The 72,089-nt window shown below is 41.0% G+C and overlaps 2 protein-coding genes and 1 long non-coding RNA gene across 3 annotated transcripts in view; 1 reads left to right on the forward strand and 2 right to left on the reverse strand.

Moving 5' to 3' along the window:
- Positions 1-17,232: 17,232 nt before the first annotated feature.
- On the reverse strand, positions 17,233-20,828 carry LOC130097269 (extracellular calcium-sensing receptor). The gene is made up of 6 exons (XM_056264070.1): positions 20,602-20,828; positions 20,138-20,426; positions 19,085-19,900; positions 18,753-18,977; positions 18,301-18,424; positions 17,233-18,224 (listed from the first exon to the last, which is right to left on the reverse strand). The coding sequence occupies exons 1-6, from the start codon at positions 20,826-20,828 to the stop codon at positions 17,326-17,328; spliced, it is 2,580 nt and encodes an 859-aa protein (XP_056120045.1). The 3' UTR covers positions 17,233-17,325.
- Positions 20,829-21,283: 455 nt separating this feature from the next.
- Positions 21,284-24,568, reverse strand: LOC130097270 (extracellular calcium-sensing receptor-like). Its single transcript, XM_056264071.1, has 6 exons — positions 24,369-24,568; positions 23,925-24,213; positions 23,001-23,810; positions 22,638-22,862; positions 22,338-22,461; positions 21,284-22,185 (listed from the first exon to the last, which is right to left on the reverse strand). Exons 1-6 carry the CDS (start codon positions 24,566-24,568, stop codon positions 21,284-21,286), a joined length of 2,550 nt encoding a protein of 849 aa, XP_056120046.1.
- Positions 24,569-71,895: 47,327 nt separating this feature from the next.
- The window catches only part of LOC130097273 (uncharacterized), a 1,130-nt gene continuing 936 nt past the window's right edge, over positions 71,896-72,089 (forward strand). The window contains exon 1 of the long non-coding RNA XR_008808283.1: positions 71,896-72,001. This is a non-coding gene — a long non-coding RNA (uncharacterized LOC130097273). The remainder of the gene's footprint in view (positions 72,002-72,089) is intronic.

Here is a 72,089-nt window from a genome sequence, read left to right on the forward strand (position 1 = left end):
AGCCTATGCGACGTTTGATCGTTTTAGTCGAACCCCAGTCTTTGTGGTGGTCCGGCGGATCACAGGCGTTGGGAGGGTCAAGAATGCTGCCGAAAGTTAATTCCGCAGCTGCACACATGTTCGGCTTCTGAAGTGCCATCTTCAGCCATGGTTTATAAATGTTGCATAGAGGGTTTGGGTGCCTGAATTTATGGTCGTTGTAGTAAAGGGGGTGGAGACGCCGTTTTATAAACGACGCTTGGGAGGGTCGCCCCGTCGAGGTTTATGATGGCTGTAGCGAATGGTGGCGGACGGTAGACAGCCTATACCGCTGCGCACGCATCTCTCAGGGTGGAACAACTGTACTTTAATCTTGTTGTATCTGTCATGCATGTCGCACCATTTGAACATTTTGTTGATGATTGAAAAAACACCATTCAGCAGATTCAGATCACACCACTTGAACAAAAATTGCATTTCATACAGATCGTGATGATCCTTGGGCAGGACAGTTCCTGACCGGGTGTTGGTGAGCTTAGTCTTGTCTTTACATCTGAATATGTATACAGAATCATTCGGCTGCTTGTTAGTATGGTCGCCTACCACACGGTATTGGACATTCGGGGTCTCCCCAACCCACTCAGCCACATACAAAGGCTCTTCCCCAGCGTCATTCAGATCCTTCCAGACAAATTTGTAAAATAGACCCCAGTCTTTTTCAGGAAATGTCACACATGGGTCTTCCCCAGCCTGAAACTCGCCGACGCCGTCAGTGGTGTAGAGCATAACAACGCGTGTTGGTTTGTGAAATTTGTACCCGAATACACGATTACTACACATCATAAATTCACCTTCAGTCCATTCCGAAACTTCATGGAGAAAATTTGTCAAACGAACATGACCATAAGGTTTTCTCGGAGCCATAGTCAGACTTTCCATCATCCTGCTGGTCAGCCCCGTCTCGGGGGTTTGTGGGGTGGCTAAACCATCCATACTCATGTAGCTCATGTTTCTGTTGGTTGTAGAACACACTGACCCCATTTATATATAGGGGAGTTTGGAATGCCTGTGATACATGTTCTATAACAACCGCTTCAAACTTTCTGCCATAAAAACGCACAATGCTTATGTCAAAACACTTGATTGATCAGATAGCTCAACACCACAACCCTTATCAATACAGGCCAGATGGTCAAACTGTCAAAACATTTCATTGATCGGATAGGCGGGGTCAACTGCTCGACCCTTATCAATAGACGCCAGATGCACAACCTGTCAAAACACATAATCGATTGGATGGGTGGGGTCAATAGGTCAATCCTTATCTATAGATACCGGATGCACACCCGGAAAAGGCGGGACCGGAAAAGGTCAAAGGTCAAGGGCAACCGGAAGTCATCAATCATTTTGACACATGGTGTCCGGTAAGGACTACTGACGCTTAACACACAATCATATTCATTAAAAGTAAAGAAACGAAATGATCTTACCAGGGCTGTTGCCGCTCTCTCTTATCGCCGTCTTTGATTTTGAAATTAGCGGATGATCAATAAAATGCAGCTCATCTCTGTTGCTTTCGGTGACGTGCACTCCATTAAATCTACATATAGCGCGGGAATTGAAGATCAGATTTATATCCGTTTTGCAAAAACACATTTATGTGACCAGGTGTAAATGGAATCGTTTTGATAAATCAGATAGCTATCCGATCTGAGAAAACGCATGAAGTGGCCTGGTGTAAACAGCCCCTAAGTCAATAATGGTCGTTCTTTGTAGCCTATAGATGCAGTAAATGAACGATTTAGGACACGGTTTTTAAATTTCTCTCAAATGTTCATCTTAGCCAATACTATGTCTTATGTCAGTGTTTTCAATTGTAACTATATATGGATATACCAATAATGTATATCTAAACTACATTTTTATTTATTTTTAATATGAAATGAAGTAATCATATTGAATTCCAAACGGACCGAGAAGTCTTGAAATGCTTATAGACGGCGTGGAGCCAGATTCTGCGACTACTGCTGTAACAGCTGCAGATTTTACACAGGAATCAGTGTCGTTAAATATGAGATCTTGTCTGTTGGCAAGCTGAAAGGCTACTTTGATTGCCATTGGCACAGAAGCACAAGAGTCATATACCCTAAAGTCACGCCTGGTAAGAGATCAGAGCTGATGTTGATCTCATTGATGGCGAACTCAAAGGCACGAACAAAGCGCATCTCTCTGAAACCCACGCTGTTGAGATAAACACAATAAATAAATAAAAATATAATAGAAAAATAAATATACTTTTACATGAAAACAGTTACACATGTGATTTCTCATAACTTTATCACATGATTACAAACATTAGATAATATTTTTAAGAATATATGAACTAATAATTCTTAATTTATTCATAATTCATATACAATTATAATTTGAACTATTTCAATATCAACATGTTATATTTGGAGTGATACCCTACTATATATGCTAACCTCCCACTGCACTCTAGTGTTGGCCATCTAGTATAGAGGTGCTTCTCTGTCCTCAGATAGTCATGAATAGAGAAAACCCATCCAATAACAAAGTCTCCATCCTTTAAGAGGGCAGGTGGCTGAGGGTCACCTTGCAGGATGCAGATGCCTAAATTACCCCACACACAGCAGGACAAAGTCTGCCAATGCAAAGTACTGTAATAATTAATAAAACATTAATTTATCTTGTTTGGACAGTGAGCTCTCTAAATATCAGGTGAGCATTGCACCATGTTTAAATAGCCACGATTGTTCTTTGTGGGAATGAATTGGCAAGGGGAAATGTAAGAGGGTGTGGTTTATATATTTGAATGCTTAGTCATAATTAATGTCATTATGTGCTGTGGGTGTTCATAAAGTTTCTAAACTTCAAAAACAGGACCTACCTTCTTTAAAGTCCCCCCACCCCCTGTCAACCCCACGATGAATGTTTTACATTCAAAATTCATTGTTATATTTATTTCTCTCACCATCCTACTTATTTTTGACAAGTTTACAATGAGATCTGTCCTTAACTGCGGGAAGATTTGCGTTCTTTTTTATTTATCGCCTTTTTTCATATCACATTTTAGTAATCAGCATAAATTAGGAATCAGTCATTTGAAAGCTTACGAACTCAAAGTTCATCCTGTGAAAACTGTTTTGAAATTGGACGACGTTGTGTTACCATGGAAACGATACTCTAAATTCTTGGGTACCTCCCCATGGGCGACGTCAGGTTTCATGTTACAAAATTTATTTGAACTACTTTATAATCAAAACCTTTTCTAACCTTGACAAAACACGTTTTCAGTCTCAAGTTTCCATATTTTGTGATAGAGGTGATATTTGGACAGAAATGTACGGAAGCCCTGAACCGGAACGTAAAAAAAAAAGAAATCTGTAAAAAAAAAATAATAATCTACCATTTCGAGATTAAAGTCGAAACATTTCGAGATTAAAGTCGAAACATTTCGAGATTAAAGTCGAAACATTTCGAGATTAAAGTCGAAACATTTCGAGATTAAAGTCGAAACATTTCGATAATACAGTCTTCCATAGAAGTGTGTGAATTCATAACAGTGCGTGTCCACTGGCTCAGACTGTGTGTGTGTGTGTGCGTGTGTGTGTGTAAATAAATGCACTTGTGAAGTCGAACTGCCATGGATCAACACAAAATAGTAGCTTTTTACTTTTATCTGGGCTTTCAACAAAATTCTACACAGGTGCTAATCTACCAACAAGAATTACCATGGCGTTATAGACGAGTGTAACAAGTGCCCTCAACGTAGGTTGGAGCAATGGACCAGTTTCTAGGTTAGTAGAGAACAGAATAAATTCCTGGCAGTAAATAAATCACACCACAGGTAAGGAAGATTACTCAAGAAATATGTATTTTGATTGAACAGTCATGTAAACAACATGAATCAGATTTCAAAAATAAAACAATAAATTGTATACAAAAGAAATAATAATTCACAGTGTTGTCTTTGGTTTTCGTGTCTTATTCTCTTTAAGTTGTATTTCCCTTTTTCCTTTTACATTTTAATCTATATTATTTAGTTTATCTCTGTTCAGATATAGATTATAACACAATTCTTATTTGATTTCACCTTAATTTGGAAAGCTCTTAAGATTTACTAATCTTTAATTTAGAGTTTAGGGTTTCATTATATTTAGTTTTAGTTTTAAACCTCCTATACTGTTTTGACAACCCAAATAATTTCTCAAACAAAAGGTACAATATCATGTAACCACAATTCAATTTCAATTTAAACTTAGATCACATGAATTAATTAAAACAAACAAAAAGAAATCCAAAATTCACATCTGACTCACATTCAATAATATTCAATGAACAATACCCTTATTAGAACTCTTTGTATGAATTGTCTTCTGAATATCATCCAGAAAAGTCCTTTAATAAAGTCCAGTGGGTGAGTGAAATCAGTTCAATCCTACCAGTTCAAAATGGAAAAGAATGTCTTCCCACTTGAAAAAGGGTGATGTCTCTAGTGCAACGAAAAGGTCCTCGTATACAGCCAAAAGGTCTCTTCCCAGGCTCAGGTATCAGCATTCAACGGTATGGGTGGCTCGCCATCTCAAATCCATGAGAAAAGATTTCCAACTCAAACAATAAACCTGACCTGTTTTACCAAAACAGTGTCATTAACATTCAATACTATTTCTTAATAACTTTTTAATCTTTAAACATCTATCTCAACTTTTTTTTATGACAACATATGTTACCTTGACATTTTGAGAATGTGAAAATTAATATTCATCCATGCGTAAGCAGAATATATCACTTAACATTTCAAAATAAATCATATTAACATTCAGAAAATATGTAAACGATCTTTACAGCATACATAATATGCATAGTAACATAAAATACATCTTTCAAAGAAAAGAGAATACAATAAACTCACCAAATCCCGAGTTTCACAGTTTGTTAAATACTTCAGATTCCGAGAAGCTTCACAATCGTCTAACATCCGCGATTAACCTGTTAACCGTCACCAGTGCGTGGGCGCTCTGAAGCGTTTTTTTTTTAAATAGTTCAAAGTTACTATCATATTTAATGTGATTAACTTGACAAACTATACATCATTAAAACGATATAAGACTCAAGTTTCAGTATTTGACCACTATTGTATTCTGTGAAACTTATAGTGACAGTTATGTCTTAATTTGTGTCAGGAGTTATGAAATAAAAAAATGAGTCGTTACCTTTAATATGAATTATGAGCGTCAGCTGCTCTCATTCAGAAAAAAACTCCCGTGCGATCGTCATGACAGCGATTCACAAAACAACGTCCCTCAGGGCTTTTAGCTCAAACATGTGCAGATTTGGAGAAATATTGATAGATTCTCATAAGTTTACATCAGATTTCTATAGACAGGAATAATATTTATTGAATTTATACCCAAATGCGTCGATGTAATCATTTTGAGCGCTGTATACTCTGATGTACTTTGTTATCAATACTAACAGTCTGGGGCGCTGTTTGCACAGTAAAGTCCATATATGGATCACATGAAGAAGAGCCATAATCATGTGACATTCAGGAAGTCCTGACACATAAACAAAGCTATCCGAGATCGCTGTAAAGTGCAGATAAAGATGTTTTGAAGACAATAAACATGATTGCAATGATATTTGATTTACCTGTGTTCTTCGAGTCATGTCAGGTATTTTCATAATAATAGATTATATGTATAATGTAATGCTAATCGAGATAGACTTTCAAATTGTGCAGAATGCAATAAAATAATATATTTTCTATCTGATTTTTTTATCTGAAGCCAAATCAGATTACAGAAAGTTATTTAAAACACTCGACTTGCGCTATAAAGTAAGTTGGAGCACAAACATAGTTTTATTCTCATAAATTGTCGTGTATTGATGGTGTGCTAAGCTAACATGCTAGCTAGTACTGAGCACCTGCTACCTAACTTCGATGTAATTTTTATGATTTTTTTTCTAAATAAGAATGCTTACTGAAATGTTTCGTTTTTCAAAAAGGGCATTTGATACAGTTTCACTGTGAAGTGAGAACTTTTATAAAAGAAATGAGGGATTGAAACATTGTGAATTGCTAGTCGTTAGTGATTATAATGCAGACAAAAGAAAAGCATATTTAGAGCAATAACCAGGCTGGAGAGGTGTGAATATGTGCAGGGGAGCCTGAGACTGAATGGGACTCGTTTTTGCATCACAAAACAATAGAGGCAATAGACTGAATAGATGCTTATAAGATGACAATAAACACCAGTCTAATCAAAATAAAGTCATATGACATGATCTTGAAAAACATTGAACTAAATACAGAGTTTTAGACTTATCATCTTCAGATTTTAAATATAACATGGTTAGACATGTGGCTTTAGCTGCAGTGCATTTCTAGATTGCTACAATGCCAACTTCAATTTTATTTTCATTAAGATGTTTCATAAAAATAAATGTATAATAACTTTACAAAACTTTGAAGCTATTTATAACTATTTTTTTTCATTATGACAATAATTAATTCTACATTTACAATAAACTTCCAGGTGTCAGCTTTCAAATGAGATCTTACTTGTGCTTTTAGTACAAAGGGTTCATGAACTGTATCTGTTTCAGTTTGGGAATGCCATATCTGGGGATTTTTCAAAAATGGGCTTGAAGCTTAACAGGTTAAATCAGCAATCATCACTCTAAAACGATTTATCATCATTAACCATTAAGTATTATAAGGTTACTTATAATAAATTTAAATGATTTTCAACAATATAAACCTTTTTAATCCTGTCTGCATCAGTTTCATCTCGTGTTCAGCGCGTCTGTCACACTTCCGCAAATCATCAGCTTACGTCATACACAACGTGCGTACGTGTAATACGTCACATGTTCTGTGCTCAATTATCATACTTATTATTTTTATTTATGAATAGTTAATTCACAATGTTTATTAATAGATCGTTTCAACTTTTTAATGAAAACTATAATTATTAGAATATACAATTATATTATTTATTTATTTTGCACCACATTTAACATGGGTTACACCCTCCCCTCTTTAAATCCACGCAAGTCCCTTTGCGTTGTGATGATGCCTTCTAATCAGTGTTAAGGCCTATATCTTAGGGTGTTTAAACGATCTGGGTTGCTCTGCTAATGTTTCAATGAAAGCTGTGTTCAACCCTTGCAGAAGAGATTGAATAATAGATATCATGGGATTGCCCAACTCAGGGTAAGTCAATCTTTTGGATCTTTGTCTCACTCTTTTGGATTTCCTTAATCTACTTCCAGCTTCACATCCATCTGACTCTGTATCTTCCTCAGGTGTTTCAGATTCAACTGGGTCCACTCTGTCTTCTTCCACTGGAATATGAGGTATGGATTTTTGATTTTGTTCTGTGTTAGTGCTAGTTTCATTCTCCCTTCTGAAATTAGCAGGATCATTCAAACTTTGTTGCTCTGTTTCAGACAGACATATCCTCTCTTCCAACCTTTCCCTTTCAGGTATCACATCACTGTGCACGGAGGCTGGTCCAGAAGAAGACTGAGTTTCAGGTAAGTATGCTGGTTCAGGTAAGTATTCTTCATGTGTACCTTCCATGATGTTGGCACTGGCAAGGTTTGAATCAGGTTGCATCTGAGTAACAGGTTCAACATTTCTGAAAGGAATTTTTCTTGATGCTCTAACAACATCAAACTCCTTAACGAATCTCACTGGAGTGGGTTTGGAACAGGGCTCAATTTCTTGCACCAGATAATCATCGTCCTCTCTATCATAATCCAGACATTGCTCTGAACTCTCTGGTTCTTCCTCATTTACTTCTCTCGGAACTGTTCTCCCTCTTTGTGACTTAAGTACCATTTTTTCTTCCTCCACAGAGGGTGACAAGAAACCACAAGGCAATAATAAGTCCCTATGGAGTGTCCGCAAAGGTCCTTCCTTTCCTTCTGGTTTCACGGTGTAAACAGGAAGTTCACCAGCACGATTCACCACAATGTATACTTCAGAATCCCATTTATCAGCCAATTTGTGCTTCCCTCTGAGAAGCACATTTCTGACAAGAATTCGATCACCCACATCAAGTGAAGACTCTGTCACTCTTTTGTCGTACCGTGTCTTGTTCCTTGTTGCAACCTTTGCTGCATTCTTTCTGGCAAGCTCATAACTCTCCTGCAAATGAGTTTTCAAAGTTTTCACATACTGGGAATGGAACTCATTATGGCTGTTACTCACAGGTACTCTAAAAGCGAGATCTATTGGCAATCTAGGATGCCGGCCAAACATCAACTCATATGGGGTGAACCCTGTAGTTTCATGTTTAGTGCAATTATATGCATGCACGACAGGCTTCACAAAGTCTCTCCAATGGGTTTTGTCTTTGTTTCTCAGAGTACCCAGCATACTCAACAGCGTTCGGTTGAACCGTTCAACCGGGTTTCCCCTGGGATGATACGGTGTGGTTCGGACTTTCCGAATACCAGCAATCTCACACAACTCTTTAATGGTCTTGCTCTCAAAATCAGGCCCTTGATCACTATGAAGCCTTTCAGGTACACCATAGTGCACAATGAAGTTTTCCCAAAGGCTTTTTGCGACTGTCTTGGCCTTCTGATTTGGTGTGGGGATCGCTACAGCGTACTTCGTGAAATAATCAGTTATCACCAAGATGTCCTTTGTATTGCTACGATCTGGTTCCAAAGACAGGAAATCCATACATATCAACTCAAGTGGCCTAGATACTTGAATATTCACTAATGGCGCTGCTCTCTCAGGTGGAGTCTTTCTGCACACACACCGGTTGCATGTCTTGATCTTCACCTCCACATCTGTAGCCATCCTTGGCCAATAAAAACGGGCTCGAGCAAGATCAAGGGTTCTTTCCATACCCATATGGCCCATATTGTCATGCAGTTGCTCCATGACAATAGGCCTCAGATTCTTTGGGAGAACAAGCTGGTAAGTTGTATGTTCGCCAACCACTCTTTTCCTATAAAGAATACCATCCTTCAGCTCTAACTTTTTCCATTCTCTCAGAAAAAATGGGAGTTCTGGTAATTCTTTCCTCAGTACAGGCAAGAACGGTTTCCCTGATTCCAGTTGTAAGACGACTTCCTGTATTGCTGGATCAGCTCTTTGTTTATCTTTCAGCTCTTGCTCTGTCATTTGAGGAACCACTGGAAATCCTTCAAAGCATTCATAAGTCTCAGGAATCGCCTCTGAACTCACAGAAAGGGACTCAGAGGAATGTAATCACCGTCCTCAGCTGTGCGTACCAGATGTTTATCGCTGATAGCTTGGACTACATCAGTGGGGACCAAGACTGAATTCCCCTCCTCAGGTAAGTGGTGCAAAGTGAACTGACGTATGCGCTCCTGCTCTTTCTGTGATATCTCGTCGTTGGTAAGCATTCCATGAGGGCGTCTTGACAGCCCATCTGCATCTAGGTTACTCTTTCCCGGACGATATTGAAGAGTGAAAGAGAATGTGGACAAGGCAGAAAGTCATCTGTAACTTGTCGCGTCCAGTTTTGCAGATGTCAACACATAAGTCAACGGATTACTATCTGTGACCACTTTGAAATTGCTTCCATACAGGTAATCGGAAAACTTCTCAGTGACTCCCCATTTCAGGGCCAAGAACTCGAGCTTATGAGCAGGGTAACGAGCCTCACTCCTTGAAAGCCCACGGCTGGCGAAAGCAATTGCTCGCAGTTCTCCCCCTTGCTGCTGGTAAAGTGCAGCACCTAGCCCGGTGGTGCTAGCATCGGTGTGCAACTCGTACGGCAGTGTGGGATCAGCAAATCCCAAAATGGGTGCTGTGGTGAGTTTCTCTATGAGCGTGTCAAAAGCCTGTTGACAACTTTCTGTCCATCTTCCTCCAAAAGGCACTTTAGGACTCAGGTAGGACGTACTCTTGCTCTTGCCTTTACAGTTCTTGCGGAGAGGTGGATATCCGACGGTCAAGTCATTTAGTGGCTTCGCAATCTTGGAGTAGTCTTGGATGAAACGGCGATAATAGCCAGAAAACCCCAAGAAGGAACGTAATTCTTTGAGGGTTTTAGGACTTGGCCAGGTTTTAATAGTCTCTATTTTTTGAGGATCGGTTTCCACGCCATTCCGTGATACAATATGTCCTAAATACCTAACAGATGTCTGGAGAAATTTACACTTCTCTACTGAAAGCTTCAATCCATACTCTTCCAAGCGATTTAGGACATGCATAAGGCGGATTTCATGTTCTTCTAGTGTCTCAGAAAATATAATCAAATCGTCCAAGAATACCAGAACTTCAGTGAGGTTAATATCGCCCATACACTTCTCCATAAGGCGTTGAAATGTACTGGGAGCATTCGTTATCCCCTGAGGCATTCGATTGAACTCCCAGAACCCAAGGGGACAAACAAAAGCGGTTTTGGGCTTATCCTTTTCCTCAACTTCAATCTGGTAATAGCCAGACTTAAGATCAAGCACTGAAAACCACTTAGATCCACGGAGTGCCAAAAAGGCTTCTTCAAGATTCGGCAGTGCATAAGCATCCTTTATGGTCTGTGTGTTCAATTTACGGTAGTCGATACACAGCCTCACATCGCCGTTCTTCTTTTTGACGACCACAATGGGTGACGAAAAGGATGATTCCGATTCCCGGATGATTCCAGCCTCAAGCAACTCTTCCAGATGTCGACGAACTGCTTCGAAGTCATCAGGATGTATAGGTCGGGCCCTGTGCTTGAAAGGAGTATTGTCATGTAGCTTGATGCTGTGCTTTACCTTGTCAGTTCGTCCAACATCGAAATCATGCATAGCAAAGACTTCTGACTTGTCCCTTAACTTCTGGGAAATCCTCTCCTTCCATTCTTTGGTTAGTGGAGAGTCACCAAAATCAAAACAGAGTTCCTTTGTAAATTTCTCTTCCCCATTGGAGGACATGCCTCCCTTCTGAGTGCTCTTGTTTGAGATTACTCTCTGTATGGCATGAACTTCCGCAATTACACTCTTTCCAGGAATGGTAATATCATGCTCAGTCTCATTTTTAAGCACTACAGAGACTTTACGAGATGGATGTTTAGGTAAGTCAAGAAGACAGCTTGCAACTAAAAGTCCTCCAGGAACAGAAGAATGAGAGGGGGGTTCCATCACTACCCACCTATCCGTCACTTGTCCTTTTACACTCACAACTCCCTCCATGACAAGATTCTGCCCTGCGGGTACGATAGCAGCATCAGCGGTGGGGAGTCTGACAACTCCTACATTACTGTTTACTCTCTGATTCTGTCGATATTCAATCGTTCTCACTACTGCCTTATAACCAAATGGAATGAATTTGCAGACAGTGTTATTGGCTTCAAGATGCTTCCCATATGCCAAGTCTAAAGTGTTGGTACCTATGAGCACTTTTGGCTGAGCAGTACCACTTGTATCTGGAATAACCAGCGCAAGCGTTGACACTTCTACAGTACTCCCAAGAAAATCCTCAGGGAACTTGACCCTCATTTCTACATACCCCAAATAGGGTACTACCTGTCCATTCGCAGCCTCCACTTCCAGCAGATTATCCAAAGGGATTATACTTAGCTCAGGCAGAGTTTGCTCATGATAGGATTTTGAGATTGTTGTCACTTGCGACCCTGTGTCCAGGAGGCAGGAACATAGTTTCCCTTCTATGTACACTTGAGCAGTACACTTGGCCCCTATCAGCCCCTTTGGGAGGCTAGCCAACGGACCTCTGCTGTCGGAAAACTCTGAACCACCCCTTCTTCCTGTGGATCCTTTGAGACTAGTTTTGCATATGGTAGCCCTTGTACGTCTCGCTACAGGGGCTGATTCCAGTTTAAAGACTCTGAGACCTCTTGGCACTGTTGGCGGTCCCACAGACTCTGCCGTTCCCTCAGCTGCTTCCGTTTCTCATTCACTAAAGATGGGTTTGGATCGTTCTCGCAACCAGACACAATATGTCCATCTTCGCCACAGCGGAAACAATAACCTGGCTTAGGTCTATCTAGGGACTTTGGGACAACAGCTGAAACAGTGGGCTTAAAGTAAGCCTGTTTGGTCTCACGGTCTTTTTGCTTTTGAGGCTTTTGGGATCCAAGCTTTGTGAACTGACTCTGAAGTTCTGCAATCTGTTTCTTCAAGTGGAGCACATCATCACTCTCCGTCTGTTTGGCTTTCTGCTTACTGAGCTGATTTTGAAGTTTTGTAACTTGCCGTCTTAGTTCTGCAATCTCTCTCCCCTCTGATGCCGCACCATTATCCAAGTCAAAAGAGCTTGTGGATACAACATTTGAGCTGACTTTATGTCGATGCACATTCAGATGCTGACGCATACGGCTCTCTTTGGCAGAATGTCGATTTTCTTCACTGCGCAACTGCAGAAGCAGTTCAGAAAATGAAGGTGGACTCTCTCGTCTAGCCTCGAGCTGTAGGTTTGTTATCAACGCGTCGTTCCAACAGCCTCGACAGAACTGTTTCAAGAGCTGTTTATCAGCCTCAGCATTGGAAACGGCACCTCTTTTTATTGCTTTTAAGAGAGCTGCTTGTAAGCGCTGTAGATACAAGGAAGGCTTTTCGCCTGTATTTTGCAATGTGTTCAAGAATCTAGCAAAAAGATCGTCTCCGTCCTCAACTGCATCAAAAGCGGAATCCAGAATGTCGAGGTATGCATTAGGTAGAGCTGTGGCACCAAGATGCCTCACAATTTCCGATGCTGGAGGTAACAAACTGTCTAATATTTTCCTGGATCGGTGCAAATCAGAAAGAGAAGGATCTTGGAGAATCAGTTCAACACTCCCTCTCCAGGCATCATAATCGACTTCAGTGGTTGGACGTGGAATTTTCCCAGAGAACACTCTAAGTCTGAAAGGTGCATGCATGTGGGAAATTCCCTCATTCTTTATTAGATGTTCGACTACCACACGCTGGATCTCTGGTGGATTTACATCAGCCACATCGAAAGCTGACATTTTCTTTTCAAAGACCACTGAACGTACGGTCTCAGGGCTTTGACACCCCTCTGCACTTTTCCCTTCCTTGAATGAGGTAAGAGGATCATGCGTGAGAGTGCCAGTCCCAAAGGAAAGCTTTGGTTCGTTCTCATCTGTTGCAATTTCAGCACATGATGTAGTGGCTTGAGATAACTGTTCTTGCAGAAGTTCCTCAAAAGTCTTCCCACTAATCGTAGCTAATTTCTGCAGCTCAGCAAAGTAACAGGCGGTAGCTTGCTTGGTTGCTGCTGGCAAGTAGGCACTTGACAAGAGTGATATGACATAAGAGACGTTATGAGAGCTTCTGAAAGTGTAAGGTAACACTGGCTCAAGGGTTACAAGGGCAGAACAGCTTTCATATTCTACAATAACGTCTCTGTGATAAGGCGACTTTGGGTCATCTACTCTCAGATGTCTACTAACATGTCCGTGCTTGTTTAGAAATTCAACCAAGTCTTCGTCACACTCTGTGTCAGTCAACCCACGAACTATCACGGAGTTCGCAACTTTAACATTCTCAGATTCAACGATATCCATGTTTCTAAGGACTAACGTGACCTCAAATTTGTATAATCTGTTTTTTTTTTTTCAGGAACCCGTTCAGGATATATTTACTACCACTGTTCTCCTGGCTGGCTCGCCAAGATTTATGTAACAAGTGCCCTCAACGTAGGTTGGAGCAATGGACCAGTTTCTAGGTTAGTAGAGAACAGAATAAATTCCTGGCAGTAAATAAATCACACCACAGGTAAGGAAGATTACTCAAGAAATATGTATTTTGATTGAACAGTCATGTAAACAACATGAATCAGATTTCAAAAATAAAACAATAAATTGTATACAAAAGAAATAATAATTCACAGTGTTGTCTTTGGTTTTCGTGTCTTATTCTCTTTAAGTTGTATTTCCCTTTTTCCTTTTACATTTTAATCTATATTATTTAGTTTATCTCTGTTCAGATATAGATTATAACACAATTCTTATTTGATTTCACCTTAATTTGGAAAGCTCTTAAGATTTACTAATCTTTAATTTAGAGTTTAGGGTTTCATTATATTTAGTTTTAGTTTTAAACCTCCTATACTGTTTTGACAACCCAAATAATTTCTCAAACAAAAGGTACAATATCATGTAACCACAATTCAATTTCAATTTAAACTTAGATCACATGAATTAATTAAAACAAACAAAAAGAAATCCAAAATTCACATCTGACTCACATTCAATAATATTCAATGAACAATACCCTTATTAGAACTCTTTGTATGAATTGTCTTCTGAATATCATGCAGAAAAGTCCTTTAATAAAGTCCAGTGGGTGAGTGAAATCAGTTCAATCCTACCAGTTCAAAATGGAAAAGAATGTCTTCCCACTTGAAAAAGGGTGATGTCTCTAGTGCAACGAAAAGGTCCTCGTATACAGCCAAAAGGTCTCTTCCCAGGCTCAGGTATCAGCATTCAATGGTATGGGTGGCTCGCCATCTCAAATCCATGAGAAAAGATTTCCAACTCAAACAATAAACCTGACCTGTTTTACCAAAACAGTGTCATTAACATTCAATACTATTTCTTAATAACTTTTTAATCTTTAAACATCTATCTCAACTTTTTTTTATGACAACATATGTTACCTTGACATTTTGAGAATGTGAAAATTAATATTCATCCATGCGTAAGCAGAATATATCACTTAACATTTCAAAATAAATCATATTAACATTCAGAAAATATGTAAACGATCTTTACAGCATACATAATATGCATAGTAACATAAAATACATCTTTCAAAGAAAAGAGAATACAATAAACTCACCAAATCCCGAGTTTCACAGTTTGTTAAATACTTCAGATTCCGAGAAGCTTCACAATCGTCTAACATCCGCGATTAAATCAGCAATCATCACTCTAAAACGATTTATCATCATTAACCATTAAGTATTATAAGGTTACTTATAATAAATTTAAATGATTTTCAACAATATAAACCTTTTTAATCCTGTCTGCATCAGTTTCATCTCGTGTTCAGCGCATCTGTCACACTTCCGCAAATCATCAGCTTACGTCATACACAACGTGCGTACGTGTAATACGTCACATGTTCTGTGCTCAATTATCATACTTATTATTTTTATTTATGAATAGTTAATTCACAATGTTTATTAATAGATCGTTTCAACTTTTTAATGAAAACTATAATTATTAGAATATACAATTATATTATTTATTTATTTTGCACCACATTTAACATGGGTTACACGAGCGCACAGACTCCGCCGGAGTAGGTATCACAATCTGGTCCAAACTTTATGTGGCAGTGTTTTTGAGGTGTTTTCTTGCTCGTCTAGGCAACACTATCTGGGTCGAGAACACAACGGTAACCGTTCTGTCTCCCTCTTCACTGTAAATACGTTCTGGATACATTTTAAGTGCATCATTCTGTATCCAATCATTTGGCCGGATCCCGTGATTTCCTCAGATTTAATAACCACTAATGGTGGTTGAGGAGAGATTCTCTGATATGATTGTAAAGCGCTTTGAGTGTAGGCCTAGTATACATATGAAAGCGCTATATAAATGCCTCATTCATTCATTCATTCATTCATAAAGCTGGATATCTCCATCCAGTCTGAAAAGTGTTTTCCGGGTTGGTTTTCCTATAGGCTAAAGTCTATTCCGGCGCAGTATATTTTATAACGTCCTATAATGGTAGCCTAATGCTGGTAGATTGGCACCTGTTGAATTTCCTTTTGTTGAAACAAAACACACACACTAACACACACAAACACACACACACACACAGTGTGAAACACTCGCTATGCACCATTATGAATGCCTGTGTTTGCGGCAATGTGAAACAATGGCAAGCACTCACGCAACTTCTACGGAAGACATTGTCGTACTCTCGAAATGTTTCGACTTTAATCTCGAAATGCTAGATTTTTTTTTTTTTTACGTTGCGGTTCAGGGCTTCCGTAGCCTGGGAAAACCCAGACAACTTCCGGTAAATTTAGATTTGCTCTGAAAGTTAGTCTGGCAAAGAGCTCATTCAAGCCCATTTCCAATCCGTCGAAATCGAAGCACCAATCAGAAACGTTGGGGCGGGCTTTACACGATGACGACAGCGCTGGGATTTTGAAGCAGATTTTGTAGCCTACATTACAAAGATGGATGCCGCCGTCGAACATCACTCGTTCGAATCAGCTATCGCGTCTGTTTTAAGTGATTTGAACGTTTCCTTTTTGTTAAAAACCGAGCAAAGAACAACACTCTGAGATGTTTCTCCGCCGCTCTGCATACGTCATCTCCTTCATCACTCTGATTGGTTTTAGGTCTATCCACGACGTCCGTTGGTGACGCCCCTCTGGAAATGATTTGTCTATTATGCTTTGCCAGACCATAACTCAGTTACAACTGAGAATGGTCTGGTTTTAACCAGGCTAGGGCTTCCGTAGAAATGTATTAATTTGTTACAGGAGAAAAAAAATCAATGGAATGTGGGTGACACCCGGTGGCTATATTTGGTACAGTGCCTAAACAAAATCTTGCAGGAACTTCAATTTCTGTGATATCAACTTCAAATTTGGAACACAACTTGGATAGACATATGGCATTGATTTCTTTAGTAATTCTAGAGTAAAAATTATTTAGTAAAATATTTATTTATATAAAATACAAATATTTAGTACAGTACATTTGGTTTACAGTACATTTAAACTTCAATAACTTTTTATACTTTCATTATTTGATGTGCAATAATCTGCTGAGTGTCTTCTTTAAAACTAGACTAAATGTAGGTTTATATGCCAAAGCATTCTTGAATTACAACCATTCACAAGTGCATTTTCACGTCTATTCTCATAAAAGGGGGTGACAGTTAAGGGGTTAACTAACATTTGTCTCACATTCTCAATCTCTAGCCTGAACTTCTTGACTTTTAGTTATTATTATTATTATTATTATTATTATTTGTAAAGGGTATGTATGGCTGTAGTATCCCTGTAGAAGTGTTAGTCTGAGTTTGATTGTTCGATAATAGTCCTTTATAGTTTGTTGTTTGTAGTGTCCAGTAAATTGATATACTCTTACAAATACCCATTGTTAAAGCACTGTGTGATTACTGTATGGTTGATTTACATTCCTCAATGTGTACACTTGTTAACAATAAGACATCAAGTACCACTCATAATACAATAAAAAATGGCAGTAATATGTATACAGATAATAATAAAGTAAGCAAAAATTATCAAAAAAAGGTGTTTATTCAATTACTGTTAATTTGCTATTTTTGGTTATTTATTTCATATTATTTCTATTTCTTTCACTTTGTACTGGACTCAAAACATGATCAATTGTATTATTTGTCTTTTCCCTTTAGATGTTGCTTGGTGTTTTTCTCAGGCTTTAGTAAAATAATATAAACCTTGGGGGTGAATAAGCAGAGGAGCAGGCCAAAACTAGAAGCTAAAATGGCAAAAATTTCCACAGCAGTTGTAAATTTCCCAGGTGAACTGACATATGCAGGAACAAATGCCAGCCACACTGCACTAAATATAAGCATGCTGAAGGTGATGTATTTGGCCTCATTAAAATTGCCTGGCAACTTCCGTGCTAAAAATGCCAGAAAAAAGCAGACACAAGCCAAAAGGCCTATGTATCCCAACACACACCAGAAGGCCAGATCAGAGCCCACACTGCAATCCAGGATGATCTTGGACTGCTGATATTTAGTGTTTCTATAGGGGAAAGGAGGGGATGCTACAAGCCAGACAGTACATATAACCACCTGAACTAGAGTGCAGCAGAAGATTATGATTCTCTGCTGTATTGGGCCCAACCATTTCATTATATTGTTTCCTGGTCGGGTAGCTGTAAAAGCTGCCAGCACCACTAAAGTCTTGCCCAGGATGCAGGATATGCAGAGGGAGAAGGTGATGCTGAAGGCAGTGTGTCGTAGCATGCAGGACCAGGATGTGGGTTCCCCAATAAACACCAATGCGCATAGAAAACACAGAGTCAGTGATAACAAGATGAAGAAACTGAGCTCTGAGTTATTTATGCGTACGACAGGAGTGTTTTTGTAATAGAGAAATACAGCAAACACAGCTAAAGTGAGGCAGGCCCCCACTACAGCTATTACTGTTATGGTCATTCCCATTGCATCATGGGACAGGAATTCAACCACTTTTGGAATACACACTGTTCCATCAGCATTTGACCAGTAATCTTCAGAACAGGCCATACATTCTAATGAATCTAAAGAGAGGGAAAGACTATAAAAATTAGGATAAAGGCCACTTTTTTTCCTGAATTATTGAAGTTGTTCTCCAACCTGTCTTATTACTGATTTTGCCACTGTCACAAGGTACACAGTCAAAGCAGCACAGAGGCTGGCCACGACGGACAGCCTGCCTGAATCCCGGAGTGCAGCTGTTGCTGCACACGGACACCAGCACCTGTTTAAACGACACAGCCACACATATATTAGTAATGTATACTATTGTATATTAATAATGTTTCTGTAGGTCAATAGCACTATTCATTATTTGACAAGAAACTAATTAGCTACTATGAAACTAACCTGGATATATAATGAGTATAGGACATACTGACTGAAAAACAACGATTAATTTGGCCTTTTGCATTTCCTTCCCACAGACAGATCTTCCATCTTCAGAATAACAATTCTTTCATATTTCAAATTGATACTTACCTCCATTTGACCCTACAGAACTTCAGAACATGGAATCTCATGTACTGAAATACACTGTGAGAACAGCTTGCCTCAGTCTGATGTCCGGGCCACATGATAGCCTTCTCCTGGATAACCAGTTCTTGGCCAGATTCTTGTGCACCATCGAACATCCCCACATTAACAAACTCAATGTTTCCAGCTGAGCCCCGCTGCCAGTTTATGAGGTCATAAGATGGGATAGAATCGCCTTTCATGTCAAAGTTCACTGTCTCTCCTGAAATAGTGAATGACACTTCTTGGAGATACTGCTGTAACTGTGTTCAGGAGATAAAATCAAGACTGTGTTTACATTAGTTCAAGTCATAACTTTGTACAAAGTTAATTTAGCATTAATCATTTAAGCACTCATTATTTTGAGTACCTGCCATGGGTAGACATTATGTTCACTTGCACATGTGGAGTTTTTGAATGGCCCTTTCCCAGGTGTACAGTGAAGAAGGTTGTGCAGGGAATGAGCAATGGCATACACTCCTTTATAAACATTATAGGAAATGCGGGGGCTAGAAGTATTAAAATAGGCAGAGTGCTGCACCCTAACAGTCTCCTGCCCTGTACAAGAAGGCAGATGATTATTTAAGCTGGAACTGGAGGGCGAACAGTCATATAAAGCCCCCCACAGCTCATGAACCAGAGGATTTGAGGGGTACGTTTGTGGGTTCACTGTTGTGAGATACTCACTTAACCCAGGAATTTGGCCCTGTCGTATGCCAAATCCAATGGTCCCTCCGAGGAAAGGGTAATATTCATTTCCTGTGAACACAGAGGCTGTAACCCATGCCTCACTAGCAATCCACTGTATCCCAGTGACATTCTGTTCCATGTAGTCTCTTAAGAAGGGTGTGAGCTCCCCTTCAGCTGAGAACACCACTACAACCCGAGCAGTGGAGTGGCTCATGACTCGAATGATTTCCAGCGCCCTCCGACGCTCGTATAACAGAGGAATCATCTCCTGATAAGCAACACATATGCCTGTATCCTCTAACTCCTTCAGTAAGCCCTGAAGGGCAAAGCGACCATACTCGTGATCTCCTCGTACCACTCCCACCCAGGTCCAGTTAAAATGCAGCAGGAGTTTTGCAATGGCCTTTACTTGATAGGCATCACTAGGGATGACTCTAAAGAATGTAGGGAACACTCTCCTATCACTAAGACATGCACAGGATGAAAAATAACTGATCTGTCAAGAGAAAAAAAAGGAAAATTCTGTAACAAGAATATTATTAGATCTTAGGTTGCACTGCGTGGCTTTACTGTACACAGCTAAGACTGTACATGGTTAACTCTCCATTACTGAAAATTTATTTTTCTCAATTTATTCTCAATTTAATTCTTTTCTCACAAAAAAGCATACACAAACCACAATGCACTTTAAATTAACACAAAAATAATTTAAAATGTTTCTTTTTAGACTCACCATTGGTATCCCGAAAGGCTGCAAAAGTCTTGAAACTACAATAGACTGAGCTGACCCGGATTCTCCTATGATAGCAAGCAGTGGACCAGGACCTGCACACATGGGGCTTAATTGCTCATTTGGCCCATTTAGAACAGCTACTGCTGATCTTTGCCCAGTCAGAGGGTATGCACAAGAGTCAAAGATTTTGTAACCCAGAGTGTATTCAGGTAGAAGATCGGCTCGCGTGTTTATTTCCTCTACAGCAAGTTTCATTGTAAGGGCCCAGCGGAAAGCTCTCGGATCAAATCTGCAGATGAAGGAAACAGAAAGAAGAAAATAAAAGGCATCTTTTTTTAAAAGGCCAAACTTAAGTTGTACACAGGTTTAAATGTTTCTACCAAAACACCCATTTAAGATATTTATACCTTACAAATAATATTATTCTCTATAGGAAGTTTAAAAAAAAAAAAATTGTTACTCACCCATTACATTTGACTGGCCCCGGTTTGTAAGTACAGTTGAGATCTGGCATTTCCTGATTGTAGTGCAAAGGAAAAATGCCACCTATTAGAAAATCGCCATTAGCCATGAGGCCTGGCTCAAAGTCACTTTGCAGGACACATTTAGAAGCATCTTCAGGAGTGAGTGCACTGAGATAGTAAACCAGAAGCCACAGGAGAAGGACAGTCATGCTCTCTAATGCCTGCATCATTCAGCATGACTACAGTGGGCAGGACACCCTGTTATATATATATATATATCAGACACAGGTCTCCATGCATCTCATTATGTGTCATGGTCATATGCCATCAGTAGGATTCAAAATACTGATATTCATAAATATGCTTTATTAATATGATTCCTTTTTACAACAGTAGCGCAACCCATGACCATATACATTGTATTCATTAGAAAGAGAGTAAATTTGTTTTAGGTCATGATACAATTTTGTGGTGTATATAGTCTCATGTTATTTTAAGTATGTACAAGTATTTACACAGTCTGTTTCCTATATCCCTATATGAAGATATCACATTAGAATAAACTTAACATATCACATTAGATAATAATTATATATTATTATATTAATTTATGGTAAAATTATATTTTAATTTGAATTCAATATTTTTGGGATACTTATTGCACATTCAACATCCCATTGCATCATTTAATAACTTTTCCCATGAGATGTTGCTTGGTGTTCTTTTCAGGCTTTAATAAAATAATGTAACATTTGGGGGCAAATAAGCAGAGGAGCAGGCCAAAACTAGAAGCTAAAATAGCAAAAATTTCCACAGCAGTTGTAAATTTACCAGGCTGGCTGACATATGCAGGTACAAATGCCAGCCACACTGCACAAAATATAAGCATGCTGAAGGTGATGTATTTGGCCTCATTAAAATTGCCTGGCAACTTCCGTGCTAAAAATGCCAGAAAAAAGCAGACACAAGCCAAAAGGCCTATGTATCCCAACACACACCAGAAGGCCAGATCAGAGCCCACACTGCAATCCAGGATGATCTTGGACTGCTGATATTTAGTGTTTCTATAGGGGAAAGGAGGGGACGCTACAAGCCAGACAGTACATATAACCACCTGAACTAGAGTGCAGCAGAAGATTATGATTCTCTGCTGTATTGGGCCCAACCATTTCATTATATTGTTTCCTGGTCGGGTAGCTGTAAAAGCTGCCAGCACCACTAAAGTCTTGCCCAGGATGCAAGATATGCAGAGGGAGAAGGTGATGCTGAAGGCAGTGTGTCGTAGCATGCAGGACCAGGATGTGGGTTCCCCAATAAACACCAAAGCGCATAGAAAACACAGAGTCAGTGATAACAAGATGAAGAAACTGAGCTCTGAGTTATTCACACGGACTATAGGGGTTCTTCTGTTGTACAGAAATATCCCCAGCACTGTGACAGTCAGAAAGGCTCCAACTATAGCTATCACAGTCAGCGTGATTCCCATTGCATCATGGGAGAGAAACTCAACTACTTTCGGGACACACATTGTTCCGTTTGCATTGGACCAGTAGTCTTCAGGGCATGACAGACAATCTACTGAATCTAATAAAAAAAGAAATAAAAAAAAATATTAATCACAGTGCATGTGAGAGATTTAGAATTTAAACTATTACATGAATGGCAGTATAAATAAATGCAAGTAAATATTTACACATATTATAAATATCACTCAACATGCAGTAAAGTGCATCTACCTGTTTGATTACTGATCTTGCCACTCTCACATGGAACACAGTCAAAGCAGCACAGAGGTTGCCCACGACGGGCAGCTGTCCTGAACCCTGGGGCACAGCTATTACTGCACACAGAGACAGGTACCTATGAAAAAAAAGTAAATATAATCAAATTTCATAAATGTATTTTCTGTATGTTTTCCTCAATTATACGCAGCATACATTAGCAAATGTTTCTGATTGAAAGCAGCTCAAGGACAACATAGTGAGTTATTTGAAAAGACCAACAGATGGCAGTGCAGTGCACAGTCAACACCTTGCCTTGTTCTGTTGTTTAGACCACATAATGGCCTGTTCCTCAATCACCAGTTCTCTCCCAGAATTCTGAGCACCATCATAGAGGCCCACTTTCACAAACTGAATATCTCCACTTGAGTGTCTTTGCCAGTTTATCAAATCATAATATGGAATTGAGTCTCCTTTATTATCAAAGTTAACATTTTCTCCGGATACTGAGAAGGAAACATCCTCAAGATAATGCTGAAGCTTTAGAGTACATAAACAAAATTAAAAATTAAAATTAAAGGACCAGAAAAGACCAGATAAAATACACAATTACATTTGCAATGAAAAAAGTAACCGAAATTGAAAATGTTCCAAGTATAAAGCCCAAAACAGTTTTACCTGCAATGGAAACACATTGCTGAGGTTTGCACATGATAAATTCTCAAATGGACCATTTCCAGGCCTGCAGTGAATGAGATTATGTAGAGAATGAGCAAAGGCATACACTGCTTTATACACATTGTAGGTCACACGAGGGCTGGAAGTGTTCATGTAGGCAGAGTGTTCTTGTCTGAGAGTTTCTTTCCCTGTGCAGGAGGGCAAATAACTGTTCAAGTTGGACGTGGATGGGGAACAACCATACAGAGCCTCCCACAACTCCTGAACTTGGGGGTTTGAAGGGTACCTTTCTGGGGTCACTGTTTTGAGGTAATCCTGAAGACCTGGAATGTGTCCTTGACGTATTGCAAACCCAATTGTGCCATCTAAGAATGGATACGTTTCTGCTAACATTGAAGCTGTTACCCAAGCCTCACTTGCAATCCACTGTATTCCTATCATATTTTGAGTCACAAACTCTCTCAAGAAAGGGTAAAATTCCCCTTCTACTGAAAAAACAACAACTACCTTAGCTGTGGATTCCTTCATTACTTTAAGAATCTTTAGGACTTTTTCTTGGGTATAGTCTTTTGGTATCATTTCATGATAGGCCAAACAAATGTTAGTATTTTCAATTTCTCGCTTTAAGCCTTGTAAAGCAAATCTGCCATAGTCATGGTCTTCAGTGACCACACCAATCCATGTCCAGCCAAACCTTTTTAACAGCTGTGCAATAGCTTTGACCTGATAATCATCATTGGGAACCACTCTGAAAAACGTTGGGAACTGCTTCCGATTACTTAGACAAGAGCAGGTTGAGAAATAGCTTATCTATAAAACAGAAGAAAAAAGAATAATTACCATAAAATACATCAAAAAATATATACATATTGAGCTTATGTTTCCAAGATACAGAACATAAACAGAACAAAAATAACTTATTACCATGGGTATTTGGAAGGGTTGCACAGTTCTGGAGAGAACAATGGATTGTGAAGATCCAGATTCCCCTATTAATCCTAATAAAGGGCCAGCCTCAGAGCACATTGAACTCTGAACAACATCCTGCCCATTCAGTACTGCCAGGACTGCTTTCTGAGCCGTTACAGGGGTAGAGCAAGAGTCAAAAATCCTGTAAGCCAGTGTATGATTTGAAAGGAGATCTTTTCTATTGTTTATCTCCTCCACAGCAAGCTTCATAGAAATAGCCCAGCGGAAAGCTCTTGGATCAAACCTACATTTAAAGCCACAAAAATAACTTTGTAAAATTGCTTTTAGAACATTGGTTTGGCATCTTATTATTTGATTTTGTCAAACGGAAAACAAATTAAACAGCAGGCAAAATATTGAATTGCCCAGAAATTATTGGAAAATAGCAAATATCCTTACCCTTGACACTGTGCTGCTAAAGGTCTCTTTATGTAGTCTGTTGATGGAAGTTCTACTCTATAGTGTAAAGGAAAAATTCCTCCTATTGTGAAGTCTCCACTAGACAAGAACACTGGAAGATCAAAGTCATCCTGTGGAGAGCAGGTTGAAGTCACAGCTGCACTAGAAAGGTGAAATACAGAGACAAAAATGTAAATCATTGTTCTATCAAGCTCCAAAAAAACTAAGAGAGCTAAGAGATGTTTCTATTTCCCAAAGTTTTTATATAGTTAGCTACCTTGCATATCATTATGTATGATGTCTCCATGGGTTACAGAATTTGCTAAATCAGGTGGCGTGTAATAGCAACCATGCAGCAAATAACAAATGAATATGTAAAATCTAATTTAAATACGATGCCTCGTCAAAAATTAAAGCTATATTATTATGGAACCTTTTGAGTAAAATTGAAATAGTGAGCGAGTACATCATAAAACCATTTTCCAAATCATGTTTTTGCCTTACCCTAAATCTCTATGAGCCTATGATAATTATTTATATTTTAGAGTTGTCAGGACAGATTTCGGGAAACTGCATACTTTCATAATTTGTCTATGTGCATTTATGCCATATCCGTAAAGGAAAAAAGGTCAGGCTACTACTACATGCAGTGAAAGTAGCTTAGCCACAACAACGGAACCTCGGACCGAAAAGGTTTTGCAAGCAAAAAGGGAAAAGGAACATACTCCTAATAATACACAAATTAACATAATTTGCATAGCATCACACTGGCTGTGCATTCACTAGGTTCACAAACCGTTTATGTTGGTAACAATGCCAATCCCTAAACCAGTTACTTCTTTTTTTTCTAATTTGCCAATAAATAACCTTGTTAAGTTATAACATCTTTATAACAGGTGTAAACAGGGCTTATAGGTGAATTGTGGTGATTCAATCATATAATCTTTCCTTGGAAGATTGGGTAATGAATCCAGAATAACTGGGTTAGATAGGCTTTGATGATTGCGTAATAGTCCTCTGTGAATGATCTAGGTCATTTAGAGAGTCCTTGCCCGTCATAGCACTTCAGTGCCCAGAGAGTAAGGGCGTGTTTACACTTGGCATGTTTGGTTCGATAAAAACGAACCCTGGTGCTATTGCTCTGTTAGTGCTGTTCATTTGAATAAGTGTGAACGCTCCCATCCGAACCCTGGTGCGCACCAAACAAGCAGGCCGAGACCGCTGAAAAGATGGGTCTCGGTCCGCTTCCAAACAAACTCGGTTCGAATGGAATATGAATGCAACATGGACCAAAGACATGTAAACGAACCAAAAATGGGACATGATGTCACAAGATGCAACCCTAAAAAGGACAGAATGCTCAAGCATACCTGTTTTTTCTCGCCATAGTCGCGATGTTGCCCATCACAGTTCGGTACAGTCATCAGAACCGTGTCTCTTCGCAGCAGATCTTTGTTTGAATCCTGCCGCTGTTTTGACTCCTTTACACATTTTAAAAGCTCTTTGCGAGTTCTCAGCTGGTCAAAATACCATCATATGTAGGCTATGCACATACAATGAGCGCATTTAACCCAGCACACCACATTGTTTTGGATGATCGGTATGTTCCATCAGATATATGTAATAAAAGCCGACCAATCAGGTTGTGAACAAATCCCTATGCCTTTAGGTTTGGTGTTAAAATGCAAATGTGAACGCTAAGCGGACCAGTATTAAATGTTGTTGTTTTTTTTTGGTCTGGACCGAATGAACCAAGTGAACTGAACTACAAGTGTGAACACACCTTAAATGACCAGGGGTCTCATTTATAAAACTGTGCGTAGGATCCTTACTAAAAGTGTACGTGCGCCCGAAAGCCACAAATGGCTTTCGTAAAAAAATATTCAGACTTATAAAACCGTGCGTACGCCAGAACCTGCGCAGAATTCACTTTATAAATCCCAGTCAGTGCAAGATTGTGCGCACATGCGTTTCCCCCCCAAAATCACCATATACGGAGATTACAATGCCTAGATTTACTATGCATATCCTCATCTGCATATCATTTGCATATGATTATTCATCCACGTGATACCATGTTTAACGGTAGGCTACAAATTTTTAAATACGGATGTGCCGTCACATTACATTACTAAAAATAATTTAGTAGCCTATCCTTGCCTTGTTTTTGAATAAATAAAAATAGTGTAAAATACATTTCAGAGAAAGTTTTTCTCAGTCTTTTCCACTGGCCAAATAGTCATTTTAATTGATTTATATTTTTAATGGAAATAGACCTTGTTGTGCATTATTTACTCTAAACTATTTTCTCAGACAATCTGCTATTATCATGATAAGCAATTATCTCTGTAGTTAAAACATTAAAACACATCATGCCACAGGAAAAGTGTTCAAAAGCATCACATCAACAACAAATATTTATATTTATTGTAACTTCTCAGTAATGATTTCATCTAGTTTAAAGGGTAACTAAACACTAAACCAACTTTTTTTAATTAATGATCTGTAAGACTGGGGCTTTATTAGTGCTGGTCATTGATTCGAGTAACTTTTTTGACATTTGGGTATAAAGTGTTTTAATTCTACAATATATGGTGTAAAAACGTCTGAGTGCTGCCCTCTTCAGGTTGAACGGTGGCTACTGCAGTTGAATTTTCCTATTGGATGTTTGCGGTAGTTCGTGACTGTAGCGGTGAGAGCTGACGTAAGCAGGTTTCAGCTTACCACGCCCTTTGGTACGAGCTACCACGTCCATGGCAGTATAAAAACCATCTTGTTTCGTCAAAACCACTGTAGCGAGTCAGGAGTTGGAATTGCGAGTATTGAAAACGATCAGGATAGAGTATCCGTTCATCCCCTCTATCTCCGCTGGGCTCCGCCCACTTTTCCAGCATTTTTCAAATATTGCCAGTGGGTGGAGTCAGGCTCTGACCAGGGGTTTAGTTACCCTTTAAGTGTTTAACTCCATTAATGAGAATGGCATATTTAATCTAAATGTTTATATCAGAAGTAAAACAGTTTAAATCATTCTTTTATTTATTTAAAGTGTTATTGTGAACATGCACTGTATTTATGATTAGGACTCATAATGGAGATTTACGGTTTTACTTCATCTGCCGTTAGATTTGGCTATATCTGCATCAGTTTCACTAAACGGCCCAACGCGCTCGCTGGCGCGGACATTTAAGAAGGGATGGATATTTGCTTCAAGTGATATGCTTGGTGAGTGAAATTATATTTGTATCATCTTTCTATATGTATAATTTTCTTTTGATTTTCTGTCTTAAAGTGACATTTATGACAGAAAATGTAACTCCAACTCACCATTTAACTCATTTAAATGGTGAGTTGGAGTTAACTCCAAAAAGAAATTTAACTCCAACTCACCATCGGTGTCGCCAAACTGCTCCGTCTCCACAACGTTAGTACGCATGGGTCAGAGTTTGCGTGCAGGTGCACAAATTTTCCCATCAAGTTTGTATTTATAAATCACAACTGATGCGTCGGAAGTGGCGTACGCCTCTTTCAGGGCCTGTTTTGTGCGTACGCAACGGTTATAAATGAGCCCCCAGTTCACAATGGTCTGCCCTAAAACTAGATCAATATCATTGAGAAGGTATCTTCCCACACAGCAGGAGACTCCTAGGCGGATCCGCGTTCAAGTCGCCAAACCCGCGTGACTGTCACATTAATTTTTGGGCCACCCAGAGGATCAGCTCCGCCTCCGGGCGGCGCCGTAAATTCTCTGGGCGGCCCCAAAATTAACAGCGGATCCAGTGCAGACCCAAGTCGGATCCTCGGACGCGCCTTTACTGTAACGGTTGAACTACAGCACACCAAGAGCCGATATCAGTCGAGACTTTCTTTGCTGGGACACGGTTGCGCTGAAGGCTGAACCCTCTTTTGAGTAAGTAAGTTATTGATTTATTGCGACATTGACAATAAACATTGTTTTTTTAATCATCATGTAAATTATTGTAATGTCGTTGTTTGATATTAGGACAAATTTAGCATGTTCACTCGTGGATAATGATTTAGCGCTAGCTTCTAGGTAGCTGTGCATTATTAAGTTTGAATTTTGGCAATTTTGGTCTCATGTGTTGTGTCTATCTGCCATCCTCTTTATAATCAAAATTAAGCTTCGGCATTTTAATCACTGTTAATCACTGTTTGAGTCGGTTCAGACAACTAATGGGTATTGGCGCCTGTTTGAACGTCAAAAAGTGCGGGTTTATCTGCTAATGTTAGCTACCGTCTAGTATTAGCTTGAAACCATCCAGCAAATAGACTGTACCATAGGGTGATTTAACGTCACCGCTCATTTTACACAGTTTAACAACAAAACAAAACGCTAATTGAACATTCACGAGTTCACACTTACAAATAAGTCAGATAGAATAAATGCGTATTTGGCGTGCTGTCCGAGGAGAGGGCTCCGAGTTAGGTATTCGGCCCGAACCCAGAGCACTCCCCCCGTATTCCTGGCTGTGAAATAAATAAATAAGATAAGCCAAGAGTGAGGAGTCGGGGTGGTGGAGGGATGCTGAAACTGTCAAGGAATGTTAGGTGAGTTGACAGAGTGAATATTTATATGCTTCCTCTCGTGCTGATAGGGTAGACATGGTAATTGTTTGATGACAAGTTGATTGGAATGATTATTTGAACGTGCTCCTCCCGAACTTTGTTTATAAAACATCATTTCACGAGTTCACACTTACAAATAAGTCAGATAGAATAAATGCGTATTTGGCGTGCTGTCCGAGGAGAGGGCTCCGAGTTAGGTATTCGGCCCGAACCCAGAGCACTCCCCCAAAAGCTGCAAAAATAACATGCCGGACAGCTGCCAAAATGATGTTGATGACCCCCCAAAACTTGCGGAGTGCAAAGCTTAAAACATCAGCCGTGGGAAGGGGTTAGTCGCTGGAAGGCTTCTTCTACCATAGGACGGGAGTTGGTTGTCTTTGAGGTTGGATAGGTGTGCTTCTCAGGTAGTAGGCTGGGGAAGGTCTACTGCGGAAGCGGAGGAGATGACACTGCTGCGGCGATGGAGCAAGTTCGGACGGAGTAATGGGGCTCCTGCGGGAGCTGAGTAGATGACACTGCTGCGGCAGTGGAGCAAGTTTGGACGGAGTAATGGAGCTCCTGCGGGAGCGGAGTAGATGACACTGCTGCGGCAGTGGAGCAAGTTTGGACGGAGTAATGGAGCTCCTGCGGGAGCGGAGTAGATGACACTGCTGCGGCAGTGGAGCAAGTTTGGACGGAGTAATGGAGCTCCTGCGGGAGCGGAGTAGATGACACTGCTGCGGCAGTGGACCAGACTTGCTTTCAATCTTGCTTGAGAATCCAAAACTATTTTGGACATAGACTTGAGCTCCTGCGGGAGCGGAGTGGATGACGCTGCTGCGGCAATGGAGCAAGTTTGGACGGAGTAATGGAGCTCCTGCGGGAGCGGAGTAGATGACACTGCTGCGGCAGTGGACCAGACTTGCTTTCAATCTTGCTTGAGAATCCAAAACTATTTTGGACATAGACTTGAGCTCCTGCGGGAGCGGAGTGGATGACGCTGCTGCGGCAATAGAGCAAGTTTGGACGGAGTAATGGAGCTCCTGCGGGAGCGGAGTAGAAGACACTGCTGCGACAGTGGACAAACTTGCTTTCGACTTGCTTTCCAGGTATCCCATGGTGAGTTGAGGGGAGAGTTGGGCACTTGCTGGAGCGGAAGAGATAATGATTCCGTGGGAATGGAGCGAGTTGGAAGAAGAAAATGGAACTCCTGCGGGAGTGGAAGAGATGATACTGCTGCTGAGGTGGGCCGAACTTGCTTTCTGGACTCGACTGTCCAGTCTGAAAGTTGGATTAAAGACTGGGCTCCTGCGGGAGCGGAGAAGATTGTGTTGTAGTTCTTTCTAACCGGTGGGCCAGTTGGATTGAGAACGAGCTTCTGCTGGAAAGGAAGAGATGATGCTGCTGCTGTATTGGAACCGAACTTGCTTTGAAATTGCTTTCTGGCTATCCGAAAGGAAAGTTGGAAGGAGGGCTGAGCTCCTGCGGGAGCAGGATATGGTGGCTCCTGCGGGAGCGGAGAAGGCACTGCTGTGGCCGTGGAGTGAGTTGGGATGGGGGACGGGGCTCCTGCGGGAGTGGTGGGCCTGTAAGGTTGGTTGTATGAGAAAGTTGATACTGGAGAATTTTAACTGATGAGGGTTCGTTGAGCTTCTTTGATATGGAAGCGGTTTGAACGGATGTAACTCTTAAAGGCCTCCGATGACCAGCGGCCAAGCTCTTGAATCTGCTGCTGGGAGAGGCCTTTTTGGGCGGCTGTGGTTGCTGCGCCTATACGGAATGAATGGCTGGAAAAGTGGTCTGCTGGGATGCCTGATTGGAGCAAAATGGACTTGAGGTGTTTTTGGAACCAGAAACGTGTGACGGGGCGATTGGAATCATCAGTGAAGAGTGGGTCAGAAGGGGACTTGGCCTGCGAGTTCCTGAAATGCAAGTATGCTAAGAGAGATTGGTACGGTTGGATTGGTGATGGGAGATTGAAGATGTATCTGAAATGGCCTTTTTTCATTTGATCTGTCTTGCTTTGCTTTATGAAGTAAGAGATGGTTTCGTTGTCTAGAACTGATAGATCTGAGATTGTGGGGTGGACTTTTGGGTTAAAACTGGAAGTGATGGTGAGTTCTGAGCATCTGAGAAAACCGAAAAAAGCCAATATGAACATTGCGTCCAGTGTACGGGCTGTGTTGGTGGAGTGATAGCCTCGGCGGAGGGTGAAGATGCATTTAGCGAGTATGTCTAAAGTTATTGGTTGTCTGGCATCAGGGCGGGTGGGTTGGGTTTTTTGGATGCCTTCGATGAGCATTGATGTCTGAGAATTTGTTATGTCTGAGGAAGGTGAACCAAAAAGGAGTTTGTGGAAGAATTGGATTCCGCTTAGATAACCCTTGATAGAGCAGGCTTTGAGGTTCTTGATGCTGTTGAGATAGGATATGAATGAAGTGATGGTGAGCAGAGAAAAGTTGGGAAAAGGCAGGTTGTATGTTGAGTGAAAAGACTTAAAACACTTCCATGCGGTTAAGTAGGATTGGAGGGTGCTGGGTGAAACGGCTTGAAGGATGGAATTAAGAGAGGCATCGAGAAGTGGTTTCAGTGGGTGGTTTATGGGAATATCAGCTCTGAATAGTGAGGTACTGGGGTTGGGAAAGGGTCCGCATCTGGTGCCAGCAGCCTGAATTTCTGGAAAGCAAAACGAGAGAGAGAGTTAGCTATTTGATTTCTGGACCCGGGAACATGTTTTGCAGTTAAGATGAATTGATCGCAAGCTGCGATCCAAATGAGGCGTCTTAGGAGAGGCATTAGTGCGGGGGAATTTGAGCGGCCTTTGTTGATGCAGTGCACGGTTGCTTCATTATCGCAGTGTACCATGATGCTGTTAGTTGACCATTCTTTACCCCACAGGAAGGCTGCTACTACTAAAGGATACAATTCGAACAGCGCTGAGGATGATTGTGATTGCGGTGAGTCTAACAGCTGGGCGGGCCATGTAGAAGCAAACCAACGGCCTTGGTAGAATCCCCCGAAACCGACAGAGGGAGCAGCGTCAGTGAACAGTTGGATATCCACGGGGAGAGAAATCAGATTATTATAGAAAAAAGACAGGCCGTTACATTGTTTAAGGAAGGTTATCCATAAACTGAGCTCGTTGCAACATGATGTAGTTAGGGAAATTTGGTCCTCTAGCACGTGGATTGATGATGCGAGGAAGAGAAGATGTGAGATGAAAGGGCGGCCTTGCGGGATGATGCGCATCGCAAAGTTTAAGTGGCCGAGCAGAGATAGTAGCTCTCGTTTAGAGCAATTTGGATTTTCTAGGAGGGTGGATGCGACCAGAATAATCCTGTCGATTTTTTCCTTGGGCAGTGAGGCCTGGAAATTGACTGTGTCCAAATTAATGCCCAGAAATTCGATGGATGTGGCTGGGCCCATGTTTTTTTCTTGGGCGATTGGAATCCCGAGCTCGGCGAAGACTTTTTGGACTGTGAGAAGATGCGCGGCTGGGATGGTGTCGGGTGGTGAGATAATTAGGAAATCATCTAGCAGGTGGATTAAGTAGGGTATCGAGTAGTTATTGGAAAGAATCCAGCAAATGGCTTCTGATAGCATGTCGAAAATCTTGGGGCTGCTTTTGCAGCCGAAAGTTAAACGGACGGCAAAGTAAAATTTCTCTTGCCAGCGTACGCCGAACAAATGCCATGAATCTGGATGAATGGGCATCACTTTAAAAGCAGAAGTGATGTCGACTTTAGCGAGCCAAGCGCCGTAGCCAGCGTCTTTAATCAAGGTTATGGCTTGGTCAATGGTGTGGTAATGAAGAGAAAATTGTTCAAGCGAGATAAGGCTGTTTATGCTTGGAAACGGAGAATTATGCGGGGCTGAGAGATCGATTATTAAACGTTTTTTGCCTGAAAATTTTCTAGTGGCCACTCCAATGGGGCTGATGCGGAAACATTCGAAAGGAGGAATGTTAAACGGACCAATCATGAAGCCTGATTCGATTTCTTTTTTAATCAGGATGTCGACTGTTTCAGGTTCAGCGAGAGCAGACTGGAGATTGTCACATATGATACTTTGAGTGGGAAGGCTTTCAACGCCGGGTTTGAAGCCGTGTTCGAGACCAGACAGTAAATAGTCAGTAAAGTTAGTGTTAGGGTGGTGAGCTAATTCAGAAGACAGACGAGAAAAATTCACAGGAGTCGACAAGTAATTTTTGGAATCTTTATTTACGGACCTTTTTACAGGGCATATAGTGCGAGCGTGCGCGCCACCGCAATAGCTGCAGATGTGTAAATAATGGTTTTTGAGGGTGACTGCAAAATCGCCGCAGTCGATTTGGCGATTTGAGACAGAGGGGGGGAGTAAAGATAGAAGGGAAGATAAATCGATGTCCGCACCTGTGAGGATCTGTGCTCTGATGTTGCTGGCAACAGGGGGCAGTTCCATAGCTGTAGCGTTTGGCGGGATGGGCATCGGCGTTGCGGAGAACAGCGTGAAAGGAGACCGATTTTGGGGAAAGGTGTTAGGAAGAAAACCCCCTGGGGCCGAGGCCGTTTGTGGAGGCAACCTCACACTTGGGTCGGCCCCTAAAGCTTGAGGAAGAACTGGAAAAGTGGGAAAGGAGGGGAGCTGGGGAGGTAGAAAAGGTGCCTGGGCCTGCGCCTCTAGCTGAAGCAGCCTCGCGCTAGAGTCTGGTGGTGGGGCTGCAGGCCATGGACAGGGGAAAGGGTTGGAAAAAGTGACAGGGAAAGTATGTGGTAGTTGGGCCTGTGCCGTTGGCATACTCACGCTGAAAGAGCGGCCCGTTTCGCTTGAAACTGGCATTGTTACGTGAGGTGCGGTGCTGGAAAAGACTGCGGTCTGTAGCTCGGCGGAGCGGAGAGAAGAGAGGGGCCTGACGGCGGTGGAATCTGGGGCGCGGCCCAGGCTAGCTGGAGGCCTGCTGCGGCCTGGCGCTCGCGGAAAACTGGGCCCTGCAAGAGAGGGAGAAGGTGATTTCTGGGAACGTGAGTTTGGAGCCTTGTAATTACTTGCCTTTTTTGCAGATTTTGAAGGTGGAGTGGATTTTGGAGAAGGGAAAGCTGCCTGGAGTGAAACGTACAGGTTGTATAGTTGTGCTTTGTTCATTCTCCTAGAAAAATGAACATCAGCGCTGATTAGCGCTTGTCTCAACCCCAGCACTGTCCACTTCTCAATTGCAGGAATATTGGGTTGTGCTGAGGTGTAGGAGGAAGCTGGAGATGGTGGAGGAGGTCTTGATGGTGGAGGTGAGGGCAAGCCCCGGCGCCTCGGAGTACGGGAAGCGGCTCGGCTAGACCGGCGGCCGCGCGGTGATGCTGGAAGTTCAGATGCGGTGTCCTGTTGAGCGTGGGAGCTCGTTGCAGCGGTGGGATGCTGTGATGGAGCCTGGGCGACGAAGGAGTCGTCGTCGGACGGGAAGAGTTCGATCTCAGACATTGTAACAAATGGGCGGGACCAGATGCTGAAACTGTCAAGGAATGTTAGGTGAGTTGACAGAGTGAATATTTATATGCTTCCTCTCGTGCTGATAGGGTAGACATGGTAATTGTTTGATGACAAGTTGATTGGAATGATTATTTGAATGTGCTCCTCCCGAACTTTGTTTATAAAACATCATTTACTAGCTACGTTTTTCATGTTGGTTGTGAAACGGTTTTAAAACAGTATCGTTAATACAGCGTGTCTGAGGAATAGCGTCTCCTGCAGCGGGGAGTCACAGGCAGAGGGTCCCTGTAGCATTCGCTAACGTTAGCTTCTTGTCTCGTCTGGGGTCTGATAAACAGTAAATTCATCAAATTCAGTGTCCACAATGCTATTTTCCAATAAACTGTAGCTGTCATTTCACGGCACCCACGTGAGTGCGGATTTCATGTCGCGGCTTTCGTCATGGTTTGTCACTTTGCCTATAGGCAAATATATTATATATATTATAATATATTATATACAATATAAATTAGATTCAGTGACAAGTAGTAGGCCTACTCGCCCTGTTGTTAATTTGGTTGCCATGACTTCGTGTGGGACGACGTCCTGTCACCAGTTGCTCGAGAGGGAGCGGATGACAGCTTGAGTTCAGTAGAGCAGACAGCTCTGCAGAGTCGTGTAATTATGACTTTTTTGACTTTTCATAAACAGCTGAAGGAGCTGCGGTGCGACACCTAATGCCTTTTATATTAATCAAATTTATTCATATAGCAGACGCTTTTATCTAGCCTGGTTAAAACCAGACCATTCTCAGTTGTAACTGAGTTATGGTCTGGCAAAACGTCATAGACAAATCATTTCCAGAGGGGCGTCACCAACGGACGTCGCGGATAGACCTAAAACCAATCAGAGCGATGAAGGAGATGACGTATGCAGAGCGGTGGAGAAACTTCTCCGTGTGTTGTTCTTTGCTCGGTTTTTAACAAAAAGGAAACGTTCAAATCGCTTAAAACAGACGCGATAGCTGATTCGAAGGAGTGATGTTCGACGGCGGCATCCATCTTTGTAATGTAGGCTACAAAATCTGTTTCAAAATGTCGCTGTCGTCATCGTGTAAAGCCCGCCCCAACGTTTCTGATTGGTGCCTCGATTTCGACGGATTGGAAATGAGCTTGAATGAGCTCTTTGCCAGACTAACTTTCAGAGCAAATCTAAATTTGGTAAGTCTGGGTTTTCCCAGGCTAGCTTTTATCCAAAGTGACTTACAAATGAGAACAATAAAAGCAGTTAAACTAAAAGTAGGACAACAATATACAAGTGCGATGACCCTTCTCAATTAAATGTGTTCCCTTTCGAGAGATCTCTCGTATTGCAGGCTAGCTTACGCTGTGGGAAAACTCCTTCATTGAAGCCAAATTTTTAATAATGCAGTGAAGCTGGACAGCAGACACGGATGAGCATCTAGCGCAGTCATTGGCTGTGCTGCGGAAACTACACGAACCTATGGCGAGGCGGCTCAGACGCTTGAACCAATCAGGGCTCTTCCCGCCCTGGCACGTCATAGTCCACCAAAATGGGTGTGGCTTATGGCTAGGGGTGTGCCATATCATACCGTTCACGATAATACCGGTATAAATTTTAACATGATAAAAAAGTGTCATATCGCGATATCAATGATATAGCGACGCGATGACGTATGACGCATTTACGTTCCCTAGCCCACAACAACATCACCTATCTGAGAGTAAGAGCAGCCTGTCAGCCTCCGATGACAATTTAGTACATAAAAAGGGAGCTACTTCAATAGAATGGAAGTGGTTTGGTTACAAGAGGTCAGACCTCCAACAAAGCACAATATTTTGCAAAATATGCAACAAAAAAAAACTGTTACTGCTAGGTGGAAACACAACAAGCAAAAACACACCATCGAGTACAACCAAACTTTCTCCGAGACACAATTTCAAAAACAGCTTGAGTGTTCAGCGGTGCTGCCGCGTCTTCTCTTTCTCGTCTCTCAAAATGTGTTGCACAAGGCAAGAGTCAAGCGCTGCAGGCGGCGATACCACACTCTCGTGTTTAGGAGTCGGGACATAACTGAATTGTCACTTGCACAATCGGGCCATCAGTGCATCACAACTAAAGTTTATAATTTTCACGTCTTCTTAAGTCTTATCAGTTTAAACATTCAAGCGATTTTAAACTATCCAGTAGGCTACTGGCGCGCTCTCTGGGAGACTCTGAGCGTTTCTCTGCGTGCATACATACAGTAAAGCCGCCTCACAAACATTGCTCGCGAGTAACAAAAGTAATTTTTCGCAAAATTGTGTCAAAATTCCGGTCTTGGTAAGTATACTCGTAAACACAGTCGGTTATGTATAAAACGCATGTTGTGACAGACAGTATAATGAAAATAGCAATGGATCAGTGCACTAGCAGTAAAAGTGACAGCAGCCACATGTGTTTGTCATTAATGTTGTCGTCAAAACAACAAAATATAGCTTTAATTGTAAGGAATGAGAATTAATAGCCTATGTATTTCGTTTAGTCAGGAATCAGAACTAAAAGACAAATCACGTAAAGTAATCACATGTTATTTTACATGTGATTACTTTATTCAGTTTCTGTAGTATTTCTGAATACTAGTGTTAGACCTACCCAAAAACTTGGTAACACTTTACAATAAGGTTCCATTAGTTAACATTAGTTAATGCATTAGTTAACATGAACTAACCATGAACAACATGTCTGTTCAGCATTAGTTAATATTTGTTAACGTTAACTCACACATTTACTAATGCATCAATTCACGTTAACATCACAATTAGTTAACATTAGTTAATGCATTAATTAACATGAACTAACCATGAACAACATATCTGTTCAGCATTAGTTAATATTTGTTAACGTTAACTCACACATTTACTAATGCATCAATTCACGTTAACATCACAATTAGTTAACATTAGTTAATGCATTAATTAACATGAACTAACCATGAACAACATATCTGTTCAGCATTAGTTAATATTTGTTAACGTTAACTCACACATTTACTAATGCATCAATTCACGTTAACATCACAATTAGTTAACATTAGTTAATGCATTAATTAACATGAACTAACCATGAACAACATATCTGTTCAGCATTACTTAATATTTGTTAACGTTAACTCGCATATTTACTAATGCATCAATTCACGTTAACATCAAAATTAGTTAACATTAGTTAATGCATTAATTAACATGAACTAACAATGAACAACATATCTGTTCAGCATTAGTTATTAATATTTGTTAACATTAACTCACACATATACTAATGAATCAATTCACATTAACAGCAGTTAGTTAATATTAGTTAATGCATTAGTTAACATGAACTAACCATGAACAATGCCTGTAAATAGCTTTACTGTTTTGTAAGGTTAACTTACTGTACATATTTACATTAGTTTACGTAGCAGTTGATAAGTATGAACATTTCTAACTCACCATGTTACCCTAAATGTAAAAATACTGTTGTGTACCTTATCAACACTCTTTTATATAAGGTATTGATTTGTTAAACATAATTCTACAGCGTACAAATATGTTGTTCATGTTTGTACGGACTTTACTATCATTACTTGCATTCAAAAAGTATTTATTAATGGAATTTATGAACCTTATTGTAAAGTGTACACTATTCAACATGAACTGATGTGTTACTAACATTAGTAGACTCTTTATTAACATGAATTACCATTAATAAATGGAATTTATGAACCTTATTGTAAAGTGTACACTATTTCAACATTAACTGATGTGTTACTAACATTTGTAGACTCTTTATTAACATGAATTAACATTAATAAAGTATTTATTAATGGAATTTATGAACCTTATTGTAAAGTGTACACTATTCAACATTAACTGATGTGTTACTAACATTAGTAGACTCTTTATTAACATGAATTACCATTAATAAATGGAATTTATGAACCTTATTGTAAAGTGTACACTATTTCAACATTAACTGATTTGTTACTAACATTTGTAGACTCTTTATTAACATGAATTACCATTATTAAAGCATTTATTAATGGAATGTATTAACCTTATTGTAAGGGTGATGTACTAAAATTTGTAGATTTGTTACAAAACAGTGATTATTGATTTTACTGAAGCTTAAATGAGTGAAAGTCACACATCACTTGTATTCTCAAAACCTTTACTACATTTCATAACAATGGTATCAATGAACAATGTATACATATTACAAATGAATAAAAATACAATTGGAAATTCATTTGTACAACTGTAGTGTTTTTTAAATTATGTAAAGTAAGCAAGAAAAATCATCTGCAGCAAAATTACAAAATATACAAAATAAGAAATATATAAATATGGAAATTTATATACCGTTTGTATCAATTAATGGGACTATGGAAGAGGTGTTTCAAAAGAGTAAAAATAAGGATGATCTGGGAGTGAGCCAGCATGGTCAAGTTAGGCTGGAGAAATAATGGGCTTCGGGAGTTATCAGGTTTGTGTTTTATTGATATTTTCGACGAATATCCTTCAACAGTCTTCCAAGAGGACCATTTTTGTGCCGATTTCCAAGCCAGTAAGTCCACTCTATCAGCTTAAGATGTTGTTTTAGTAGGTCCTCTGTCCTATTTCCTCTAAGACGCCATATTTTTCCTTTGTAAGTTAACCATGCTCTTTCCAGATTTTGTGTATGGCTGCCTGTTATTGGATCTACAAAAAACTGATTATGCTTCACAGGAAAATGGTTATAGCCAAGATTGGTTAGTACCCCTCTGTAAGCACGCCATTCATCACCAAGTATGGAACTTCCAGGATGCACAGGTCGTACAATATGTGGGATAAGGTGATTTCGGGACCTTCGATGAACGAGTTTTAGAATAGGCTTGCTATTTCTTGGTGCAACCCCCAGCATCCCAAAGACCCACTTTCTTCTACGCCAGGTCTTTGCGAACCTTCCACGTCCATACTGAAAAACAAGTATACAACAATACAATATTTAAAAATACAAAGCTTTCATTTTATTTTAATTTATTTAATGCCTCATTTCCACTGAGCCGTACGGCACAGTACAGTTCAGTACGGTACAGTACAGTTCAGTACGGTACTCAATTTTTGTCGTTTCGATTGTCAGAAGATGTGAATGATACCGTAATTCTGAACTGAACCATACCGTACCACTTTTTTGAGACCCTTTCGTTGGGGTACCTAGCACAGTAGTCCCGTACTAAAGGGTGGAGTTAGCAGAACATTGATTTGTTGACAGATAATCATCACTTGCGCCTGCTACAAGAGAAATGACAACACAAGAGGAGCCATTTTTAAATACAGTTGAAACACAATACCATTTCTTCTTGTGACAAACAGAAGAACAGCCAAGAAGCAAGAACAAGATCTGTATGTCATACTGTATGTCATACAATAAACTGTTTGTCCTCCATTGTTATTTTCTGTGTTGTTTTCTACTTTACAAGAATTATATTGTTCATTTCTTTCAGGCATACACCGTGCCAATCAAGTGAGAGTCGGCCTACTTTTGGCAGTGGAAATGCAAGCCAGATCAGGGTGTACCATGATGAATCGTACTGTACTGTCCCGCTCGGTGGAAACAAGGCATATATCATTCAAAACAATGCAATCCTTCTATACATTCTAACACTTATCAGCCTATCAATCTAACACTATTTGAACTTAACACTCAACACTCTTTGTTTTTTGTTTAGCAAAATTGCATTGCAAATTTTGCCAAAATAAAGTGCATAATGTAAAACACAAATTCACAAACATAACTAAGGTTATTAATCTAAAATAAATGGCTTACATTTTATGGGAATATTTAAATTACCTTTCGCTTGTGACGGAAGTTGCTCTCATCAATCATAACAAACTCCCTGGGTTGTCCTATCATTTGGCCCTTCCTTCTGGCATACAACTTCATGGATTCTTTACAAATTGCTCGAAGTTTTTTGGCCATGCTGCTGAGTGTACGTGAGCTTCCAGCAATGCCATCTTCAATCATGTCGATTTGTCTCAACTGAAGGCCTTGAGCAAACCTTTGCAGCACGGCATAACTCTGATCCCCCCCCCCCCGGACCCACCGGTGGGTCCAATATTGCATCATCATAATCATTTAAAAAAATCTCTAAGTTGTACAGCACAAAACTAGACATATATAGTATTGTTTGAAAGCTTAGAACCTCAGCTTTCATGACAATCCCATCACTTTTGTATTTATGTTACATAGAATAAGATAATATGGTCTAAATTCGACCCCCCCGCAACGACCCCGCCTTGAGAAAATCATATTTATGATATTAAATTTCATATTTATATCACACAAACTCACCAAAAATAGACAAGTCATACATCAAATGAAAGCTCTCACTCTCAAGAATATCACTGTGCAGTTTATTTTACCGATCCAACACTTTACAGTAACATTATTATCCAAAGTATCACGAAAACGGAATCGAGTTTTTTGAACAAGCAAACACATGAGTCATATTCCTGTTCGGATCACTTCCTCCGTGTGGAGCTACTAGCCTCAAAAGCTATATCAGCTCGTTCCTTAGGTTGTTTTCTTCAAAATGAGACCATTTTCACATGTCTTCGAGCATGCATGACCAAATGACACTGTAATATGTCACCGATGTCCAGATCAAAACATGCGATGCATGATAAGAGCAAATACTCGTATTAATCTTAGGTTTGATTGTCTTCGTTAGCCGCGATTTTTGATGACGTCATCAAATATTGCGTCCTACGTCAAAAAAGCCGAGACTCTCAGCAATCCATAGACACGTCGATCATGCCTCTAGACCATTCAGGGACCGAGATATCCTATGACAAACTCGAGGAGGCGGGACTTCATCTTGATATGTCAGCGGGTGCTAGTGGTCATCGCAGACGAGTAGGAGTTGAGTTCGGGATAGTTTGGTGGTTTGGACAGGGGTTTTTCGAGTTATTGCGTGCTTTTTACAACTGGTTGGAGTGTTTTGTCTTTGGACAATGGCTTCAAGGAAGGTTTTTGTCGGCGTGGAGGCTGTTTTGGCGGAGCTTGATCGAGAGAGCGACACTGAAACTTGCAGCAATGCAAGTTTTGACTCTGTTAGACAAGCTGCTTACAACGCTGGTGAAGATCCAGAATTTGAGTAAGTACACATTTCGAACTTATAAACGTTATATTTGTGTATTTCATGAACGAATGCATGCAACAATTGTACAAAATATCCATGCAACAGACATCGATAAATATCACAACCCATGCACGCTCTAATTCAATGTAGCATGGGTGGTTTTGCTAACGCATGTGCGGTTTTTTTTTTTGTCGCGTAAATGTTTGTGCATGTATATTTGAGATTTATTTTGCACCCAAAAACATATGCATACAATAATAAACGAGCACAACCATGCATATATTCATCCCATAGTTAAAATATGCTTGGGAGCTTTTGCTAAGCTTTTTGTGCTGTTTGGTGCACACATGTGCTAAAAAGTTTTTTTTTTCTTCATATTTGTAGTTTTGCACGTGGTGTTAATCAATTGCAATGGTTGCATGGAATGTTTCCAGGTGTTGCTCATCATGCATGTGTATTGTATCAAAAAGCAAATGCTCCCAAGCTTATTTGAACTAGGCCTATGGCATGCATATATTTATATATATATATTTTTTTTTTTACATATTTATCTATAATCTATTCTACATGTTTCTGTCACATTCATATTTGAATCGGTGCATGCATGAGTTGTACTCCTTTATTTTTGCACACATGTATTTGTGTATCTTATGTGAATATGCAAATTATAATCTTGTATCTGTTATGTGCATATGTGAATTATTTTTGTGTGTAATATTACCATGCATTTCTGAATACAATGTGGATTTATAAATTTGTTTTGTTTTGCAGTCTGGACAGTGGTGATGAGTGGCAGCCAGATCTGCCATGCACCAGCAGCAAGGAGGTTGTTTGCCCACCTCACACTTCCAAGACCCCCACACCCTCTGTTGGTGATTCTGTGAGGCGGCCACAGAGACCTGGAACTCCCAGCAAGCAGACCAGAGGGAGGGCTCATTCTGTACGGGGGACGAAAAGGTCAGCAAGTGCAATGTCAGAGGATGGTGGCACAGAGAGTTGGAATGACTACAGTGTGGAGGATGAGGTTCCAGCGCTACCAAATTTCCTTCCAAAAAGAAACCCAGGAGCGCAGCTTGTAATGGACAGGATCTATTCCCCGTTGCAGCTCTTCCAGCTGTTCTTCACAGGCTCTGTGGTGGAAACCATTGTGATGAACACCAACAGCTTTGCACAAATGAGGTCGGAGGCTGGAAAACGTTTCCTTTGGTTGCCTTTGGATGCACACGAACTGTATTCATACATCGCACTTGTCATCTACATGGGGCTCCTCGGTGCAATGAACATCATTGATTACTGGTCTGGTAAAGAAATGTACCGCTTACACTTCCCAAAATCGGTCATGTCCAGGTCCAGATTTCAGGCCATTTCTTGGAACCTGCATCTTTGCGATCCTGAGGATGATCGAGACAACTCTAGAAAAAAGGGGACTGAAGACTACGACAGACTTTTCAAGATCAAGCCCCTGTACAGCGACATCGTCTCGGCATGCAAAACGTATTTCCATCCAGACAGACAGCTAGCAGTGGACGAGAGGATGGTGGCTTCAAGGGCGCGAATCGGCATCAAGCAGTACATGAAAGACAAACCGACCAAGTGGGGCTACAAACTATACGTGCTGGCTGATTCTGCCTGTGGTTACACGTGGAACTTCTTCGTCTACGAAGGCAAGTCTTCCCCGGCCACTGGAAAAGGGCTCAGTTATGATTCTGTCATGCAGCTCCTGGATCTGTCACTTCTCGGCAAAGGCTACCAGCTTTTTATGGACAATTTCTACACGAGCCCATGCCTTTTTATGGACTTGCTCTCAAAGAAGACTCTAGCATGTGGCACTATACGCACCAACCGGCGGGGCTTCCCCAAAACCAAGGTAAATGACATAAGCCGCAGAGACCAAAGGGGAACCATTCGATGGCTCCGAGACGGGAAGCTTCTGTTTGTAAAGTGGATGGACACACGAGAGGTGACAATGTGTTCCACAATGCACAAGGCATATGACGGTGATGAGGTCCTGAGGCGTGTCAAGAATCCTGAGGGTGTATGGGAAAGGCACAGAGTCCCGATTCCAGCGGCAGTGAAGGACTACAACAAACATATGGGAGGTGTGGACCTGTCAGATGCCCTCATTGGGTACTATAATGTCCTGCACAAAACAACGAAATGGTACAAGACTTTTTTTTTTCACTTTGTTGACATTGCGGTCGTAAACAGTTTCATTCTTTACCAGCACCTCTGCAAATCTCAGAACAAAAGTCCTCTCAGCCAGAAGGAGTTTAGAGAGAGACTTGTGTCTGAGCTGGCCACACAGTCCGGCACCTCAGATGCCCCAGAACCATCCACATCGCATGCCCCAGAGGTGCCAGCATCCACATCACATGCCCCAGAGCCGCCAGCATCCACATCACATGCCCCAGAGCCATCTACATCTGCCACATCAGCAGGTGAGCAATGTTGGCCGGAGTACTTTGGGTCAGATGCCGCAAGTGGGAGGAGAGTTTGTGCTTTGTGCAAACTTTCAGGGCTCAAAGTAAAGACTCCCATGTACTGTACAAAGTGCAATGTACCATTGTGCTTGGTGCCATCAAGAAACTGTTTTAGAAAATGGCACACTGATGGACACTCTAAAATATAATGTCTTGTTTCATCAACAGTTGCAACACTTCAATGGTTGCAATAAAAAAAAACTACAAGTTGGGCTTGTTTCTCTATCTTCTATTGTATATTGTGTTTTTGCACATTTTAGTTTATCTTTGTGTATAATAAAATACAAGAACTGCTTTCTCATACCTCACTCATTTTGCTAATATATTGCATGGGTTAAGTTAGGTGATAAAGTGTTTATTCTCTTGTTAAGTGTGACATGGTAAAAATAGTATTTTACAGATAATAAGCCTGGTTTTGTAATAAGTGCAATAATTTAGGTTTATGGAGTAAAGGAGAATTTTGGAGAGAAGACATTGCCTCCCTTCAATTAAAGCTCAATAACTTTTGTTAAGAAGGTGATCGAAAGATAATTCTTTTTTTATATATTTGCTGCCACATAGAGGATTCAAAAGAAACCTTCCACAGGGAAATAGACCAAACAGATCCTAAATTACAGACTCTCAACTAAAAACTTAATTTAAAAATCAATCAAAATCTGACTTTTTATTCTTATTTATCATAAAATTGTGAATAAATACAATATCATATATGCAATATTCCACCACTGTGTTAAAATTTAGAGTGTTTTTTTATAAAATGAGACCATTTTCATCCATTTACTCCAATGTATGTGGGTAGGACACCATTTTAAAGTCAGGTATGCACAATTCTTTTAGCAATCAAAAATGGAGACTTCAAGGGTACACTTGGAGACACCAGTGACTCCTTTCAGATAAATCTCAATAACTTTTTTTTTAGAATGAGTTATCAAAAAAATTCCTTTTGCCCCTGTTTACAGCCACCTAGTGGAATCAAAAGAAACTTTCTGAAGGGAAATGGACCAAACAGATCCTAAATTACAGACTCTCAACTAAAAACTTAATTTAAAAATCAATCAAAATCTGACTTTTTATTCTTATTTATCATAAAATTGTGAATAAATACAATATCATATATGCAATATTCCACCACTGTGTTAAAATTTAGAGTGTTTTTTATAAAATGAGACCATTTTCATCCATTTACTCCAATGTATGTGGGTAGGACACCATTTTAAAGTCAGGTATGCACAATTCTTTTAGCAATCAAAAATGGAGACTTCAAGGGTACACTTGGAGACACCAGTGACTCCTTTCAGATAAATCTCAATAACTTTTTTTTAGAATGAGTTATCAAAAAAAATCTTTTTGCCCCTGTTTACAGCCACCTAGTGGAATCAAAAGAAACTTTCTGAAGGGAAATGGACCAAACAGATCCTAAATTACAGACTCTTAATTTAATTAAAAATAAAACTTGATTTTAAAAAAATATAAATCTGACTTTTTATCCTCATTTATCATAAAATTGTGAATAAATTCAATAACATATATGCAATATTCCACCACTGTGTCAAAATTTAGAGTCTTTTCTGTAAAATGAGACCATTTTTATCCATTTACTCCAATGTATGTGGGTAGGACACCATTTTAAAGTCAGGTATGCACAATTCTTTTAGCAATCAAAAATGGAGACTGTAAAAGTACACTTGTGACTCCTTTCAGATAAATATCAATAACTTTATTTTAGAAGGAGTTATCAAGAAAATTCCCTTTTCCCCTGTTTACTGCCACCTAGTGGAATCAAAAGAAACTTTCAAAAGAGACATAGACAAAACAGGTCCAAAATTACAGATTTTCAAAAAAAAATGTAATTAAAAAATATATAAAATTATGAGATTTTATTTGTGTTTATCAAAACATTGTGAATAAATACAATAAAATATATGCAATATTCCACCACTGTGTTAAAATTTAGAGTGTTTTCTGTCAAATGAGACCATTTTTATCTATTTACTCCAATGTATGTGGGCAGGACGCTCTTTTGAATTCACATATGCCTAATTCTCTAAAAAATTCAAAATATGCTGCAGAGCTGAAGTGGTTCGGCGCAAAATGAACCTTTGGTCTAATTACACATTGTTACCTAGTCAACCGTTATCTGAGATTTGTTTTCATGATTATCGAATGTAAATAGTTTTATCTCTAAAAACAGTTTAGCCTATAAAGCTAGTATAACGCTAGTATATTGGGCATAGTGTAATGACAAATAAAAATCGCTTGTTAATACCACTAACAAGGCTGAAAATAGCCCCACACTAACACGGTAGCATAATGAGGGTCCCTACCTTCAAACCGAAGCATTGAGAACTTTGTCAGTGTCCAGACAGTTTAATAAGAAGATATTTAATACATACAGTCAACTTCGCGTATACAGGCAGAAGCCATCTTTGAAATACAGTCTTTACCAGTCGATCTACGAACGCCGATCCAAGTGCGCTGGTGAGATGTGAACGAGCTATAAGTTGTGATAAGGTGAGCGCGAACAGCAGGCTTGGATCGGCGTTCGTAGATCGACTGGTAAAGACTGTATTTCAAAGATGGCTTCTGCCTGTATACGCGAAGTTGACTGTATGTTTAAAATATCTTCTTATTAAACTGTCTGGACACTGACAAAGTTCTCAATGCTTCGGTTTGAAGGTAGGGACCCTCATTATGCTACTACCGTGTTAGTGTGGGGCTATTTTGAGCCTTGTTAGTGGTATTAACAAGCGATTTTTATTTGTCATTACACTATGCCCAATATACTAGCGTTATACTAGCTTTATAGGCTAAACTGTTTTTAGAGATAAAACTATTTACATTCGATAATCATGAAAACAAATCTCAGATAACGGTTGACTAGGTAACAATGTGTAATTAGACCAAAGGTTCATTTTGCGCCGGAGTTCTCCTTTAACAAAAGTGAAAATAATTTAGTGTTCATATTTCTGTTCAACTGCTTTCAAAATTATGCTAAAGCTTGAATTATTATGTTTTAAACATACCGATATATGAACTTCATCCAGGAGAATAAATTACACTTTGACTTGGCAAAAAGTGATCCATACCTCACTGACTTGAATATTCCCTTATGTCTGTTTCGTGTACAGGACCTTTAAACATTTTATAAAAGATTCTAGTGAGTAAGACCCTGTGTCATATTTGTTTAAATTTTCCAAAACCATAGCAGACATTTAACATTGTCTAGCTATGTCTGGACAATAACATTATGAATTATTAAAAAGATAATTTAAGCAAGCAAGCTCTGGTCATACAATTATATATATTAATAATAATAATAATAATACTTACCAAACATAGTTGTCTGCTTTGTTGGTTTTATGAGTCAGCTTCATTGTATGTTTGCATAAATTGCACTTAATTTTTGCTTTAAGCAATTTTTTTTTCTGGAGCCATTTAATCAACTTCAATTTCTTCCTCTTTGTTTGACGTCCTTCAATCATTGACAGCAATATTCGATTTAATGACGGAGCCATGTCACCTTATAAATACATAAACAATTATTTAAAAGAGTATATTTAAAATAATAATAATTAATACGTCAATATTTAGTATTCATGCAACAGATGGTTCAGACATACTCAACACACAAAACAAATACATTGACTGAAAACAATGTAAATATTATCATGATTAACTATAGTAAGGTTTTATGCATTTTTGTAGTTCATGAATAAAGATAGAAAATATATATTATAATTATAATAGGCTATATAGACTTATTTATTCAATAAAATACTTATAGAATAAATATATCAGAAGAACAATTATAGTGTGCTATACATTTCAAGTTAGTGCTGAAGAAAGAAACATGCATTTATGAAACATTTATAATTACAATTCTTAGTTTTACATAATTAAATATGCATTTATGAAACATTTATAATTACAATTCTTAGTTTTACATAATTAAATATAATCTGTAGTCAAATCTTACATGATGTGTCACTGGATTGTTCGTAATGTTCGCCGTTGCATCTGTTAATTTGCGTGGGAGCAGAGCGGGCTTTTCATCAGGAAGTAGCGTTCCGGAAGTAAAAAATCACGAGATATTTTTAGCAATACAATTTTAAATCGAAACAAGACAAACGTATTATTCACTTTCAAATAGTTAAACGCTAATCTGTTTAGAAGCCACCAGTCATTGTTATTTCAGCTTCGTTAAAAAAGAAGCTTAATTTCTGCAGTTAATTTAAAGAAAAACTACACTACCCACAACCCTTCAGCACTTTGCGCCAAAAAATAAAAAAATAATAAACAAATAGAGCGGCCAGCGGTTTTCCAGTGGAGACTGATAAACAGGTGTTGAAGGCCAAAGCAAGTTTGATGATGGAGAGTGGACTGACGGATGACAATTTAAACCATCAGACCAGAGGGAGACAGAAGAAAAAACTGTCTCGGGATGAACGCACAGAAAAATCCGGTAAATTATGCACGTTTATCAACTAACTTTAGATAGGCTACTAATTAATTTTTACAAATGAAACCATCAAGAAAATGGTTGATCCTGGCTTGAATAGTAGAAATAACCGACAAAACAAAACGATTTTTAACTATTTTAACTAAGTAATGTGTTCAGGATGATTTTGCTGTTAAATAGCCTGTTAATTTTTTTTTTTTTTTTTTTTTTTAGATAAACCCACTGAAGCAGCGCCCACTGTGTCTATAGCTTTGGCTAAAGCCAAGGCAGAGACTGACACCTGGAAGGTGAAATGTCAGTATCTGCAGGAGAAAATAGAAGATTTAACAAAAGATCGAGATTTCCTTAGACAACAGCTGTCAGAAGGTAAAGTTTTTGTGAGAGTTTTGTGTTGTTTTAGTTTTAAAATGTCTCATTAAATACAATAAAATGTGGTAGGCCTAATTCTGGTAAACACACGTTTTTATACTGAATTAAGACAGACGTAACAGGCAGTGGTGATGTTGATATGGACTTTTTTTGTCATTTGGAGTGAAGTTAACATGTAACCTATATAGTCACAAATGCAGGCATACAGAATATGACTTTTAACTGTTCTTTTCCCGCCCCCAAATAAAGCCATCAAAATGGACAACAACATTCCTGACAACATTAAAGATAAGCCTGCAGACATCCCCAAAAGAATGAAAATCTCTAAAGAGGATTCAGAAAGTGACTCCACTGATTCTGACTCTTCTGAGTCTTCTGACTCAGAGTCATCTAGCTCAGACTCTTCAAGGGAGAAGAAGAAAAGAAAGAAGAAGGGAAAGAAAGCAAATAAAAGAGTGAAAAAACAGAAAAAAAATAAGCAAATGAGTAAATTCTGTCAAAGGGGTAGGTTGTGCAAATTGAAATAATTTAATATTTTTTTTTATAAAGTAAAACTTGGTAGGCTATCTGTGTTGTGTAGTTTACCATTAAACACATAATTTTTTCTTCTTAAAATGTGATCACTAGAAAGCTAACAATTGCCGAATATTTTCTTTTCTTATTTTTCTTTTTTTTTACTATCTCAGTTACTGATCCATGGCAGGTGGTAAAGCGGTACAAATCAGTCCTGGAGATTTTCAAAAGAGGAAGTAACATGGCAGAAGCTTTCCGAAAGTATGGTGTGGACCGGAACACAGTTGTGCAGAGTGCAGCTATTGCTGAACTGGCGATTGCAGCACCAGAGAAATATGCAGAAATCCATGACAAACAGGAAAAGGGAGAGAAATTATCAAACATAACCCAGAAATGTCAAGACGCAATCATGGCCGATGAGAACATTGTAAACCTAATACAAACAATGAATACGAATGGGAAGTTGCTTCCAATAAGAAAATAGTTAATTAAAAAAAAAAAAGAACCATATATGTGTTCCCCATGTTTAATTCCAGTAATATGTTTTGCCTTGTTTAGGGCTGAATTGATAGTGCAGCACTTTTTTTTTTTTTTTGTCCTTAAAAATTTTGTTTTGTATGTTCTGTGATGGCAAAGATTGCCAATGTTGACCAGTTCTATAATGTAATAAAAATGTATTTTCTCAGCATTCTGAAAATGTTAGTGATGAATGGCTTTCACAGATTTAAGGTCTGGTAAATTCAATATTGACTGTTTACGTACCTACAAATATTACTAACACATCAGTTAATTCTGAATAGTGTACATGATAAGGTTAAAAAAAATCCATTAACAAATGCTTTATTAATGGTACGTCATGTTAATAAAGTGTCTACAAATGTTTGTAACACATCAGTTAATGTTGAAATAGTGTACACTTAATAAGGTTAATAAATTCCATTTATTAATGGTAATTCATGTTAAAAAAGAGTCTACAAATGTTAGTAACATCAGTTAATGTTGAAATGGTGTACACTTTACAATAAGGTTAATACATTCCATTAATAAATACTTTATTAATGGTAATTCATGTTAATAAAGAGTCTACAAATGTTAGTAACACATCAGTTAATGTTGAAATAGTGTACACTTAATAAGGTTAATAAATTCCATTTGAAGAGTTTGGTTCCAAAACGCAATAAATCCATTTAGATTAATTTGAGTAAAAATGTGTTTTCTTTACCAAGAAAGTGGAAAGATGAAAACGTCTCAGGTTACGTATGTAACCCTGGTTCCCTGAGAGGGAACGAGACGCTGCGTTTGAGACGCGGTGGGAACGCTCTGCGTGATTGCGTCATGAAGCACGTGTAAAATCAGTCCAATGGAAGCCCGATACGTCATAGGTGACGTCATAGACCAGGAAACTATAAAGCACCCTTGAAAACAGACCGCGACAGCTTCTGAAAAGTCTGAAGTAAGTCGATCAGGGTATGCAGGAAGTATGGCAGGCAAACGCAGCGTCTCGTTCCCTCTCAGGGAACCAGGGTTACATACGTAACCTGAGACGTTCCCTTTCAAGGGAACTTCGAGCTGCGTTTGAGACGCGGTGGGAACCCCATACCCACTACGCCATAGTGACAAATGCCCGTTCTGTGTGAAGTCCTTGCGCACACTAAGAAGCAAGCAACCTCGCCCCAGGAGTGGAGAGGTCAAGGTCATAAAACCTGACAAATGTATGTGGAGAGGACCAACCTGCCGCATTACAAATGTCAAGAAGGGAAACACCCGAAATTAAGGCCGTAGAGGCCGCCATACTCCTTGTAGAATGGGCCCGTACAGCCATAGGTGAAGGCTGACCGGCCGCTACATAAGCCAATGATATAGCCTCAACTATCCATTTGCTCATAACCTGTTTAGATGCAGGGCACCCTCTTCTGAGTGACCCAAAACATACAAATAACTGCTCTGACTTACGCCACAGGGCAGCTCTGTGAACGTAGGCATCCAATGCCCAAACTGGACATAACAGGTTCAGTTGTTCCTGATCTGGGGTATTAAAAGGTGGAGGATAAAAGGCCTGCAACACTATTGGGCCCCTAACATTAACTGGGACCTTAGGAATATAACCCGGTCTAGGGTATAGAAATGCTTTCACCATACCAGGTGCAAATTCCAGACATGACGGAGCAACCGACAGGGCATGCAAATCTCCAATTCTCTTGATAGATGAAATAGCAAGGAGAAATAAAGCTTTCAAAGTGAGGAATTTTTCTGAAACCTCTTCAATAGGCTCGAAGGGAGCCAGAGCCAGACCCTCAAGTACAATGGCTAAATCCCAAGCCGGTGCTCTAGAGTGCAGTGCAGGTCTCAACCTCAATGTACCACGGAGAAAACGAGTAATCAGAGGATCTCTCCCAAAAGAAGTACCCCCCAGAGGGGTATGATAGGCCGAAACAGCCGCCACATAAACTTTTAAGGTGGAAGGAGATAATCCAGCAGAGAAACGGTCTTGCAGAAAATCGAGAACTGAACCAACAGGGCAGTTAACAGGATCTAACTGACGCTCACCACACCAGGTGGAGAATAATTTCCATTTCAGTGCATACAGTCTTCTCGTGGAAGGAGCTCTGGAATGGAGAATGTCTCAACGACCTCAGTCGAGAGACTGGATTCTATGAGCCTGGCCCCCTCAGAGGCCAGGCCCACAGTTTCCACAACTCCGGTCGAGGGTGAAATATCGTGCCCCCTGCCTGGGACAGCAGGTCCCTCCTGAACGGAATCTCCATGGGAGAGCCGTCCAGAAGAGACAAAGTCCGAGAACCAAACTCGAGTCGGCCAGTACGGGGCTACTAGTAGCAGATGAGCCCCTTCCCGGCGAACCCTCTCCAGAACCTCCGGGAGCATAGATATCGGGGGAAATGCGTACAGGTGCAGCCTCGGCCACACCTGCACCATCGCATCCAGTCTGAGAAGAGCTGGCTGCGTGAGGGGGAACCATATAGAGCAATGCGTTGTACAAACGATGTGAAAGGTCGACTTGACTTTAGTTAGACCAAAGTTCTCCCTAAGAAGCTCCACCACCTCGGGGTGAAGTCTCCAATCCCCTGGGCCTCAGCCCCTGCCTCAACAGGATATCTGCTCTGATATACGAGACCATCAGTGTGTTGTCCGCCATTCGCCGAGCAACCACTCATGATCGCCCCCACTTGTGAGGGAAGCATCCGTCGATAGCAATATGCGTCGACAAGAAGCCCCCAACACTGGGCCTGGGCGAGGAACCAAGGTTCTTCCACATGACCGAAGCACGAAGGCATAGCCGCGTGACTTTGATCATGCGAAAACGTATTTCCCCTCGGAGAAAAACCCCTTGGTCCTGAGCCACCACTGCAGGGGTCTCATGAACAGAAGGCCAAAAGTAATACGTTGGACGCAACTGCCATGAGACCCACCCGTCTGAAACTGTTTCACAGTGAGTGACTGGCCTAGATATACCCCATTACGGCTGTAAGAATTGCTACACCTAGAAAAGTGGTCCTCAGAGCACACTCTTCTTGGCGTTGAGAGGCAACTCCAACATCCTTAATGAGACAGAACGACATCTCGATGCCGAACTGCCATAAACTCAGATTGAGCTAGGAACAACCAATCATTGATGTAGTATAATACGCGAATGCCCTGGAGTCTCAGAAGAGCCAGAGCTGCATCCACGCATACTGTAAAGGTGTGGGGTAATAAACCTAGGCCGAATGGAAGAACCCGATAATGGTATGCTTCGCCCCCGAAAGCAAACCTCGGGAACCTCCCTTATCCTCTTTTGGAAACAATGAAGTAATGGCTGTCTGCTGGGAGGAGGAACCCCTTCTACAGCTCCTTTTGCAGAAGTGACAGTACTTCCTGCTCCATAACCAAAGCCTGCTCGGGGTCCACCAATGAGAGGAGGACCCCTAGAAATCTGGGCGAACGAGAACCGAACTGAATTCTGAAACCCTTTTCTATAGTGTGCAGGACCCACTGAGAAATATGTGGCAGTAGTTTCCACGCTGCCAGAAATTTACTAGGGGAACCAGTCTCTCAAGACTGGCCTCTGGATTTGTTTGAACAGTCACTACGGCGCCCTGAAGCGGCGAACCGGCAGGGAACAACCGAACTGACCATTCTACGACCCTCCTCAGAGGATCGTATGGGGATGCTGACACCTCGGTGCCCTGAACGGCGAACCGGCAGGGAACAACCGAACTGGCAGCGCTGCAACCCTCCTCAAAGAGTTGCACCCCAGAGGAAAAACGATTTCTCAAAACCGTCCCTTGGTTGAACAGTCACTACGGTGCCCTGAAGCGGCGAACCGGCAGGGAACAACCGAACTGACCGCTCTACGATCCTCCTCGGAGGATCGTATGGGGACGCTGACACCTCGGTGCCCTGAACGGCGAACCGGCAGGGAACAACCGAACTGGCAGCGCTGCGACCCTCCTCAGAGAGTCGCACCCCAGAGGTCGCCGAGGAGAAACGATTTCTCAAAACCGTCCCTGCCCCGGAGGAGCCCTCAGAAGCCTGATAGCCTCGTTTTCTTGCGACAGGACTTCTTGTCTAAGCTTTATTAGAGATGATGACAGTCCTCAGATCTTGCCTACCTCTAACTAGCTTAGTTCCTACGACCCTCCTCGGAGGATCGTTGAAAAAAGCAGGCACTTCGGCGCCCTGAAACGGCGAACCGGCAGGGAAACCGAACTGACTGCTCTTCTTTTATTTGAAGGCTCGTTTGGGGACACTGACACCTTGGTGCCCTGAAACGGCGAACCGGCAGGGAAACCGAACTGGCAGTACTGCGACCCTCCTCAGAGAGTCGCACCCCAAAGGGTGCTGAGGAGAAACGATTTCTCAAAACCGTCCCTACCCCAGAGGGGACCACCCTTAGAAGCCAGATCGCCTCGGCGTCAGGGCTTCTCCTTTGTCAAAGCTATTTTAGAGATAAAAAAGTCTTCAGATCTTGCATGTCTCTAACTGGCTAGACTGCGACCGCCACCCAGGTACCCCTCAATTGCGGAGGAGCCCGAATGGCGACGCTCTGTTTTGCACTTTGTGCTGAGAGGAGCATAATAGTTCTCAGGAACATTAGATTGGTGAGGAAGAAACCTCTGGAACGCCGCTGAATGGTTTATTTCTTAGTTTTCTTGAAAGCGAACGCGAACCGAACCGTCCTCCTCGAAGAACGCCCGGCGAGAGCGGAGCTTTCCTCACGGACAGCTTCTCGCAATGCACAGTCAGATCCCTCGAGAAATGACTGTTGCATGCTCCACTCCCAAACAGCAACAAAAAGCTGATGTGTGTCCCCACCCGTGATGTAACGAGGGCAGGGAACAACACAACGTCTATAATATTGCTTTGCTCGCCATAATGATAGATAGTGATATATATATTGGGCTTGACAAACAACAATAAATAGACAAGGACAGAATCACAGAGAGCGCTTGCTGAAGACTACAGAAGCTGTCGCGGTCTGTTTTCAAGGGTGCTTTATAGTTTCCTGGTCTATGACGTCACCTATGACGTATCGGGCTTCCATTGGACTGATTTTACACGTGCTTCATGACGCAATCACGCAGAGCGTTCCCACCGCGTCTCAAACGCAGCTCGAAGTTCCCTTGAAAGGGAACCACTATTTTCTGTTTCAAACTTTCACATAGCATTTGTAGGTCATAATAACAAAAAAAATTAAAATCCAGGTTTTGATTTTCAAAGATTTATTATAAAAACGGATTATTTTTTTCCCCAAAATGCAATAAATCCATTAAAAAAAAAAAAATCAAAATGCAATTAATCCATTGAATCAATATAAAAGTTTTTTTTTTCATATTGAAACTGTTGAAAATACACAACAACGTAAGTTTATTAGTATAATATTTTTATTAAGAACTGTAAAGAAGATTGAAAACATTTTTCCTCCTCCCGAGTGCCTCATCTTCTTAATCTCCTCACGTAAATGATTCGATTTCGATGCCTTGCGTTTCTTACCCACCGCAGAAACAACCACAGGTTCATCAATGCCTCAAAATTATTCATTTTTTTGTTTGTTTGTTGATCGAAAAGTACAAAATCGATAAGAAAACTAGGAAGCCGGGTGTATTTAAAGCGCTTCCGTTACTGTTTATGTCACAGGCTGAACCAGTCCTTTTCTTTGTTGCCTAATTAGAGACATTAGGGCCTTACTGTGTGATGGTGTTTATTGTGTGTGTGTGAACGTATTTGCACTCTGAATTGTAGTGGGTATTCACTGTACGCATGCATCAAATTTGTAGTGGGTTTTGTTATTACTTCTGCCCTATTTGACTCTTTTTGGACACCCGTTCATGGACAAACCTGGCAACCCGCTTCCTGTTTATTAATATGCCCATATTTGGACTGTGCTTCCTCCTCTACTAATGTGATGAAATTAGTTTATTAGGACTCGTTATAATGCTCCACCTTTTTACCCATATTTGGGCGATACTTCCTGTCATTGAGTGATTGTATTATTGCCTCTGCCTTGATGCTGAGGATTTCAATTAGCAACTAATTGTTTACCAGCTGGCCATGCTTGGGTTGAAGGAAGATAAAAACTGGTCCTTTGGAAGAGAAAGGGGCTTTGCTTGGTGGTGGTTGATCGGCTGCCATTGTGGTCAATACATGCCCCTGCTGTGTAACTGTTAAGTCCAGGTTCCCAGGCCTCGCTGCTGAACACCGGTATACTGCTGTTGGATTTCCTCAACGCTCGCTATTGTTGCCTGAAGGGCCGTAATTATATTTTATTACCACACTGTGTGTATGTGTATTCTTCTGCTACTGTCGGTGTTCATTGTGGTTGCTTGTTCCTAGCCACAGCAATACCCATCCTGTGGTTCCAGTGTCTGGCGTGGGCCTGAAGACTGTGTGGTCATCTTTGAACCTCCCTCAACGCTCGCTATTGTTGCCTGAAGGGCCGTAATTATATTTTATTACCACACTGTGTGAATGTGTATTCTTCTGCTACTGTCGGTGTTCATTGTGGCTGCTTGTTCCTAGCCACAGCAATACCCATCCTGTGGTTCCAGTGTCTGGCGTGGGCCTGAAGACTGTGTGGTCATCTTTGAACCTCCCTCAACGCTCGCTGCTTGCTGCCTGGAGTACCGTAACTTTTTCCTGTGGGTCTGACGACTACCGTGATCCTCTGGACGTGTTCGTTGACTGTTTTGAGGGAGGACAGCTGGAGCAAACCACTGAGAAGCTACCCAGTCACGAAATCTTAACCTCTCTCAAAGGGTGTCAGAGACTTGGTTTTAGTGAACTCTTTGTCCCACGTATTAGTATTTCCTTGTTTTTTTTAGTGTTTGTTGACCCTTAATAAAGTGCATTTTTGTATTCGACTTTGACTGTCTGTTGGGTTTCTGCAGCTGGGACCTGGGTAACTTATTATTCAACACTGGTCACTAGGTGACAGTCGTTTTCTGGCGTAGTCGGCAGGGTCCCAGCAGCGGAACACCACAGTCATGTCTGACCCTCCCGGTAGTGCAGCTAACCAAGAGGCAGAAGGAAATGTGTCTGGTGGGGGTAGTCAGGGAGTAGCTCATTTGTTGGTACCATGGTTTATGGGGGGGCCATGGATACCCCGTTTTAGTGGGGAGAGGGGAAAATTTAGCTCATGGAGGTCTCAGGTAGAAGCTATGCTGAGGGCGCAAGGGCTAACTACACAACAAGGTGTGGATTTTCTGTTGGCAGCTTTAGATGGGGAGGCGAGGCGCCAGGCACGGTTATTCAAGGCAGAGGAGAAGGCCGACACTAAGGCACTGCTGGACGCCCTGCAGAAGAAGTATGGTGATGGAGGAAGTCGAGCCCAACGGAGGTCCAGGTTCTTCAGCTGCAGGCAAGGCCAGGATGAGGGAGTGGGATCCTTTATCTTGAAATTGCAGGAACTCTACTTTGACTGGCAAGGACGTGAGCCAACCCAAGAAGAAGAGGGTGAGTACCTGTTAGATCAGTTCACTTTGAACTTAAGACCCGGCCCAATCCAGCAGGAGATCCATCGGCAAGTGCGCCGCAATCCACAGTTGACGTTTGCCGCTGTCTGCACTGAGGCTGTGGCTCTCGAGCAAGAGCAGCAACATGGAGAAGACCACGCCTGGGTCAGACGGGCTGTGACACCCACAGCAGCGGCCTCACCAGTTAACACCCCGAACTGTGATACACCTGACCTGAGTCAACTGAAAAGCGAACTCCAGGCAGAATTGCGCAAAGAAGTGGCAGAGCAACTGAAGGGTTTGAGTGCCTCCATTGTTGAAGAACTCCGCAAACAAATATCACCTACCCCCCTAATGGCCAGTCAGCCCAGTGTACCACCCCTACCTGTCGTCCCACCCCAGCCGCCCATTGGTCCAACTGTACGATCCAGACCTCCACAGGCACCACCGGGCAGAGGTTCCTTCCAATGGGATGCCGAGGGGAGGCCCATATGCAGGGACTGTGGAGGAGTTGGGCACATCCAGAGGTATTGTCCAGCTCGCCGTCGGTCGACTTCGGGTTTTTAGCGCCCCCTGCCACCGAGGGACGTGTGGCAGGGACGGTTGCCCACTCTGCTGGAGTGACCAAGTCCCAGCTTGTAGGGGAATGTCCACATGTTGAGGTGGAGGCTAATGGAAAAATTATCTCTTGTGTCCTTGACACTGGCTCACAAGTCACCCTGGTGAGTAAAGCCTTCTTTTTGAGACATTTTGGGGATATTAACATGAATTGTGCCTATGACTCTCCATGGCTAACTTTACGAGCTGTTAATGGATTGCAGATACCGTATGTTGGCTATGCAGTTGTTGATTTTGCTGTTGGCGGTGTCCAGGTGCCACGGAAGGGAGTCGTGGTGGTTGAAGATGGGTGTATGGGAGCAGACCTTGCCATTCTAGGCATGAATGTAATTGCACACTGTTGGGATGAATTGACCAAGGGTAAACACCCTGGGTTGACAGCTTTTAAGTCTCTTGTGTCGCCTGTAGCAGGTCAAGTTTGGGAACAAGCCTTCTCCGTTTGCCAGAGGGTGACTACTGACGGGCCTGCCATTCCCTTTCAAGGGGTTGCTCGACTGCCCCGGCAGCCACCAGTGGTTATTCCCCCTGAGTCTGAGATGGTGGTATGGGCTCAACTTCAGGAAGGAGCCCCCAAGACAGTCCACAATGCATTAATAGAACCCCTCGAGGATCAGGATGGGGAATGGTATGTAGCACGGTCCCTAGTGGTGGTGAATGGAGGTAAGCTGCCAATGAGGATGTGCAACCCAAATCCTTATCCAGTAGAGGTCCCACTGCGCCGGCCATTGGCTAAGGTGACACAGACTAAGGAGTGTGATGTCCAAATGGGACAGGAGTTAGTGGTCCAGCCTGATGACTCTGGAGCTGTGGAAGTGGCAATTCGAGCTGTGACTAACCCCTATGAACCCTCTATGCTTACAGATCTCCATCCTGTCTTTGCCATTGGGGGAGATGGTCTAAACTCAGATCAACACCGACGCCTTCAGCAGCTCTTAAGGAAATGGAGCAGCGTGTTTGCCTCGCATGACGATGACTTTGGCAGAACCAATGCAGTACAGCATCAGATACCCACGGGTGCTGCTCCGCCTTGTCGAGAACGCTACCGTCCCGTCCCCCCAAGTCTGTATCCGGAACTGAGGACCCTTCTCCAGGGCATGCTGGACAGTGGGGTGGTTCGTGAAAGCTCCAGTCCATGGGCAGCCCCAGTAGTCCTGGTTAAAAAGAAGGATGGCAGTTGGAGGTTCTGTGTTGATTATCGTAAGCTGAATGCAGTTACGCACAAGGATGCTTATCCATTACCTCGCATCGAAGAGTCCCTCACTGGGCTGAAGAGGGCCCAATGGTATTCCACACTCGACCTCGCTAGTGGATACTGGCAAGTAGAAATGGACCCCCAAGACCGTCAGAAGACTGCATTCACCACCCCCATGGGCCTCTATGAATTCGACCGCATGCCTTTTGGCCTGTGTAATGCACCAGCAACCTTCCAGAGGCTCATGCAGAGGTGCTTGGGGTCCATGGTGCATGACTTTCTGTTAATTTATTTAGATGATGTGGTCGTGTTTTCCCCTGACTTTGACAGCCATCTTCACCACTTGGAACAGGTGTTTCGGAAGTTGCATGAGCATGGCCTGAAGTTGCAACCAAGGAAGTGCAAGTTGTTCCAGCAACAGGTAACCTACTTGGGCCATGTCATCAGCAACCAGGGAGTAGCCACTGACCCTCAGAAGACAGCCGTGGTGAAGGAATGGCCTGTCCCACAAACCATCAAACAGGTGCGTTCCTTTCTGGGCTTTGCGGGGTATTATAGGAGATTTATTCATGGCTTTTCAAAAATTGCTGCCCCTCTTCATACCTTGCTGAAAGGAACGGCCACTGTTCGACAGGGAAATACCCAAGTGAATTGGACTGAATCTTGCCAGGACTCCTTTGACAGGCTTAAGAAAAACTTGGTGTGTGCCCCAGTCCTTGCATATGCCGACTTCTCTCTGCCCTTCCGACTGTATACTGATGCGAGCCTGGAAGGCTTGGGAGCAGTGCTGGCCCAAGAACAGGATGGACAAGAGAGAGTCATAGCTTTTGCCAGCCGGAGTCTGCACCTCACAGAAAGAAATGACCAAAATTACAGCTCATTCAAACTTGAACTTTTAGCTCTGAAATGGGCCATAACAGAGAAGTTCAAGGACTACCTGTGGGGGGCCACCATAGAAGTTTTTACAGACAACAGTCCGCTTGTACATCTAGCCACTGCCAACCTGGGAGCTGTGGAGCAACGTTGGGTAAACCAGCTGGCCAACTACCGGTATACCATCAAGTTTCGCCCTGGTAGAACTAATAAAAATGCTGATGCCCTTTCCAGGTTGCCAGGCGAGTGTGTCGATGCTGTGGTAAGGGTGGTGGCTGAACCAGCGGATTCGGCCCACCCTGCAGAGGACATCTGTCAGACTCCGGACCGGTGGTATAACTGTCAGTTTCAGGACCCAGGGCTGCAACTCCTGTGGGCTTGGAAGGCTGCGAACACGCTTCCACCACCTCAGGAACGGAAAGGGGCTCCTCATCAAGTAAAGCGACTCCTGCTCGATTGGGAACGCATTGTAATTCGTGGCAATCTACTGAAACGCAGATGCACTGACCCAAGGACTGGTGAGGTATATTGGCAAGTGCTGGTCCCAGAGCAGGAAGCACGAGAGTTATGGCAACAGTATCACGAAAGCTTGGGGCATCAAGGAGCAGAGAAGGTTTGGTCAGTTTTGAGGAGACGTTTCTTTTGGCCAAGCATGCTGAAAAGTGTGGAGATCTGGACTGCGGTCTGTCCTCGTTGTCTCCGGCAGAAGCCTGGACCTGAGGTAAGAGCCCCCCTGGCCCCTATCTCCACATCCTACCCCTTTGAGGTATTGGGAATAGACTACTTGTCACTGGGAAGACCAGGGGACCCTTTCCCTTATATTTTAGTCATGACTGACCTCTTCTCCAAGTATGCCTTTGCAGTTCCAACAAAAGACCAGTCCGCGACTACGACAGCCAAAGCCCTGTACAGTGCTGTGGTTCAGGTGGTGGGGTGCCCAGAAAGGATTCTCTCTGACCGTGGTGGTGCCTTCCAGTCAACAGTAATGGAACAACTGTGTCAGCTGTATGGATGCAAACAGTCCCGAACCACCCCTTACCACCCTCAAGGTAATGGTGCGTGTGAGAGGTTTAATCAAACCTTGCTGTCTCTCCTTAGTTCTCTTTCAGAAGCCGATCAGAACCACTGGCCACAGAGTCTCCCTGCATTACTACAGGCTTATAATAACACCACCCATGGTTCCACTAGTATGACCCCACATTTCATCGTCTTCGGGCGGCATGCGCGCCTCCCAGTGGACTGGGTCGTAACTTCATCCCCTCCCGTATCAAGATATTCCCTGTCGGATTGGGTGAAGCAACACTATAGAACTCTGACACAAGCCTACAACATGGTAAAGGCAAATGTTCAGAGGCGACAACAGAAGGACCAGCAAAGGTATGATCGACGGGCCAAGGTGGATTCGCTTCTGCCAGGGGAACGAGTCCTCCCGAGGAATTTTCGCAGACGCGCAAAGGGCAAGCTGGCACCACGTTGGGGCCCGGATGTCTGGCTGGTGGTAGCCCGACCTCGAGCGGATCGACCGGTTTATGTAATCCGTCCAGAAGGCCATGAAGGCCCCACTAAGACCATCCACCGCAATAATCTGCGCTGTTGCCCAGTAAACGTATCCAGAGAGGAGCCTTTAGAAGGGGAACCGTCTACAAGCCAACCACGAGCTATGTCCTGGTATCCGGTCATGGCCACTCCACTCGTCCATCAGCACCAGCTCACTGGCCATACCCCTACCGCTACCTCAGTCGTACCGAACCCAGAGGGTGGTCTGCTGACTACAGCTAGTGGAGTGGACCCAACGGTACAGACCCCAAGCCCGTCCACCGAAGAGCTGATGGAGCACCGAATACAGCCTGAAACCGTGCCCTGTCTGCCAAGCCTCCCTATGAGTCCAATGGGTGGGGCAGTAAGGCGGTCACAAAGATCTACCCGGGGGCAGCCCCCAACCAGGTATGGGGACATATAGATAGTGGTCGGGACGACCACTAGAAAAGTGGGGGGGAAATGTCACAGGCTGAACCAGTCCTTTTCTTTGTTGCCTAATTAGAGACATTAGGGCCTTACTGTGTGATGGTGTTTATTGTGTGTGTGTGAACGTATTTGCACTCTGAATTGTAGTGGGTATTCACTGTACGCATGCATCAAATTTGTAGTGGGTTTTGTTATTACTTCTGCCCTATTTGACTCTTTTTGGACACCCGTTCATGGACAAACCTGGCAACCCGCTTCCTGTTTATTAATATGCCCATATTTGGACTGTGCTTCCTCCTCTACTAATGTGATGAAATTAGTTTATTAGGACTCGTTATAATGCTCCACCTTTTTACCCATATTTGGGCGATACTTCCTGTCATTGAGTGATTGTATTATTGCCTCTGCCTTGATGCTGAGGATTTCAATTAGCAACTAATTGTTTACCAGCTGGCCATGCTTGGGTTGAAGGAAGATAAAAACTGGTCCTTTGGAAGAGAAAGGGGCTTTGCTTGGTGGTGGTTGATCGGCTGCCATTGTGGTCAATACATGCCCCTGCTGTGTAACTGTTAAGTCCAGGTTCCCAGGCCTCGCTGCTGAACACCGGTATACTGCTGTTGGATTTCCTCAACGCTCGCTATTGTTGCCTGAAGGGCCGTAATTATATTTTATTACCACACTGTGTGTATGTGTATTCTTCTGCTACTGTCGGTGTTCATTGTGGTTGCTTGTTCCTAGCCACAGCAATACCCATCCTGTGGTTCCAGTGTCTGGCGTGGGCCTGAAGACTGTGTGGTCATCTTTGAACCTCCCTCAACGCTCGCTATTGTTGCCTGAAGGGCCGTAATTATATTTTATTACCACACTGTGTGAATGTGTATTCTTCTGCTACTGTCGGTGTTCATTGTGGTTGCTTGTTCCTAGCCACAGCAATACCCATCCTGTGGTTCCAGTGTCTGGCGTGGGCCTGAAGACTGTGTGGTCATCTTTGAACCTCCCTCAACGCTCGCTGCTTGCTGCCTGGAGTACCGTAACTTTTTCCTGTGGGTCTGACGACTACCGTGATCCTCTGGACGTGTTCGTTGACTGTTTTGAGGGAGGACAGCTGGAGCAAACCACTGAGAAGCTACCCAGTCACGAAATCTTAACCTCTCTCAAAGGGTGTCAGAGACTTGGTTTTAATGAACTCTTTGTCCCACGTATTAGTATTTCCTTGTTTTTTTTAGTGTTTGTTGACCCTTAATAAAGTGCATTTTTGTATTCGACTTTGACTGTCTGTTGGGTTTCTGCAGCTGGGACCTGGGTAACTTATTATTCAACACTGGTCACTAGGTGACATTTACATTGCGTGGAATGGTGCGTTGTGATTGGTTGAGAGCGGATATATCGCATTCTGCAGAGAAGGGAGACTGGCGTTTGTCGCGGTTTGGAAAGAAAGGGAGAAAACATGACAGAATAACACGGCGGATATCGCATTTTACTTAAAATTAAACATTGACTTTTCAATACCAACCAGATACAATACTGATTTTTGCAGTAACTAATTTTTTTTCAAAATGGCGTTTATCGCGTTTTGGAACCAAACTCTTCATTTATTAATGGTAATTCATGTTAATTAAGAGTCTACTAATGTTAGTAACACATCAGTTAATGTCGAATAGTGTACACTTTACAATAAGGTTCATAAATTCAATTAATAAATACTTTATTAATGTTAATTCATGTTAATAAAGAGTCTACAAATGTTAGTAACACATCAGTTAATGTTGAAATAGTGTACACTTTACAATAAGGTTCATAAATTCCATTTATTAATGGTAATTCATGTTAATAAAGAGTCTACTAATGTTAGTAACACATCAGTTCATGTTGAATAGTGTACACTTTACAATAAGGTTCATAAATTCCATTAATAAATACTTTTTGAATGCAAGTAATGATAGTAAAGTCCGTACAAACATGAACAACATATTTGTACGCTGTAGAATTATGTTTAACAAATCAATACCTTATATAAAAGAGTGTTGATAAGGTACACAACAGTATTTTTACATTTAGGGTAACATGGTGAGTTAGAAATGTTCATACTTATCAACTGCTACGTAAACTAATGTAAATATGTACAGTAAGTTAACCTTACAAAACAGTAAAGCTATTTACAGGCATTGTTCATGGTTAGTTCATGTTAACTAATGCATTAACTAATGTTAACTAACTGCTGTTAATGTGAATTGATTCATTAGTATATGTGTGAGTTAATGTTAACAAATATTAATAACTAATGCTGAACAGATATGTTGTTCATTGTTAGTTCATGTTAATTAATGCATTAACTAATGTTAACTAATTTTGATGTTAACGTGAATTGATGCATTAGTAAATATGCGAGTTAACGTTAACAAATATTAAGTAATGCTGAACAGATATGTTGTTCATGGTTAGTTCATGTTAATTAATGCATTAACTAATGTTAACTAATTGTGATGTTAACATGAACTAACCATGAACAACATATCTGTTCATGGTTAGTTCATGTTAATTAATGCATTAACTAATGTTAACTAATTGTGATGTTAACGTGAATTGATGCATTAGTAAATGTGTGAGTTAACGTTAACAAATATTAACTAATGCTGAACAGACATGTTGTTCATGGTTAGTTCATGTTAACTAATGCATTAACTAATGTTAACTAATGGAACCTTATTGTAAAGTGTTACCAAAAACTTTACAATTTACAAAAACTACTTTTTTCAATTTGTATATTTCAATTTGTTGTACTTTTTTCAATTTGTTAATTAATGCATTAACTAATGTTAACTAATTGTGATGTTAACGTGAATTGATGCATTAGTAAATGTGTGAGTTAACGTTAACAAATATTAACTAATGCTGAACAGACATGTTGTTCATGGTTAGTTCATGTTAACTAATGCATTAACTAATGTTAACTAATGGAACCTTATTGTAAAGTGTTACCAAAAACTTTACAATTTACAAAAACTACTTTTTTCAATTTAATTCAAAGATTGAAATCAAGCTTCCTTGTGTTGTGTAAACACAACAAAATTACCCCATTGTAAAAACACAATGAGTGAGCAAACATTTAGGCGAGATAAACGTAATGAGAAAAAAAAAAAAAGATTTTCTATATCGTCATAAATATCATTATCGCAAATATTCTTGAAATATCGTGATATAATTTTGAGGCTATATCACCCACCCCTACTTATGGCTATAATCGCCCATACCTAGCCTAGGAAACCCAGATTTTTTTCTCATTCAGCGAACTCACCACTTTGCTGATCTCCGGATGAGAATGGCTTTTATATAAGCCTTCCTTCAATTTTGTTACCAAGTGCAGAGAACAAAACATTAACCAAAAAAATAATCACACAATTGTGCACATCATTAAAAGTGTAGGCTATTCTAGGACATGTGACAGGTTTGAATTAAAGGTCAAAATAATACTAGTTTCTCACAGTAGGGGTTCAGCAAAAACAAAATCGGCAGCTGCCCAGCCGGAAGCCCTGCCAAATTAGGAGGGACCTGCTATTTCTTGGCTGCCAATCAGTATCATCCAACATAGCAGCAACCAATCACATGTAACTGGAAGTCAAGCGACAGCAAGCAAAATGGTCAATGGTGGTGCCGGCGATACCTAGTAAACCATACTAGAAACATGGTTATTCATGTTAATCCGTGCTAGAACATTTTCAAACTTTCTGGCTAGGCTTTTTCAAGCCAAATTAAAGTTTGTCTACGAACTTTACTATCTAGTTCAGGATTGTTGTTGATCATTCTGATTTCAGAACAACAAATACCAAGCCTGTTTCAAAAGTTACAGCTGCTTTATTAAACCAAGACAAGAATCTATTTAAGTACTGCAAATGTAAACCTAACTTAAATGATATGATTTTAAATAAAGGACATTGATGAGACAAAATGTTCTTTTTTTTTCTTTTAGACAGGACTTTTATTATTTAAGTTAAAATAATGTTTATGTATATTTAATAAATATACAATATGATTACGTCATACAAGGCATTTCTTTCTGTATGTATATTTATATATATTTAATTATTTAACAAACATGTACACTCATTCATAAATTATATTTATACACGTACAAATTCATAATTTCAAGTGTAGCCTAATTATTTTTTTTGTATTATGTCTATGATCTTTGTTACTTGATTTATATTTGATAAACCTTTTTTAATCAAATAATATCAAATAATTACTATTTTATTTAAATAAGTACTAAAATTGTATATAAATTGATATAATAACTTATTTGCCTGGCTAAAAGCGGCATCCACCTCCGACCAGAGATGTTCACAAGTCATTTTTTGGAAGTCCAAGTCAAGTCTCAAGTCTTTGAGCTCGAGTCCAAGTCAAGTCTCAAGTCTTTGAGGGGCAAGTTCAAGTCAGGTCTCAAGTCTTTTGCTACGAGTCCAAGTCAAGTCTCAATTCTCTCTTGCCATCTGATCTGTCCCCCTGCTGAGAGGCACGAATTTGGAAACGTGCTGAGAGACACGAAAAAAAATGAGAAAATCGTGTACGTGTACACAAATCATTAGATTTAAATTTCGTGACTATTTCACAAACTGCCGTGAGTGTGTTGCGACATCGTATAGTCTAATCTTCTGCTACTTAACGCATCCCTCTCGCCGAATAAAGAAGTGCATCCCACATTTTCAATGTTGCTCTATTTCTCTGTTCTTTTCTAGTTTGTAGCAATGAAACAGACAACACCACCATTCAACAATGTATACAACATTAGAAACAGTGAATCATTAGAATCAATTTTACACACCTGATTTTTTCACAAAATGAATAGAAAGACTGTGCCTGTCTCCTTGTCAACCTTAAGGCGAAGGACACGTGTAGACGTTCAAAAAAGGCTTCATCAAATTAGGACAGACATGACTGACATGACTGATATGGACATGACAGGAATAGGGGCAGATGACAGAGTTCTTTCTGAGAACACTGCCCCACCCTCTTCAGCTGCACATGCAATGCCAGAGGTGCAAGTTTTTACTGAAGAGGACATGGAATTGGAGGCAGATTTTGATGATGTGTATTGTGATGGGGATGGGACATCAGGTTCGGATTCTGAAAATGATGATGACCTAACATCACTTTCCGATAACATTTCCGATAACATTGCCAACTGGGCAGTGAGTTTTGGCATTTCCCTCGTTGCCCTGACTGCACTGTTGAGTATACTCCATATAACCCATCCCAATCTGCCAAAGGATGGTAGGACCCTTCTCAAGACAAAAAAGCATTATGCTATTCAGGAGAAGGCTGGGGGCAACTACCATCACTTTGGCATCCTTTCCTCCTTGAAGGACACTATAAGCAAATATGCAAAAACACTGGCAGAGGGCATGACATTGGGGCTGCAGATTAATATAGATGGTCTACCTTTATTTAAAAGTTCCACTGTACAGCTGTGGCCCATCCTTGGCTTACTGGTTACCTTCCCCATAAAGGAACCTGTTGTCATTGGGGCCTACTGTGGACCAAAAAAACCTAGTTCGGCCACAGAGTTCCTATCTGATTTTGTCAATGAACTACAGGAACTAGAGGCTGGGTTTTGCTTTGGAGATAAGAACCTTAAAATTAAGCTTCACACGGTAATCTGTGATGCCCCAGCACGGGCCTTTGTGAAAAAAAACATAGGCCCATAATGCTTACCATGGGTGCGATAAGTGCCTGCACCCAGGGCAATACCAGAACCGGCGTATGACGTTCCCTGGATCAGAGCACCCCCAGAGAACTGACATCTCATTCAACCTGATGGTTGATGAACTACACCACCACGAGGGGCCACATCCATTTAAAAATGTGAAGGTTGGCATGGTATCGCAGTTTCCCTTGGATTATATGCATCTAGTGTGTTTGGGCATCGTAAGGAAACTGCTCCAGACCTGGCTCCGGGGTCCGTTAACAGTAAGACTGCCAGCATTAATAGTAGACAGGATGTCAGGCAAACTCCAGTCAATGAGCCTCTACGTGCCAATTGAGTTTGCCAGGAGACCACGGTCGCTTAGGGAGTTGGACCGTTGGAAGGCGACTGAATTCCGACAGTTCTTACTGTACACTGGCCCTGTGGTGCTGGCGGGATTCCTGGACCGGAACATGTACTACAATTTCATGCTTCTGTCAACTGCTATATCCATTTTGGTAAGCCCTGAACATCTCAACCTTGCTGACTATGCTGGACAAATGCTAAAATCTTTTGTAAACCGTTTTGGTGAGCTGTATGGGACAGACCAGATTCTATCTCCATTCTATACCTATACCTACAGTCTTCATTCTATACCTACCCCTTCAACTCCGACAGAATGAACATATTTGTTGTAAATGATGCATCTGACGAGCTGAAGTCGGTTGAGGTGTCAGCGCTGCGGCAGAAACGTGTAGCCTTGCCATACAGGGATGGTTTCGTGGCCATACCCCTCCTCCACTAAAAAAAAAAAAAAAAAAAAAAAAAAAGCACAAATCAGTTCAATCAATCAATCAATCAATCAATCAATCAATCAATCAATCAATCAATCAATCAGTTTAAACAATCAGTTCAAGTTAAAAACTCTAATAATAGAGTTGACTACTGACTTCTGACTATGACTTCCATTACTCTGGATGACAATTTGCTGTAAGTATTTCACAAAGTTGGTATTTTTCCATACACTACACCCATAATTTCACGTTTTGAAATATGAGATGACATATTATCCCTCAAAATGCCAGGGGAAATGATATTTTATGCTGAATTTAACATGCAATTTAAAACATGTCCCACCTTTTCTCAATACCATGGACTGTACATAGTCCACTAAATTATTAGCATTATGCAATGATTTTTTTGAGATTATGAAACAACACCCCAACACATTCTGTCAAAAAATTGCAATAGTACCCTGCTTTACGGTTGTGCTAAAGTTCCACCTAACTATTATGACCTGTACATTTTCCTTCCTTATATTTCTTCCCACCTTGGGGCACCATTCAAGTTAACTTTCAGCCCATCTTGCTTGCTTATTTGTATACACTGTACACTTGTGCATGCTTTAGTCCATGTTATTCCTTTTTTGATGATTAATAAATACACCTTTTCTTTCTTTCTGCATTAAGGATGCCTTTTCATCTAATTGAGTTTCAAGCGAGCAAGGACATTGCTGTTGTGCCAATTGACTGGTATGATGACGGGATGGTGTACTGGCCCAGCTTTAAGAGCACCGAACGTGTGAAAAGGGCAGCTGCTAACGAGGAGAAGCATGAGCCAAACTGGCCAAGATATGATGTAAAGGTCGTCAGAACTTGTGGTATGCCAATTCATAAAATTCTTGTTAAAAAATGATTTCATGGTTGCTTCTCCTTCTACTTGAAATAACGTATTATTTGTATGTTCTGAAAATGCACATGAAATTGTCTTTGCCTTGCATTGTTTAAAATATTCCATTTATATCTACTGATGCTATTCTTGGCCAGGTCTCTCTTGTATTTTGTGTTCTCAATGAGACTAACCTGGTTAAATAAAGATGATAATAATAATAATAATAATTATAATCATCATCATCAATAGTAATAATATTCTGTGCAGCTCTACAGCTAATTTGAAACTCATGTTCATTTTAACATATTCAATTTTAGACAACTACAAAGACGCCATTAGGCTTGTGAATCAATATCAGAATGGCTGCAACACCTCTGAGCTACAGTCTGATGCAGAGCAGGAGGGTGAGCTGCCAGAGAAAAGATTCAGGAAGCCAGTGTAAGTGTGTTCTGTCTTGTTTTTGTTATGTTTCTACAGTAATAGGAAGTTATTTCCCATAGCATTCAAAAATAGACCAGAGATGCTTGTACTATATGTATATTTGACAATTTTGGGATTGCAATAACCATAATGGTTACTTAACAGCCATCGTTTTGGGGACTCTGATGAGAGTGAAGAAGAGGAGCCAGAAAATGGTGACTTTGTATCTCTGAGGATGCCACAAGCTTCAAACTTGCCTGGTATATGCTAGATTCTTTGGCAATAAAGTCTCTAACCTGAGAGCTCAGTTTCAAGTCTCGAAACAGGAAACACCAACAGAGATGAGTTCACCTACCCTCTGGACTTCATTCAATCCTGTCTCTTTACATAACATAAAGGAAATAATGTTTAAACTTAAACCTTCCTTTTGTAAGTATGACACCTTACATCCTCGCTATCTGCGAAAATTATTTGATACTGTCGGCCCAGGGTTGAGATCACTATTTAACAAATCTTTGCATGAAGGAGCTATACCCTCGAGTTTGAAAATTTCCTCAATTACACCGGTACTAAAGAAACCCTCAATTGATGCCTCTAACTTATCTAACTATCGTCCTATATCCATTGTGCCGTTTATTTTAAAGGTATTAGAGAAAATTGTATTCTTACAGCTTCAGACTTTCTTAAACGACAATCGTATCTTTGAGAAGTTTCAGTCGGGGTTTAAATCACTGCATAGTACAGAAACTGCCCTTACAAAAGTTCTCAATGATATTTATATGACTACAGATTCGGGAGAATCCGTCATTTTAGTTATGTTAGATTTGTCTTCTGCTTTTGATACCGTTGACCACACGATTCTCATTTCTCGACTTGAGTCTTATGTTGGACTAGGGGGCGTGGTCCTGAGCTGGTTCAAATATTTTTTAACTGATAGACGTTTCTCTGTAAATATTGGACGTTTCTCTTCTTCACTCCAAAATCTATCTTGCCTCAGGGTTCTATTTTAGCTCCTGTTTTATTCTCACTATATCTTCTTCCTCTGGGCTCTATTTTTAGGAAACACAATATCTCATTTCACTTTTATGCTGATGACATGCAGATGTATATGCCTTTGTCTAAGAAAAATAAGAGTGCTATTGACAGTATCACAACATGTTTTGAGGAGGTAAAAGAGTGGCTAGCTGGAAATTTCCTGTTTTTGAACTCAGACAAAACAGAAGTTATTGTTTTTAACCCCTCAGAAACTAGGCAAATCTACGATTTTGACCTGGGATCTATATATTCATCTATTGCTCCCCAGGTACGGAACTTAGGTGTGATCTTAGATAGCTCTCTTAAATTCGATAAACAAATTAGTGCTGTCATCAGATCTAGTTTTTTCTATCTTCGCCCTATAGCGAAAATTAAATCTTATCTCCCTAAACGTTCGTTGAAGATTGCGATCCATGCTCTTATCAACTCGCACGTGGACTATTGTAACCTTCTTTATTTCGGTGTATCAAAGTCCCAAACGGCCAGCCAACAGATTGTCCAAAACGCGACGGCGAGATTCCTTATGGGAAAAAGGAAATTTGACCATGCCACCCCCCTGCTGAGATCCCTTCACTGGCTACCGATACATTTTAAAATTGAATATAAAATTTTAATACTGGTGTATAAATCTTTAAATGATTTAGCACCCTCTTATCTATCTGATTTACTTCACTTCTACTCTCCCACTAGAAGTCTTCGATCTGAAACGAAACTTCTTCTTCAGATACCTAAAACCCGGCTAAAATCAAGGGGAGACCGAGCTTTTGAGGTGGCTGGTCCCACACTCTGGAACAAGCTCCCACTTTATATTAGAACAACTTCCTCTCTGTCTGAGTTCAAGTCCTGTCTTAAAACCTATCTATTTTCGGTTGCTTTTAGCTTAGAATGATCATGCTGTTCTGAACTGCTTGTCATTATTTATGTCTCTAAATTGCATTAGTTTCTTTCTCTATGTGTACAGCACTTTGGTCGGCCAGTGGCCGTGTTTAAATGTGCTTTATAAATAAATAAACTGAAACTGGTATATCAGTCGAAGCCTCAAGCCCAAGCCAATTGCACAGGCAGAGTAAGGAATAATCTCTTAACATCGAAATAAATACAATAATTAATATTAGAGATATGGTTAACATTTTTAGTGCTAAAGATATTCCCCTCTCCTTGTATCCATTCTTTCAACTCCTCCATCTCGCCGAGTGCCAGGCAGCAGAGTAACAACTACTCAATCTGGAGAAAACTGTCTAGGTAAACACTGTTCTCCAAAATAATATTGAATACAGTGGCCCCATCTATATTAACACAGCAATGGTCACTCTGTTTCAAATCAATAGAT

Source organism: Rhinichthys klamathensis, unplaced genomic scaffold (assembly GCF_029890125.1).
Source record: "Rhinichthys klamathensis goyatoka isolate OS25496 unplaced genomic scaffold, OSU_Roscu_1.1 h1tg000214l_1, whole genome shotgun sequence".
Taxonomy (NCBI): Eukaryota; Metazoa; Chordata; class Actinopteri; order Cypriniformes; family Leuciscidae; genus Rhinichthys; species Rhinichthys klamathensis.

What these genes read in the sequence shown, in the direction of transcription:
- LOC130097269 (XM_056264070.1), bottom strand. Translation starts at nt 20,828, where the DNA reads ATGCAGGCATTAGAGAGCATGACTGTCCTTCTCCTGTGGCTTCTGGTT. An exon ending in GGCCCGGACATCAGACTGAG is followed by an intron (nt 18,425 to 18,752) that starts GCAAGCTGTTCT and finishes TCGTTTAAACAG; the next exon opens with GTGCTGGTGTCCGTGTGCAG. An exon ending in CAAAATCAGTAATAAGACAG is followed by an intron (nt 18,225 to 18,300) that starts GTTGGAGAACAA and finishes CCCTCTCTTTAG; the next exon opens with ATTCATTAGAATGTATGGCC.
- LOC130097270 (XM_056264071.1), bottom strand. Translation starts at nt 24,568, where the DNA reads ATGATTTACATTTTTGTCTCTGTATTTCACCTTTCTAGTGCAGCTGTG. An exon ending in AACCCTTCCAAATACCCATG is followed by an intron (nt 23,811 to 23,924) that starts GTAATAAGTTAT and finishes TCTGTTTTATAG; the next exon opens with ATAAGCTATTTCTCAACCTG. An exon ending in GCAATGTGTTTCCATTGCAG is followed by an intron (nt 22,863 to 23,000) that starts GTAAAACTGTTT and finishes TGTACTCTAAAG; the next exon opens with CTTCAGCATTATCTTGAGGA.